Raw genomic sequence first — 72,089 nt, 5'->3', positions numbered from 1 at the left:
GTTTCCCCAGTACCCTTTCTATAGACAGCCAGGCCCTGCTCCCTCCAAGACTGGAGAGAGAGAGAGAGAGACCGTCTAGCTCCAAGCTAGCAGCCCTTTTATAAGCACCTGCTGTGCCCTGTTTGGGGCATAGCCCCAGTTGTGCCTGCCTTCCTAATCAGCTTTTCCTTACAGCCCCAGCCCTCTCCCAGGGCTGGCCTTAACCCTGTCAGGGCAGGAGCGTGTAACCAACCCGCTACAGCCCCCCCCCTCAAAACTCCCACCCCTGGGGTTAGAGGGGACTCATGGCCTGGGCTCCCCAAAGTTGGCCCTCTAGGGTCACCCTCCAGGCTCGCACACCTTCTCTCAGTGGCCTCCCAGCTTCGGGCTACCTGCCGGAACTGGGCCACTGCCTCCTGATGGGCCAGCTCCACGGCCTCCAGCCATGCCTGTAGGTCGGTTCCTCCCTGACCCTCCACCCTCAGGGCCTGGGTTCATTTGGTGCTCTGTTCTCTGACCACCTGGGTCCCGGTCTCTTGCTGGGCCCCCTCAGTCTGGGTTTCCTTACTGGAGACCTGTCCGGCGATGGTCTGGGTCCCGACTTCCTGTTGGATTCCCTCTGTCCCGGTTGCTGCCTCCACCACTTCCCATGGGTGGCCTTTGGACCGGCCATCCGTCAGTCCAGCTGCTTCCATCTGGTCTAATTCACCCCTTCCAGGCCCCCAGGCACCTCCTTCAACCACCCCTCGGCTCTCCTGAGGGGGCAGTGCCTTTTAATGTGGCCCAGGGTACGGCAGCCCCAGCAGACTACCTGCCTCTTCACTGCCTTGGACTCCGGCTCCTGCCATTGGTCCTTTTCTGGGACAGCCCTTCCTGGACTGCCCTGGTCAGGCTCCTTGAGGCTGGGCACTCTCTCCATAAGTGCCCCTGCTGCTCACAGGCCCAACACCTTTCCCTGCCTCCTGACTTTCCTTGTTGGGTGGTCTCTTGCAGGGGCTCGTCCCTTCCCCCATTCTGGGTGAGGCTCCCTGCCCTCATCCCAGTAGGAACAGTCCTGCTTCAAATGTCCACGGCATCTGCAGGCATAGCAAGCCCTGCATGCTGCCACAGGCCTCCTGGCCCTCGCATCCCACCTTACATACCATTCTCCACGTTTCCTCCAAAACTCCTGTCGGAGGAATTTTCCCAGGACCCGCTGCTCCAACTGTCCTTGCAGGGCCCACTGTGCCTCAAAATGTCACTGCTGAGTCTCCCCGAGCTCCTGGATCAGTCTCTCCAGCCTCTCAGGCTTTCTGATGGCCCCTTTCCTCAGGGGACCAGGCCCTGGAGCCCAGCTTGGAATAGCACCAGAATCCTCTGCAAAGAACAACTCCGCGTAACCCAGATCCATAGTCCTTTACTTTGGCACACCTGGCCTAGTCCCTTCAGTCCCCTTGTATCGGGGCGGACCGCACGTGCCCGCATTCTCCACCATGATGTAATGGAGTGCGACTCACCCCTGCGGCGCCTCCTGCTAGCGTCTTGGGAATTAGCTCTTTTTCCAGCCTTGGAGAGAGCGAGAGAGCGAGAGAGAGACAGTCTAGCTCCAAGCTAGCAGCCCTTTTATAAGGACCTGCTGTGCTCTGTTTAGGGCGTGGCCCAAGATGTGCCTGCCTTCCTAATCAACCTGTGCTTTTCCTTACAACCCCAGCCCTCCCCCAGGGCTGACTTTAACCCTGTCAGGGCCGGAGCGAGTAACCACCCAGCTACAGGGACAAAAACCAGAAACCACAAGTTTTTTTAAGGGTTGAGTTTGAAGGTGTTTTTTTCATAGCTGGAGACCAAATCTTGACCTGCCTTAAAATTGTCACTTGGGAAGGAACCTCTTTCCTATTCTAAAAACTATATTTGGGATTTCTCCCTCCTTCTAAAACCTTCCACTCTCTTATTAAGGGATTTAAAAACAAACAAAAACAAAAAACCCAAACACCTGTAAGAATCACAGTTTCTGTAGGACCTATAAGTAGAGCTGGTTGGAAAATAGGTCTTTTACATCTGTGGAAAGTGCAAAAACAAAGTGTAGTTACTCTTATTTGAACCCCATAAAAAGTGTGAGAGTGGAAAAGATCAGCAGTTGCTAAACAGAAAAACAAAACCCCAAGCCCCCTAATTTCAAGAAACCACAGGTCCAGTTGAGTGCCTCCTCAGGCTGCTGTGAGGTGACCCAGCCACTAGATACTGTATGTTTTAAGGCTATGAGTCTGAACAGAGCCCAGGCATGGTCCCTGTCTTGGGGTTCCTAAGCACACTCTTTGGGTGCAGCTCTTCTATCTAGCATCATCTGCTGAGAGCTTAGACTATATGGCCCAGCTGTCTAGCACTGGAAATCATTGCTGACTCTCAGGGCTCCCCCATAGATTAAGTACACCTTCTCCTAGAATCCCACCACAGTTGGCTACTCTGACTTTGGCCGTCTGTCTCTTTCCCCTTTCCAGTCCAAAGCTTCCTGTGCATCTCTGTGGGTAGTCCCTGGTTTACATTTTCCCCTTCCAACACCCGGTTGCTTTGTTTGGTCTTTGATAACTTTTCACTGCTCCAAAACCCCTCCCTGAAAACCAATTTGGCTGAGATGATTTTCCAATTTGGTCACACTCCTTGGCTCAGTTATTGAGTGGTCAGTGCAGTCTTTAAAGTCTTCTACAGCTATATTGTCCTTTTTTGGGGAAGGCTTGATACAGCCCTTCCTAGGCCATGATGGATTCCACATTTACATAGGGGCATTCACTGATACACTAGTTTTCTTATCCACCAGAATTAATCTTATGAAGCTGTTAATAAGTCACACATACATTCCCCAAATCACATAAACATGACATTTAAAAAAAATTAAGAACTATTTAAAAGAGCACATAAGAGGATCCCTTTAAAATTTGTCTCCTAATAAAACACTTTACTCTGTCATATCTTGAGGGACTGCCTTCAAACCACAAAGCACCTTTGATAGGTCTTGTTCATGATTATAGCAAGAAAGAAGGAAAAAAGTCTTGTTTACTAAAACAAAAAGAGAGGAAGTGATGTGGAACGGAGAGATGCCCTACATAACACACAACTGGTACTGTTTGATAGCACACATTTTAAAAAAATGTGTTTTAAAGTTTGCTTCCCCAAGAGATCTCCTTGATATGGAAATGGTAGTAATTACTAAAGATGTGCTAGCCACAAGACACCTGCAATTTGAATCTTTTACTAAGAGACTTGCAATGAAGAGGCACTTCTCTTTTTGAAAGAAAAGGAAAGGGAAGCAGTATCTTCTTTTAAGGTTTTAATAAATGTGAAACCACCACCATTTAGCTTTACAAATATTAATTAATATAAGATATAGTCCAGTTTCCCGTCTGGGGACGATGGCCAGCATCAGATAAAGGCACAAGAACCCTGCAGTAGGCACATGTGGGGTAATTTGCTGTCTCATCCGACTCAATAATAGAATACAATAACTGGATGGTGTTTATGCCCCAGCTCCTCAAGAACTGGCACACTTTGCAAATGGATTTTGGTAGACCGTGAGAATTTGCAGCAGTAGCCTTGGTACCCGTGTGACTTGGCACACAAAATAAAGAAAAAAAACAAAATGTTGTCTTGAAAAAAAATCTCTAATTTCAACATTTTGAATGAATCTCTATTTTCACCACAAAAACAGTTTCCTTTGTCAAAAAGCAAAATTAGTTTATGAAAATTGCAAATTTCCAGCAGGAACAGATTCACACAAGAGATCATAATTTTGACGAGGATCACCATTTCCCAGCCCACTTCATAATATTGCATTTACTAGCAAGGTTGATGAAATTTTACCTTTGTTCAAGTTTCTGAAATCATTTTTGGATACTTGTGAAAAGTTTGTATTCCTTTTCTCATGGGACACCGGTAATTTCTCACAGATCTACTGAAAGGATTCATTTTTATTACAGCAGATTAAAAGTATGGTTATTTTCTACTGCACTATCAGAAGCTGTAGTAGAGTTATGACAGTGATTGATACATGGGTTCGTACTGTACTGTAGCTAATGTTAGGAATAGAACTATGCAATTAAGGGATCTTTTGATTTACTGGAAATTCTGAAAAAATGAAAAGTTGTTTCAGGTTGGACAAAATATTTCAGTTTTAGCATCTCCTATTGTTTTTATATTTTGTAAAAATGAATGTGAGGAACTTTAGAAGCAAGTAGTTGTTTTGAATAAAAAAAATAATCAAGATTTTCTCCCTGAAAATGTCAAATAAAATATTTAAAAATTCTGAAAAAATTGGAAGATCCCCCCCCCCCGAAACAGTTTAGTGAAATCAATATGAATTTGCAGACTGCTTCAGAGACAGAAAATCTGCATTTGTCTTTGAAAAAGTTTTGATGATTTTTTTTTTTGCTGAGCTATACTTATGAAACATTTTATGATGTGTGTGTGGCCCAGAGATACTGAGAGAAACAGAGCATAAGTGATCTGCAAAAAGTTATGCCGTAAGTCAGTGTCAGAGTTGGGAACAAGAACCCAGTTTTGTGGACTCCCATTTCCTTGCTTTAAACACATGCTCTCTTTTCAAGTGAGTGAGTTTCTAAGTCTAATACCAAATATACTCTCTCTGCTTCTATATCTAGTGATAAATATTCTTAGAAGTTTAGGGAGTCAGAGTGTTAATCCAACTAGACAATATCCTAATTCCTATCTCTTCTCTGAAAACAATAAAACATTATTTATGTGAAACAGTCTTTCCATTAGTGTTATTGGGAATTCAGATAAGCAAATCAAGAACAATCAGTGATGATCCCATATAAAGCCTCAGCGTTTCTAGAAGTCCTAGCACATTTGAACAATCAGATTCAGCACTTGACTTACTTGCATTTTTCCAAAATGGAGTTCCTCTTTAAGACTAATTTTAATATACATTATAACACACTAGCTGACACCTAAACAGAGCAGAACTGCTTTTAGAGGCTTAGTTGCTAAACTATTAGCACCTCATGACAAATCAGCATCTAGTGTAGGCAACCAGAAAAATAAATATAAACAAAAATAAGGTTAATTTACCCTTTTGTCTAGCTTTCTTATTTACATTTTGGATATATACCATCTCCATAACCATATGATTAACACTAGCCTTAGAAAGTCACCAGGGATGTATTATATAATAATGTAATCTTGGCTGAAAGCCGGTTAAAAAATGAACATGTTAGGACTCTTAGCTGTGAGAAATGCTTTTCAGGCAAATCCATTGCAGGGCCAGCATGTGTAGGTTTTGTCAGACAACAGAAAAGTGGTGCCATCTCTGAACAAGAAAGAAGGTCTAAAACATCTCCTTTCATAGTCACAGTGTTAGCTTAAACATGTTAACACCTCCTCTCCAATCCCACCTCTGATCTTCAGGCTGCAAGGACTTGATTACTGAACTACAGCTATCTTTGTTGTACATTTCCTTTTGCATCACCAACACCTAATTTAAAGATGATCCTAATTTTCTTATCCTCTTTCATTTATGGCATTGTGGAAGAGATTTGGGAATGTTCAGCCTTCCATCCTGATGACTACTGGCTGTGGAGCAATGACCTTTAAGATTCTAATTAAAGTATGTCAAATGAAATGGGATTGGAATATCCCCCCCAATTTATCAACATGACAGCTGACTTTAAACGGTAGGGTCATAGAATCTGTTATGTCATCATAGCACGTGTTGCTGTTATAAGAGGCACATGCGTGTTTAAAATAGCATTTCATGATATTGTTGCATTCTCTGTGCTCAGAGAGGCTATTACAGCTCTTGTTAACTGTGCTTATATTTGAACGTTTGGGATTGGCATGTGGTGCTTGCTCTGAGGAGGGGCTTCTGTATACAATTTTATTCAAGGAGTGGGAATCTATTCAATTTGTCAGTGTACAAATGCAACGGTCTTTAATACTACGCTGACACTCAGGGACAATTGTCAAGGGCAACTTAAAAAATAAATGAAGAATGACTGCACTTCACATCCCGAGGGGCAGATCCTCAACTAGGGTACATTTGTATAGTTTAAGTAAATCATCATAGATCCATTGACTTCACATCAGCTGAGGACCTGCCCTTGAAAATTTTCAGGTGTCCTCCCCAAAGCCTAGACTGCAGGTTAGTTATTTATATATATTTGAATGGATCAGTGATCAATAGTCTGTTTTGAAAATATGCAGTATGAAATGTTCACTAAGATTGGAGTTGTAAATGCTCTTTATGGGACTAGCGTATTTGAAGGCAGAATTGTCCGAGTTAAGAAATAATTTGAAAACTTCTCACATTCCTGAGTTGAGTGCTCAACATTTTAATCATCACATTTCAGGTGTAGGGAAATGGACAGTGGTTTAGTATAGCCTAACCAGGCAGTCATCCCCCAGCTCTGCTGCTAACTCTCCACACTTAGATGCCTGGGGACACCATAGACCAGAGTTCCATAATACACTTGAGGGTGCACACTTCCTGTGTAGGTTGTCTAAATCCTGTCCCATCCATAGGAAAACTGCAGCTGAGGCCCTCTGTGGCCACAGAGAAGAGGACAACACTTTCCCGGAGGATGTGAATTTCCTGTCATTTGGCCAGCTCTAAAAATTTTCACCAAGACCAGTCGTTGCACGAGGAAGAACTGAAAGCAGCTCCTTGCATCCACATATGGATATGAAAAGCAAGTGGTATGCAATCTGCTACACTCCCAAGAGGAATGAAGATATATTGACAGTACAGTGGTGATCAAATAATTAAAATATGGGTCCAGGAGCTACTCAATTTATTTACCTTTACTTCTAAATGCATTGTTTTTCCACATTGAGGTTTTAAGAGAGGAAACAGTCTAACATCAATTTCAATTAGATTTAAACATTCCTAAGGCCTGCTTCTCTCTTATCCTTTTTAAAACAGGAAGTTTCTGTTCCAACTCATGCCTGCTCAGAGAGGCAATATCTGGAAGGAACTTTTTCCTATTTGCTTCTTCATACTAGTTTATTGAACCCTTATAAGTCCTTTTTTCTTTTATAGTAAAGAAACAGTTCACAGATAAACCTTTAAATAGTATCTCTCTCAAAAAACCACAACAAATAAGCTCCTGCCCCACTCACCAAGAAGTAGCGGCAATAGGATTTTAATCAAGAAGCTATTTACCGTTACCTCTAAATAGTTTGGTTTCTCACACTGAACTTTTGAGAGAGGGACCACTCAACTATGCATTTATTAAAAGAATAAGCCAACAAATATAAGTTTAAGCAAAATGTGTCACTAATTTACTTCCAATTTCCATAAGTAATGAAATGTAACCATGCAATCATCAAATCAAGGTTACAATTGAACTCAACAAAAATCAATGGCTCAGTTTACCAAAGTGAGTATTTGAATCAATGTATAAGGTTAACAAGAATTACTTCAATACTTTACAGGAAAGTTAAGGATCTAAAGGTCTGCTAAAAACAAAAGCTAACACTTGCCTTTATTTTAAGGAAGTAGAACTCTGAGAAGGATCCCTTCATGGCTTCTTACATTGGTGTTTCACTAAGGTTCCTCTGAATATATAAATTGTTATACTATTTATTAATGTGGGAAGAGTAATAAGCAAAGTACAGCATCTATGTCTTCCTGACAGTTTTACACAAATGCAGAAACGCTTATTAAAACAGGCACTTACTATCTTTGGAATAACAGGCTTTTAACCCAAACTAATCTTACACTAATGAAATAGAGACCTGCGCTTTTTAGCATTTACTTTGGGAAACTGTTATGCGCGCGTGCACACACACACACACACAATATTGGAGAACTCAGACATCCCTGAAGTATATACAAAAGCGCTCACGTTTTCTTCTTCTTAGACCTAAGTTTTAAATGTAGAGTAGGGATACCTAGCTACATCACTCACACCCTGAGAAATAGTTAAGCTGACCTAAGCTCCCATGTGGATGCCACTACGTCTATAGAAGAATGCTTCTGTCAACCCAGCTACAGCCTCTTGGGATGGATTTACTACAGCAATGGGGAAAAAACAAAACACCTTTCATCACTGTAGCAAGCATCTACACTACAGTAGTGGCACTGCAGCTACACAGCTGCTGCTCCAGCACTTGTAGTATACTCATACCCGTAGAGTCTCTACCTCATCTAATTGGCTTTAGTTAATAACTAGTTGTTGCAAATAACCTGAGCTCATTTTGCATGTGGGAAGGTGGTTATTTCTCTCTTAGTTGTAGCTTCAGGCTTGTCAGTCTTTCACTTCTTTAGATGGTTGAGGCCAGGAAAGGAAGCAATATACAACTTCAGATGTTATTGTTGATATGAGAGAGAGAGAGTGTCCAACCTTTTTTTCTGCATGGTTAAAGTCTTTTTTAGGGTTCAGAATCCCCTTGCTCCACTTTGGGTACCACCCTTGTCCAATCAGAGATTCCAGCATGTTGGCCATAGCTCATTATGGGCCAGTAATTTAATATCTCAACCAGAGGTTATTGCAGAAGATTCCAGTCTGAGGGGTCATTTTTTGGTGACCGCAATAAATGTCCTTTTTGTAAGCAGGACATGCAAGATGCCCATGTAAGGAGGAGCTGGTAACAGATTTCTACTTAGGCCTGACATAAGTATCTTAATTGTTTAAATACAATGAATAGTTAGTTAGCATTATACATTTGCTTATTTCCTAGGGCGTAGGGCATGCGAGAGGCCTTATACAAATAACCTTTTGCCTTATATACCAAAAAAGCATTACTAAGAAATGCTTGAAGCAGCTAACAAACACTTGGCCAAACAAAGTCATTCAGGCCTAAACTCAATTGTGGTCTAGGTTTCTTGAGTATTTCCACCCTGCCCAAGGTGTATTAAAATAGAATAAATAAGTGTTAAAAACAGGGTTAAAATTGTTTGAGAATTTTCCAGGTCTACTTGCAGCTAGGTGGCTCTATAGGGAAGAATGCCATCTGGGCCTAGCAGCAGGTCAGTCTTCAAAATGCCAGCCTAAAGCAAAATGGAGTGAATTGTGCATCTTTGCCTTAGGGAGAAGCCCTCTCTGTTTTTTGGTTCTTATGTTGATAAGATTATGGATTCTAAGCAATAAAGTGCAACTTTCCATGAAGATTAAAACCATAAAATACTCTAATTTCTCCATTTATATGCCATGAACATAACATCCCCCTACAGCATTTTGCAGAAATCATGTATTAGGATGTAGAGGGCATAACCTGAATATGGAGTTGCCAGTCAATTTAAAGTAATCCGGGGACAGCAGGCAGTGGTGAATGTTCATCCTTATTATCTCTATTTTTTAAATTCTACAAGTACAAAATGATGAGAACGTTGGGTATATTCTGGCATTCTAGGACAAGAGGCACTACTAGACTGGGGAAGAGACATAAATGTAGACTTTGCCACTGGTATGTAAAGGTCCTGCAAATAGCCTGTTCATGCTCCCTTTCTATTCATGATGTAGGAATTCATGGAGTTTCCACTATTTCAGGAAAAAAAAAATTTCTAGGATCCAAATTGGGGAAACTTATTTGAGAACACTTTTTCTTCTGTGATTTTGGAGAGATTTAATTGGAAGTGCTCTATAATGACATGAGACACACAAGGTGAGTGAAGTAATATCTTTTATTGGGCCAACTAAAAGAAGTTGGTCCAATAAAAGATATTACGTCACCTGCCTTGTCTCTAATATTCTGGGATTGAAATAACTACAACAATACTGCACACTGTCACGGCCGGCTCTGGCTTTTTTGCTGCTCCAAGCAAAACAAAAAAACAAAACAAAAAAAACCTGCGGGGGGACCGGAGCAGCAAGGCAAAAAAAACACCTGCAGGGCGACAAAGGAAAAACAAAAAACAAAAAACCCACGGGCGGCAAAGCGCACACACACATGTGCACGCACACACACACAAAATAAAAACACCTGCAGGGCAGCTGGAGCGGCAAAACAAAGCAAAAAAAAAAAAAAACCTGCAGGGCGGCCGGAGCCAGGGTGCAGAGGGACTCCCTGTGCTGCAGATGTGCAGCGGAGTGCGTGCCCGGTCTAGCGGGGGGGAGAAAAAGAAGGGGGACGGCCAGGGCTTCAGCGGGGCGCTTGCCACGGGGCCCCTCCCGCCGCGCCGCCTGCCGGGAAGGCTCTGCGCTGCTCCGGTCGGCTGGGAGGGAAGGACGCGGGCTGCCCTGCTGAGTTTGCTGCAGGGCGCTCCCCTTCTCAGCGCCGCCGCCCCATACAGGGCGGCCGAAGCGGCAAACCAAAAAGAAAAAGGAAAAAAAGGGTGGCTGGAATGCCACCTGTGGAATCTGCCGCCCCAAGCACGAGCTTGGTCGGCTAGTGCCTGGAGCCGGCCTTGTACGCTGTAATGACATGTAAATACTAGCTTTCCCAAAAAGAAAACAATGTATCAGAGTGGTAGCCATGTTAGTCTGTATCAGCAAAAACAACAAAGAGTCCTTGTGGAACCTTAGAGACTATCAAATTTATTTGGGCATAAGCTTTCATGGGCTAAAACCCACTTCATCAGATGTTAAAGTAGGCTGAGATGACTTGCATCTTCAGCAATAGGTGTTTTTACTGGTGCTGAAAGCTAGCAAAGCTTAGTAACACTGAAGATGCTGTTGCACTAATAGCCTCCGAAACACCAAATGCACTTTGCATATGCTCAGCTAGTTTAGTGCCCCAACTCCAATATTTTGGAGCCTACAGCAGGCACTGCAATGTGTTCTGCTGAGACTATGACACCAGATAAGTAACACAATTAGAAAAGGCTTTTAGACTGCAGGCTTGTGGGGAAATAAGTCAAAATTCCTTCTTGCTCTTCACCATACTGGTGGAAATATTAAGGGTCAGAGCACATAGAATCATAAGACTGGAAGGGACCTCGAGGTCATCTAGTCCAGTCCTCTGCACTCGTGGCAGGACTAAGTATTACCTAGGCCATTCCTGACAGGTGTTTGTCTAACCTGCTCTTAAACATCTCAAATAATGGAGATTTTACAACCTCCCTAGGCAATTTATGCCAGTGCTTAACTACCCTGACAGTTAGGAAGTTTTTCCTAATGTCCAACCTAAACTGCCCTTGCTGCAATTTAAGCCCATTGTTTCTTGTCCTATCCTCAGAGGTTAAGAAAAACAATTCTTCTCCCTCCTCCTTGTAACAACCTTTTATGTACTTGAAAAACTGTTATGTCTCCTCTCAGTCTTTTCTCCAGACTAAACAAACCCAATTTTTTCAATCTTCCTTCATAGGTCACGTTTTCTAGACCTTTAATCATTTTTGTTGTTCTTCTCTGGACCCTCTCCAATTTGTCCAAATTTTTTCTGAAATGTGACACCCAGAACTGGACACAATACTCCAGTTCAGGCCTAATCAGAGTGGAGTAGAGCGGAATAATTACTTCTTGCGTCTTGCTTACAACACTCCTGCTAATACATCTCAGAATGATGTTCGCTTTTTTTGCAACAGTGCTACGCTGTTGACTCATATTTAGCTTGTGGTCCACTATGACCCCCAGATCCCTTTCCTCGGTACTCCTTCCTAGGCAGTCATTTAGCATTTTGTGTGTGTGCAACTGATTGTTCCGTCCTAAATGGAGTACTTTGCATTTGTCCTTATTGAATTTTATTCTCTTTACTTCAGATCATTTCTCCAGTTTGTCCAAATCATTTTCAGTTTTAATCCTATCCTCCAAAGAACTTGCAACCACTTCCAGCTTGGTATCATCCGCAAAACTTTATAAGTGTACTCTTATGCCATTATCTAAATCATTGATGAAGATAATGAACAGAACCTAAAACTGGGACTTAGGCACCTATGTCTGGGGTACAGGCACCTACATACCTTTTTGAATCCAGGCCTAAGTGCAAACACACCTTAAAATATTCTGCAAAGTTAAGAGAAAAGTGATGACAACACTGCAATTCTTTTTACACATATTTAGAAACTACACCTCTACCCCGATATAACACTGTCCTCGGGAGTAAAAATCTTACCGTATTATACGTGAAACCGTGTTATATCGAACTTGCTTTGACCCGCTGGAGTGCACAGTCCTGCCCCTGCAGAACACTGCTTTACCCCGTTATATCCAAATTCGTGTAATATTGGGTCGTGTTATATCGGGGTAGAGGTGTATAAGATAGTGTCTAGAGCCCAGGGACAACTATTATTAGATGAGGATGAGAAGGGAGAGGTGAGCTGGTTTTTGAAGGGTAGTGGGAGACTTGGTTTCCTAAAATATAGAAACTTTTAGGAGGCAGGCTGGACATCTGATAATATGGTTCTATATAAAAATCTGTCTAACTCCAGTTCTCTTTCAGTCTTGAGTATTGAATTTACTAGCATGTTGTTTCTCGTCTTCACTGTAGTAAACATGAAAGCTACAGATCAATACCGCAAATGACATGATTACCATTTAATGATTACTGAACAGTGTGAGAGTTTATCTGATTCAACATGCCTAAAATTGAAGGACATAAGAAACAAGTCATCAGATTGGCAGAAGTAATGAAAACAGATACTTCTAAAATAAAATGTAAAGATTGGCAAGAGTTGCTAAGTAGCAAGACAGGAAGAATTTTTATTCTTCTCCCAGAATGCAGAAGATTGAGCTCCTTGGGTCTGTCCATATAAGGCATGTTTTCTAATCCTTTAATCATTCTCATGGCTCTTCTTCAAACCCACTCCAATTTATGACCATCCTTTTTGAGCTCCTTGAGGCTACCAAGTCAATCTATTTAGTTTAAAAAAGAGAAGCTTAAAGGGTGACTCACTTACAATCTAAGTGCCTACATGGGGAACAAACATTTAATAATGGGCTTTTCAATATTGCAAAGAAAGGTACAACATGACTCAGTGGCTGAAAGTTGAAGCTAGACAAATTCAGATTGGAAGTAAAGTAATTTAAAAAACACAAAGTAATTAAACCACTGGAACAATTACAGGTTGTGCTGGATTATTCATCACTATGTTTAAAATCAAGATAGGATTTTTTTTCTAAACTGTATGCTCTAGGACAGTGGTTCCCAAACTTGTTCCGCCGCTTCTGCAGGGAAAGCCCCTGGCGGGCCGGGCCAGTTTGTGTACCTGCCGCGTCTGCAGGTTCGGCCGATCGCGGCTCCCACTGGCTGCGGTTCGCTGCTCCAGGCTAATGGGAACCGTGATCGGCCGAACCTGCGGACTCGGCAGGTACACAAACCGGCCCGCACTGCCAGGGGCTTTCCCTGCAGAAGGGGCGGAACAAGTTTGGGAACCACTGCTCTAGGAATTATTTTGTGGAAGTTCTATGGCCTGTGTTATACAGCTGGTCAGACTAGATTACCACAATGGTACCACCTGGTTTTAGAATCTACAAATTACTGCAGATGTCATAATCTAGCCCTATATTATCTCAAGTTGCTTTAAAAGGTCTCGTTCAAGGACTGGAACAAACATACAATACTCCAGGGGTCGGTAACGTTTGGCACGCGGCTCGCCAGGGTAAGCACCCTGGCGGGCTGGGCCAGTTTTATTTACCTGCTGATGCGGCAGGTTTGGCCGATCGCAGCCCCCACTGGCCGTGATTTTACATCCCAGGCTAATGGGGGCGGCAGGAAGCGGCACGGGCGAGTGATGTGCCTGCCACGGCTTCTTGCCTCCCCCATTGGCCCATGACGGCGAACCGCGGCCGAACCTGCCGCGTCAGCAGGTAAATAAAACTGGCCCGGGCTGCCAGGGTGCTTACCCTGGCGAGCCGTGTGCCAAACATTGCCGACCCCTGCAATACTCTATCATTTAATCTAGTGCTAAAGTATTTCACCTCATACGCACTGAATACATGCTTATCCTTGTTTATATATTGCCCGGTTCTTAAGAACAAAATCCTCTTGTGAACAACCTGTCCTCCTAACCTTTTTCACGTACGTTCTATTTCTCTATATTGTATGAAAAGATTAAAAGGAGACAAAAATAAATAAGCTCAATAGTGTGACGAGCACAACCAACTACTTGGTCATATAGCAAATAAAAGTGGGAGGGATTCCTTTTCCATAAGAGGATCGCTTTCCATGTAGCATCAGATCTCTTCTTTTTGGTTGCACTGCTACTTTGTTCTCTTCACTCTCCCTCTGTAGCCTGTGCATATGACTTTGCTGTTTGGTTACACTTGCTTACCGCCCTCCAAATTTTGATGTCATCAGCAAATCTAATCATAGTTAAAACTAACACCAAAGAAAGGTCCCTAGTAAAGGAAGTACTTTAAGCAACTGCAGATAAAGTTAATTAGATATTTTAATAGACACTTGACAGGATAAACTGAAAAACACTAAGAGTTCATCAGCTGGTGTAAATTGATCTAAATCTATTAATGCAAATGGAACTGTTTTGCACTACATCTGCTGAGGATCTGACCTTAAGAGTCATAGACCATGCTACAAGGAGTAGGAAGTATCACTACTTGGTAACTGACAGAACCAGTCATGAGCATTATCTAGAAGTGCTTCACAAATTTTGGTTTAAGAACTCTGAAAATTACAGAATATGCTTTGAGTCAACATTATTCTGTTTTTTTTTACAGTTCATCATGCATTGCACTACTATTCTTATGATTATGAAGAAGGTACATAGTATTTAGTTAAAATAATTATAAGTTCTCAGGTGCTACTACTGTTTCAAATTTTCTTACACTTATGTAGCACACTGCATGTTGGTCTCTCTGACCACTTGATAGAAAAATGAAAGCAGGTAGAAGAGGCAACAGAAAGAGGCAAAGAATTTTTTTTTACTAACTTTAGATTTAAACCCAACTTGAGACAGCAACTGAAGTGTCAGGGGAATTACTTCAATGAATGCACAAGGGGTATTAAGATAGTACAGAATATACATGGAACAATATCAGTAAATATTTCTGAGCTTCAAGAAAGGTTACAACTCAGACAATCCTACAGGTAAAGTATAGAAGCAAGAACATGCAAGGTTCTATATGCACGGTAGGGGTGGGTTCTTGGCTCTGGTAATCATTCTGACTTCTGCCCAGTCTACATGTGTTGGGGTGAGGGATGGCAGACATGGGCCTGAACTAAAACCCCAGATTGAAACCACAACCGCCCTAACCCAGGCAAAGTTTTAATCTGGATCCAAACTCCACAGCTCAGACCCAACTCTGATAAGAAACCCGAATACATATTTCATCCTCCATAGACTACAATCTAAAATTACCCCTGGGATAGTGTTATGAAAGATTTACAGTCTCATTAGTATGAGTCTCAAGAGAGATCAGAATCAACAAAAATACCAAGGTTATGGCCCTTAGGAGCACAGAATAAATAAGAAAACAACCAGGAAAGAAGGCAAAAAAAAAAAAAAAAAAAAAAAAAAGAGTTCTGACTGAAACCACCCAACAATAGCCCAGGTTTATCTAAACTGAACTAAGAAAAATCAGTGTTGAAATCATTCAGTCTTGCATAGAGCAGGGAAAATCACGGAGCCCAGCATAAGCTCTCACAGGGCTAGCAGAAAACAAGATGCAATCTTTTTCCTTCACTGGAACCTCCTTGTGGAGAATGAGTGGTATTGTAAGGCTAAGCAGCAGAACTGTGCTTTAATATATAAAGCAGCGGTCGGCAACGTTTGGCACGCGGCTAGCCAGGGTAAGCACCCTGGCGGGCCGGGCCAGTTTTATTTACCTGCTGACGCGGCAGGTTTGGCTGATCGCGGTCCCCACTGGCCGTGGTTCGCCGTCCCGGGCCAATGGGGGCGGCGGGAAGCAGCGCGGGCGAGCGATGGGCTGGCCGCGGCTTCTCTCCGCCCCCATTGGCCCGGGACGGCAAACCGTGGCCAGTGGGGGCCACGATCTGCCGAACCTGCCGCGTCAGCAGGTAAATAAAACTGGCCCGGCCCGCCAGGGTGCCAAACGTTGCCGACCCCTGATATAAAGCTTTGCAGACACTAGTTTACTGAATCATGTATTATACCCTCTTCAAGGCACACAGAGGTTAACACATTTTTTTTAAAGTGTATGCTGATTGGAGTTCCTCAATTTTTGGGTGCCCAACTTGAAACACCTCATCTCTGACTTTCTACAGTATTGAGCAGCTGCAGCTCCCATTGGCTTCCAGTGGAGTTGTGGGCTTTTAGCACCTGAGAGAGTCAGGCACTAAGCATATCAACTTGGGGACCTACATACAGAAACCATTACACAGAATTAGTAGACACTTCAAAAGTTACATGTTAGGGACTTCTCCAGTCAGTGGTAAAAGCTAGAAAAGAAGCCAGGAATCTTGACACCTGAGCCAGTGCTCTGATCACTAGACCAAATGCAAATCTTTAGCATCCATATCAGAAAGATAGCCCACATAAGCAGTATTGGAGTATACATGGGGATATGGTCTCAAACATCCTCAGGGCAGGATGTTCTTGTAGAGCAGGGTAAGAGGAAAGACAAATAGTGGAATTTTCAGGAGAGCTCAGCTTTGGCCTATCTTTACTCCTACTGAATTCAGCAGTTCAACTCCTTGGACTTCAATGGAAAGTTAGGTGAAGGCTAAATACTACCCCACTCTAAGCATCTAGTCACTATTAGCTGAAGTTTTATGGAATCAATTTTAAAATATCCACTGGTATAGTATTATATCATGATTGTTTCAAATACATCCACATAAACTATGTTATTTGCTGTCCGTTTGTTTTTAGTAACAATGAAGTAGATTACATATGGTGATATCAAACAACTACTGAGGATTACTGTAAGAATGGTAATCAATGGCCACCATCTCATGCAAACTATGTTAGAATAAAAAGGTACAATTATGCAATTATAGACTAAACGTTCTACAATGTGTATTGGGTCATGCAGTTACACGTTAAATAATTAGCACCTTTCCAGACACAATAAATTGCATGTTCAATAAAGAAAAAGAGGAAGTAGAAGTTACTCAAGAATAAATAAAGAGTGTGTATTTTCATGATTAAAAAACTAGAATGACTTGATTTAACTGGGGGAAGAAGGGAGTCACAAAAGTTCTGCTATATACAGACATAGCTGGAGCACTCCAAAATGGAAATTAAAATACATCTTATTTCACTCCTTATACAGTTAAGCTGCAATGGCATTTGATGCAATGAATGACAAATGCTGTAAACATGCCATTTTATCTGAGATTTATCATCTGAAATAACTTGAAGTAATTTAATTGGATTGCCATGATAGCCAATAACATTTGAACAGGAAAGCCACTCTTTAAACTAACTCAAAGTAAAGATTTTGAGACCTTAGAGATGCCATTTTTTCCCCTGTTGTGCCTTCCAGGAAGGAGTGAAAGAACCTTTAACAGGTTGTTTACTAAAGGTGTAATTTGATATTTAATAATGTGAAAGAATAAACTTCTGAGAGTTTAGTCCTTGGTAACAGGACCACATAAAAACCAGCCTGGTAGAGGTCTCAATAACACCTTTATGTCCCAAGACCCACTAGGAACCTATTGTTATTATTCTTCTGCCATGTTTGACCATCTCTCAAAAGATAACAAATTCACTTGTTTTAAGCCATTAGGCGGCTGGTCTTTTGGTTGTCAGGTGTATTTTCAGCATATGTAAAGGAGAACACAGTATTGCCTTTAGATTAATTTTAAATATGGATGTCTGTGGCTTCCATATTAAATAGAAGCCTTCTAAGGAGGCTTGGCAAGCTAATTACAGTAAGTTCACTTAAAGTTAGTTCTAGCTTTAGAGATATTTCTACTTCCAGCAATATTATCTCTAGGTAAAGTGGGGAATTCTGCTAGAACAAGCATTAACTCTAGAACCAAAATGAACTTTTCAAGTGCATCTACTATAATCTATGACTAATTTAAAAAAACAAAACAAAAACAAACAAAAAAAAAGAACACAGAACTAAAGACCCTATGGTTTCATGACATTTCTTTAATTCCTGGAGTGGTCTGCTCCCATCTATGACATCCTTCGTTTTCTTTGGTTATATGCTTAGTGCATTGCCTTTTCTTTATCTTGTGGTAATTCTGGTGCACAGTTAAAATAAATTTATATTGGGAGGGGAATAGGGAGAAGGATAGAGATTTAAGAGAGTCAAGAAAATATGATAGAGAAGATGTTTTTTCAGTTCAACTACAATCATGGGAAGCGTTTTCATATATCCCTAGCCCCAAAATGAGCTCATTTCTCCTCTCATAAGAAAAAAGGAGAGGTAAACAAAAAACCTGTATCCAATTTTGCCTACCACACTCAACATAATTAGCCTTTTTGAAGGGGGTGGGGGAAATTATCTAATTTAGAAACACAATGACATTTTTATGCAGAACCATCTGCTTGATTATATACCAGAGTAATAGACTGAAGGAACACAAATATTTTTCAAATTCTCTCCCTTGTTTTTAGTCACCTCAAAAGGATGAAAGAGCAGTTATATTTCAGCTGGCATTAAGTGGCCATATCATTTTTTTCTTCTCTATTATGAAAAGAAAAATTCCTAGAGGAAATATTTTAGATCTGGTCAGAAATTTTCAAACAAAAACTGAAGTATTTAAAAAAAAAAGATTGTTTTTAAAGAAATGGGGGTTTTCTAATGACAAATTTTCCTTTCCCCTCCCTAAAATTTAATGTTTTTTTTTTCTTCAATGAACCCTTAACATTTAGAAGTAGTAGTGAGAAAAGTTAATGGGAAAAAAAAAATCAAGGTGAGCTGTCAGGGCTGGGGTGGCCTACCTAGTGGATGAAGTAGGACTTTGGTGATTTCAGTGGCAGTTTGGAATAATGGGGAGCGTTGATCCAGGAGTCAGATACTGGGGTGAGCATGAAGCCAGACTGAGGGGTGAAGAGCCAAGCCAAGGGTCAGCACCAGGGTCAGGATTAGAAGCAGGGCATGCAAATGCTGGAATGGACAGGGGTCAAGACTTGAACAGGGACTGGAAGCAGGAGCAGAGGAAGCCAGCTGCTGGTATAGTTCACGTAGAGCAGCTGCTGCACTGCAAGGTACAAGGAGCAGGCTGCATGCTCTCCTGCTCAATCAGGAAGCACAGCCTTTTGGACAAGGTTCATTGTGCCCAGCTGAGCTTGCTGGGTTGCCTAGCGACCCAGGCTGGGAGCCAGCTGTGCTCCTGACAATCAGTTTCGGGGGAGTGAAATACTTTTGGTTTTGTTTCCTGTTTCAGAAGCAAAATGGAAGAAAAACGTTGGGGATAAAAGAGGAAGGGAAAAAAAGAAAAAAAAATTCTGAGAATCTGAAGATTTTCTTTACAAATTTTGACTTAAATCATTTTGTGCCAAAGCATTCAGAATGAAAATTTTCATTTATTTTTTGCTAAATCTCTTTACCAGTTTGATTAGTTCTAATATTTTTATTTGTATATTTGATATTATTTATTGTTTGTATTACAGTAATGCCTTCAGACCAGTCAGAATTCAGGTTCCACTTTGATTGGCACTGTATACTTTTATAATAGAGATGGTCCCTGCCTCAAAAAACAAAACAAAACAAAACAAAACAAAAAAAAACCACCCACACCTCTACAGTTAAATACATGACATAACTTGTTCTTCCGTCTGTCAAACAGTGAGCTAGCTAGGATTAGTAATAATAAATAGTGTTTTTTTCCCTCCCTTTAGGCTACTCTTAGAAAAACAAAACAAACAAAACAAACAAACAAACAAACAAACCCTTCTTTCTACTTGAATGAAGGGAAAAAAGTTTTAAAAGTGAAAGTAACATTTTCTTTCACAATATTTTCCTCTGTCCCCACTTCTTGTTTTGAGTAAGATATTTAAGTGAAGGTTTTTCTTCCCTTTCCTCCCCTATTTTCGCTCACTTCCCTTACCCCATTCCCCCACCCCAGTGGGGAGTAAGGCAGGAGCGGGAAATAAAACACAAAACAATGATTTTTTTCTGATTGAATTTTTATCTTTTTAAAAATCAAAACTCTATTGATAAAACAAATGTTCACTTCAAGAGCTTCAGCCAGTTCTATGGACTGTATCAAGGTTCTCCAAGGTTTCCAGATCATTCTTTTTTAATTCAATTAAACACGTACCTGTTTCCAAACACTTACAAGATTAGCAATCCACATGTATATTATTTAATTTGCACTGACAAATTTGCATCATATAGATCAACTAATGATCTCATCTCTCCAGAGGTAGCTTGCAAGTTCTCCAATTCTATTTTAAGTGCCTGGTTTAAGAAATATTGGAGTGCTGGCTCAGTGTGACTGTCCAAAAATAAATAAAACAAAATCTGAACAAAAGGAAAAGATTTGTGACAACGTTGGGAAAAGTATGCTATTCCCAGGTTTGTTTGGTTTCATATTAATTTTCCTTGGAATACAAAATAATGTACTTCTGTGTTGCCGTAGATGTTTTTATGGATTGGTTGCAAAAGTAACTAGCTAGAAAACATTCTGCTCCCACAATCCTATCTGATAACAGCAGGGAAATGTGTTTTTTATATTGCTCCCAATTTGCTAGTGTTTCAGCTCTTCCAACCTATGATGATAGTATTGTGCTGTGATGTACTGGCTGCTGCCTATTTGCTACTACTACTGCTCAAAGATTTAGACAACTTCGATGGTTAGGTCACCGTCTGTTTCAATGAACTTGTGGGTGGGAGAAATGCATGCCAGGAGCATAACTGAAGAACTAGTGATGAACTGCCTATAACTCCCATGAAAGTGTTCCTGTTAGCCTGTGATAAACCCATGCCTTAGGGTTGTAAGTGCTTGAAGAGGGGAAGGGCAAGACACGGGGGAATCTGTTTGTTTTCCCATTTATATAAAAATGCTTTATTATAACTATTACCAAGGAAGAAGGCAATATCACTGGGCAAACCAACTTATACTGCGTGCAATCTGTTGTGTTTATATTTTATTCCTGAAAAATACACTGTGTACACTGTTCTGTGTGCAATTTGAAATGAGGGGAACAAATGAATACTTCACTAGGTGCTGTCATGGGTATGCTCCGAAAAGGGCATTGTATGTATATAGTGCATCATACAAGGTACTAATCTTCCTTTGGGAGTGATGGAGCATATATTTGGATTGTATGAGATTTCATCCCCCCAGGACAACAACATGTAAATTGCTATGATAAATAACTGACCTACAAAATACTTCCAGACTCTTGGAATAGCTATAACACCATCACTGAAATTCTACACATTAGGTTTGCAAGAACTGCTTTGAGATACCAGATCATAAGTAATCAGAATCCTCTGTTAATGTAATGAATTCTTGTGATTCTGACAAGAAACAGACCCAATACCATTCTTCCTCCAAATGCTTAGCTGGATAGTTTGTTGAAATATTAACAAGGGTTAGTCAATGAAGTCTGGAAAGGGCACTTGGAGGGGGAAAAAAGGCCACCTGCTTATTTACATATAGAAATGGTCCCCAAAGCCTCAGTGACCAAACACCATCTGTTTTATTCCTTTGAAAAAAAAAAAAACCTTCTCAACTGGATCTCTTGAAACCAAACCATTGAGGTTGCATAAATGTAAGTAAAACAAGCTGTAAGTAAACAAGACATCTGATGTATACTGTACAAGGGACAAAGTGTGGGGAAGAGACATTCATGGAAACAGAAACTGAATGTTATCCAGGACTTGTTGAGTCCATTATTGTACACAGAAAAAGTTTGATATCTGACACTGATGCAGGGCAATTGCATGTTCTGAAGACATTCTGATTCACTAACCAGCCACTGTCACTGGCTTATGGAGGAAGAAACTTACAGGTGCCAAACCCAGCTGAGCCTGTTGGTTACGCGGTTGGTAAATGAGATGGCTGCAACCCAGAGATCCAGACAAAGAGGGCATCAAAAGCACAGCTCTATCTGTAATCATTAGTAATCACTTTCATGCTCTAAATGTTCATTAACATTCTACCAAATAAATTTGCTGACACACATATTTCATGAAACAGAAATCTGTGTGAATATTGCAAAATATTCACAAAGACTGAATTTCAGAATTATGATTATGAGTATCATCACTGGAAACCAGATACTAGAGAGATATACTTGTGCAGTCAGGGGACAGCAACATACTATGGGACTTGTGTTGCCATTTAAAATAAGCTCAGAGTGAGTTACAAATACTGGCTATATGAAACATTACATAGAGCAGCCCATAGGCTGAAATGTGTTCACAAACATTTGTCAAATCATTTTGAATAAACAAATCCATACAAGACAGCGGTCAAAGTAATTCCCAGAAAGGAAAAAAAAAACCCACAAAATAAAATAAAAAACCAGCATAGCCCTACATTCATCTAATACATTATTCATCATGGATTAAACACTCAGCTCTAGTGAGAACTTATTATATTTTTGGTGTTAGTATAATAGACAGCATGATAGATTTGAAAGACCATCCCAGTACTTGGGGGGAATGATGACTTTAGCAGTTCAACTCACTGAGTAAATAAGATAGACAATTAAATTGGTTTCAAGAAGTGCTGGCCAGTTAAGTTTGTTCACCATGGGCGCAATATGGCCAACAGCTTGGTGGTTAGGACATGTGGCTGGAATGTGGGAGCCTGGGTTCAAGTCTCTGTGCCAAATGAAGGATTTGAACATGGGTGTCCTGTCTACTAGGTAAATGCATCAGGGTACAGGCTATGTCTGCTCCCTTTTCACCCCCCTTTCCCCCCCCCCCCAATTCTCGATCTCTGACAAAGCATTTAATCAAAACCAAAAAAACTAACTTTCCCTGTGAAAATTAGTTTCGACAAATTGGAATTGAATTTTCAGTTGAAAGCAAGTTGATCAAAAAAATGCTAACCGGTACTACTGTTCTTCTAAAAAGGCTCTGCTCTGCTTGTTGTCAGTGTCTGATTCTTTCAAATACAGCAAGATGTCTTACAAAAGTGGTGAGCCTTCCTCCTAAAACAAGGAAGAGGGTGGTCAGAGGAGCACATTGGTGATGAGGGGAAGAAAGGAGATGGGATCAGTGTAAAAGGAGCTTAGTGCTGTGGGAGTACAGATCCAGAGAACTAGTTCTGGATGGGCTGGGGGAAGGGAGCTCAGCTGTAAGAAGGAAACTGCAGGAGCATTGAAAAGAATTGACTACCCTCTCAGTTGTCCTAGACAAAAACATGTTCTACCTTGGTATTAGGGATGGTTTCAGATACTTTGCTCTGTGCACAAAGATTTAACATAACATGCTACCATTTTAAAAAGAGGTGAGGGAAGCAATTCCTATGAATTATGGACAGTTTGGTGACTAAACAAGATTGGTTCAGGATATTGCCCTGGAATTCACAACAGTCATGAAAAATACAGACCAGTCCTCAACTCTATTTGAGACCCAATGAAATCACTATATAGCCAGTCAGAAAAAAAGTTGTCAACAATAAGTTTCATCAAAAAAATAGAACATTTTTGTGGTTTTCCCCCTCTCCGCATTTTCTAGGCATGCAGTCACATAGGGCCATATATTTTTTTTAATCACTGAAAGAGTGGATGAAGATTCCATGTAATGCCTTAGCTGAAAACCACTAAAAAAATTCAGCCTTCCGAAGATTGTGATTCTAACAGAATCTGTGTTTCCAAGAAACATGTTACTCCGAGCTCACCTTTTACAGCCTGATCCATCAGCCATTGACGTCATAGGAATGACTCCCATTGACTTCAATGGACATTGGTCTTTAAAGACAGAAAAGAGCCTGGCATTAAAATTACCAAGGTGGTATAAAAGGAAAGTTTTTTTTTTTCTTGATAACCCTGTGTTTCCTTTAGCCTTGGGTTGGGGAAAAACAGTTTTATTAAGTGATTCACTTACTAGTAAGTCCCTCCTTTTAAATTTCTGTTTCACACTGAGTGTATAGGTTTGGATTGTTGATTTACCACCACTATAAGCATTTGCCAAGTACAACCACTAGATTATTTGAATTTTATTGTGTTCTTTTAGTGCTACACTGATAAGCAATTGAACCCAGTGAAACTGTCAGAGGAATGAAAGTCTTAAAGGCATACATTTTCTGAGTGAACTGTAAAATACACAAAAATTAAACAGACTTCTCATCATAGAATATTAAAAATATATTCTGTGCACTGGAAAGTAAGAACACACACAAAACAGCTTTGAAATATAATATCAATACAGTTTTTGGAGGGGAAAAATAATTGTTAATACCAGGTTGGGGGAAAAATAAAAATGAGGCAATGAAACTCTTAAACAAATAACTAATAAAAGCTGTTACAAGAATAAATTTCAGATGCGCTCTGGGGCCACATTTTACAGTTTTTCATTGTATTGTAGTGCTGTGTTAACACAATACTTTTGATAGGTCATCCCTTAGACAGACAAATCATAAAATATATGCAATTTACCAAGCAGAATACAACAGAATGGCTGGCAATAAAATGCTAAAACCCAATTAGAAACAACATCTTTCAGAGCAGAGATGGGGAAGGAGCAGAGGAGGAAAAGCAGAATAAGAAAACAAAAAACGCTTCCAACAGAAATCCTTGAAATCTTCTGCTCAGTAATAGTTTCCAGAAAGTACAAGCAGTGACATTCACTGTAGAGATTTACTGTGACATTACTTTTTTATGAAACTGAAGCTTGAAAAAAATAAAATTTGAATTCCATGTACAGCAAGTCTCTGTTAAGGATAGAATTTAATGTATTATAAGTAGCCATAGCTTTAAGCTCCTCTGACCCTTTTTGATTTGAAGTTTCTTTTGCTATCATCTATTATATCATCTGGGTTGGAAAATGTTCTCGCGTAGGAGGTAGGCAGAATGCTGATGATGTAATTCATGATTATGTAGAAGGTGGTTATAATTGCTGACTTTTAAAAATAGCACCAGCTAATTCCTTCATGACCTCTTACAGCCAGTGGAAACTGCTGAAGAAGATGTAGAGCTTTAAGTCTTCACTGTGCTCATAGTTAGGATAATTAGGAAGCGTGGGGACCTGAATCCTCAGGAGGGTTATTTTAATTTTATAATGCTCTATTTATACTGCAAGTTTTAATGCAACTAATCATTTCTTTTTTAAATAGTATGATGGATCAGCTACTAAAGGGTTGCCATCCGAAGAGTGGAAAAGTAAAGAAAAGCACAGTGAAGCAGAAGGCACAAACCCTTTGGGGATAGTGAGACTTAGGATGTGTCTACATTGGCCATTAGTCAGCACTAGAGGGGCGTAAATTTTAGTGTGCCCTATCTGACCCAGGTGGATCCTTCTGGTGTGCACTAAAAGTTCCCATGTGTTTAGAGGCAGTCCTGTTTCAAACAGTGCTATGTTTACATGCACTGGGGAACTTTTAGTGCATCCTAGCAAGGTCTGCCTGCATCACACACTAGGGCACATTGAAATTTATGCCCCTGTAGTGCAAACTTACACACCATGTAGAAAAGCTGTAAATCTTTTGCTATTATGGCCAGGGCAAAGGGTGTTAGTAAGTTATGTTTGGAATTCTAGACTTTTGGCATCAAAAGACTAATAAAATGCTATGCAACTTTAATGCTATCTATAATCCACATAAGAAAAAAAAAAACTACTGTACAAAGAAAAAGAAAAGGTTGACATGGGTGAAAGCGTAATTGCAGGAAGAAGTAAAAGTGAGCCCTTGACTTTTGTGAGGCTAGGATATGACCCTATATCTTTATAGAAGTGCTTTCTGGTGTGGCTGTTCTTCAGTTATTGCAGTTCATGCCACAGTATTTGTGTTTCTTAGTGCAGTTGTCAGTTATGGATGAACAGAAAAGTCCAGCAGGAATTTGAGGGTTACTCAGACATTATAGGTACGTTTAGATTGGAGTAAAAAACACTGGTCAAATTCATCTTCATGTAACTTCATTGGAGTAAATATAGATATTGTAGGTCAGAGTTTGGCCCATTTTCTGTTTTTTTTTTAAACTTCTGCTCCCTGCTCTCTAGGAATGTATTTTCTTAAGAGCATATTTTCACTTGCTGCCTGTCAAGATACCATATGAGGCTATTTCAGATTTATGAGACTTTCTGTCATGCAACATTGGTAATAGGAGATTACTAATGCATCCCAAGAAGAAAACTGAAATTATGGATAAAGTAAATACAATGCTGCTATTCGAAAAGTGTGATACTATGGTTCTGCAAAGTAGCACACAAGGTCTCATGAATCCTTGCAAACCCAAGTACGATGATTTAATGCTTTTGATTTGATACCATTACAGCCAAGACTACAGCATTTAGATTATTCTGAAAAACGAGAACAAAATCATCAACTGGTGTAGTTCCATAGAAGGCAATGGAGTTTTCCAATATATGCCACTTAATGATCTGGCCTTTTATATTTATCCACTAGCCATGGAGAGTAGAATGTGGTCCCTGTAGCATATTTACAATTCAGGCAACAAAAAGAACAGTGCTTGAGGTATTGCAGCAGCATCTAAACAGCAGGCTATTTTTGCTTACTACTGATCATGCTCTTGGCAGTTTCTGATGATATAGATGACCCAGTGGGCAGAGGGAAGCACTATTTGTTTCTGTTATATTGGATAATTCGTGCACAATATTCATTTTTACATTTGATCTGATATATCAGAGAGAGTGACCACTTAAAGTGACATTAGATGAGAATCAGTGTCACTGATGGCTGACAAAAGAAAACCAAAAAGATTCTGTGATAGAATTCACATTTGTTATGGTGATGGATGGATGTTTGGGTGCATGACTGGATTTTCTAGCAAGGTTCTTAAAAAAGCCCTAAGGGTCAGCCATATCTGGGGGCCCAGTTTTCAAATGTGGACACCAAATAGCACCAACTAATGCTACATTGATGTCCTTGCAGATGAATTAGGCTTAGCTGCATCTTGCCAATCCAGCAATGTAAAGCAGCTGTGAACTTGGCTTAATTGGCTAGATGAAGCAGGTTTATGACCATTTTGTATCCCCCATACAGCGCAAAGCAGTTAAAGTATACCAGTGAACCTGGCCACAAGTTTTAGTGGGAGATTTTCAATGTCACTAATGGCAGTTAGGAACACAAAACAGTCATTTATGGTATATGCTAAGTACTGAATGCAAAGTGGAGATTTTTAAAGGCATAAATGGCAGATCCCTAATTCCCATTAAAAGTTAATGAAAGTTAGGTACCAAACTGCTATTTCTACCTTTGTAAGTCTCCCCTTCATTCAATACTTAGGTGCACACAGGCATTGATGGTACATGTTAAGTGCCTGTCTGAGGAGTCAGATGAGGGATATGGACATTCGGTTTAGTCACCCATGTTTGAAAATTGTCCTCTTTCCAGAAAAAAAAATTTTTTACATTCCCCATGGATATGAAGTTACCTAAAGTCATAAAAAACTTTCATTTAATTTCCACCTACTTTGCTTGCATATGGTACAGCGCAGTAGAAGAAAAAAGGCTGACTTAGAAAACCCTTTTACCCCTATTGATCATCTCTCCAGGACAGAGCTATGACAGTGATGGGGCAGGGTAGAAAGATTTCACAACTATGGCCCAGGTTGCATATGGATCTAGATAAAGAGAGGACTTCATGGCTGTCAAACCAGCATCGTTCACTGGAAGGTGAGGGGAAGGGCAAAATGCATTGTTCACATTTCTGATTCATCACACTATTACTTTCATTGATCCTGTCATGAATTGTGATATAGATAAGCTCTCCAGTGATATATCTCATTCATTATACCACCTTCCCCTGCCAATTCCACCATTATATCATACTCTTCCTGATAAGAAGAAGTTTAAAAAGACAGGATTGGGAGATTGCTAGTGCTCTCAGAACTTCACTGAGCTCTCCTTCCCCTCTAAAACTACCTCTAAAGAACACTGAAAAACATGATACCCCATCCTGTTCTCAACCCCACACTGCCTTATATTGATGACCTCCCCAACTTCTGACTAATCTCAAACCTGTTCCTCATTTTTAACATTATTCAAAACATGCAAATAGATACCAGCAATACCTAATTGCTGCAAAAATCCTGCCTCCCTCTTAGTCTAGCTTCAGGCTTTTCTTTACTGCACCAAAAGTGTTCAAGCTATGTTGATGGACAGCCTCCTCCTGCTGGTGGATAGAGGTGAGGCAACAATTACGATAGGATTTCACTAGTTGGCCATATTTCCCACTGTCAAACGTGAAGTGCTTCTGACCTACCATTGTGCTCTGACTGGCTTTAGTCATTCTTTTCCAAATAGCTTCCAGCAGCCCCAACAAAATAAAATAAAATAAAATAAAATGCTAGGCACATGGTCTCTTTTCCCCGCACTTTCCCCCTTCAGTTAAAAGCTCTGACATATGGCCCCCATCAGAACTCAATCCTATCACCATTCCTATTGCAGATGTGAATTTAACATTTATTGGGATAAACCAAGATGGCCTGAACAATAATATAACTCTATGTATCCTTTAAGTCCATGCTTACACCACTGAAAAGAGTTGCTGGGGGAGAATATGATACAAGAGATTTTTTGGTTGCTCTATTCTGTGTGGAAATACAGCACCAGAACCGCTGTACAGCATTAAAAGAGCTGAAAGTGCTGTCTAGTACTAAAAGTGCTGACCTGTCTCCATTAGCTGAAGTAGGGAGAGATTGAGATTGGGCTTGTTTGAATTAGTAAAAATTGGAGTGGTGACATTGAAACATAATGTTAAGGTGCCTATAATTTGTTTGATAACTATGAGGATTTAAATAGTTAATAAAGATAGTTTTAAGAAGTTGTGGCTAGGGAAAAAGAGAAATCAAAGCAGAGAAAACCAAAATGGAGGCTTAGAATGATCTGACAAATGGCAAGCAGGCAGATGGGGTGAAATAAAGGTCACTCCAAAACACTGAAGGGAGGGGTCAGTTATGTAGAACACAGGTCTTCAAAGAGGTCCAGCATAGAATAGGTTTTCAATAGGGTCCGGCTTTCATTGACAGGTAAAGGCCTTGAAGCTGATTGGTTGATAATGATAGGGACTGAAAAGACAACCAATCAGAGTAGGCTAAAATCTGCATATAAGGCTGAGAGCTGATAGACTTTAGTTAGTTCCTCAGAGTGTGTGTGTGTGTACAAACATTATATATATAAAAAAATAAAGTACCTGTGCATGTGAGGACAACAGAAGACCAAGAAGAAGCCAACTAAAAGAATGGAATGAAATCACTGAAGAAGGAAACCAAACAAGAGTCAGCAGAGTAGACAGAGCAGAAGGACATATCAGAGGGATAGAGAGAAGACAGAGAAGTAAACACAGTAATTTCAATAATAAGAATCAAAAACTAGAATGAGTGATTGTGTATGTATGAGACACTATCATACAGCTTCATTATATCTCTGTTTGTTATGTTAATGTTTAAGAACTTGCTGTCAGCATCCTATATGTCACTGGCCATCAAATGTAATCACTTAAAACTATTTTCCAATTGTAGGATTTGGGTACTTTAATGTGCATCTGTGCTAATAGAGTTTTATGCCTTTGCTAAGAAAATGTTTGGTTTATTTCTTTAATATATGTTTGAGATTGCTTGGGTTTCATAATATTATGTGTTTTAGATTTATTGTCAGGAAATATTGTGTTAAATAAAGGTTATTTTTGTTTTCTGCCTGAGTGTCAATCCTTTGAGTGGAAGGCTGTATCTATGTCCTTCCAAGGGTTAATGGCATTAGTCTGTTCTGGGGAGTTCTTCACAGGTTGGAGGGAAAACCCCTGGTAAAACCCTGACAATTCCTCTAGAGTGGGCCACCTCTGCTTACCTACTAAAGCAGACAATGCTGACAATTGGTTTACTGGTATAGACAGGCCATTATAGGGGTGCTTTCGGACTGATTTTGGGGTAACAAATCAAACATTGAAAAAAGGCAATGGTCTTAAATTGAATCCAGGAAAGACAGAAGTAGTGCTAATAGGGAGTAGTAGTCCCTTTGCAAAGTTGGTCAAGATCACCATATCTCCCACAGTCAAAGATATACACTCTCTATTAGTAACAATAATAGGCAGTCTGGCCAGGCTACTGCACTCTACACTGAGCCTTGAGAAGAATGCAGTAGGCACTACAATTACCTTGTTGCACCTTTTACTAGCAAAAAGGCTTCATCTACTCTCATAAGAAGGGATGGCCATTGAACAATGTGACTCATTTACCTGCCTCTGGGTTGCTAAAGGATTTGCCTCTTCTTTAGCCTTGACAAGAAATTCCCAAACTATGTGCAGCTGGTGCACAATTCAGTGGCTGTCTCATAAGTAGAGCTGTGGGAAAGTGACCAAAATATTTCATTTTTTAAAAAAAGAACAGGAGTACTTGCGGCACCTTAGAGACTAACACATTTATTAGAGCATAAGCTTTCGTGGACTACAGCCCACCCTTTTTGCGGATACAGACTAACACGGCTGCTACTCTGAAACCTGTCATTTTTTTAAAGTTGTTTCTGTTTAGCAAGGTTTTTAATAGAGCCATCTTTTGTTTCAAAGTTTTTCACTAAATTTAATCAGTGTTCATTTACTGAAAACAGTTTGTTAAGATTTTCATTTCTGATAAAAAGCCATTTTTTAAAAAGTTATGACCATGTCTACAGCCTTAAGCAGAAGAGGGCATATTGCACTAGTGCTCTACAACATATATTGGTTTCTATTGCCCTTTTAATGAGATTGGCAGCCATGTCAACCCAGAGAAAGCCTCTCCAAGTTATCTGTTATGCAATGTGTCCAGGCACTCAAATATAGGTTCAAGGAAGAGTCTTACATCTTTAGGTCACACTGGGAAAGACAGCTTTTCATGACAGCATTTACTAAAGAACCAGAACAAGAAAAAATGCAACACTACTCTCAAAGTAGCAGCCCAAGATTAAAACTAGAGCAGAACAGAGAACTGACATCATGCTCCCAGTGTGGGTCCTGATCATATCAAAAGAAGAATGAAGATCCAGCTGTTTCCAGGCTGATCTGACTGTATTTTTAATCCATGTGCAGTACCTAGATAATATAGTGATAAGTGACTCATAAATGCCATATAGACGAATGATGACAGAACCAGAGTCAAAATGATATCTCATATGAAAAGAATATACTTCCTTTTCCTATGTCCATTTCCAACTAAAGTATCATTATAGGAAGTGAGTACCCATCAGAGACAGTTAAAAAAAAGTGAGACCAGGAAGATCCTTTGAACTAACGGGATACCCTTATTCACCCCTGGTAGATCTTTGTAGTGTGGTGTTTCTCTTGTAACCTGCTGGAGCCTTCAAAGAGTCCTAAGATCCCCTCCCCACTTATGGGTTCAAAGTAAAAAAAAGTCTTTCATTGCAATAAGTCCCTTCAAGACTCCCTGGGATTCTCACAACTGTCATAAGCTAGCACCTGAGAGAAAGAAAAAGAGTGACAGATAAAAACGTCAGATAAAACAACACCATCACTGTCAGTTACGAACATACGATAGGACAAGTGTGGGGCAAGATATAACTCTCCTTTAAATATTAATGCAAAAAAAGGAGAGTCAACTTTTTGCTAACATGAGTGGATTTGCTGTTGTAAAGTGTCTCCTACTGCCTTATGTTTTGGTTTTCCCTTGACACTACACCAGGATATTGCTTCAGAGCTGTAGACAAAGTGAGACAGATGTGTTGAATGTGCAATTACCAAGGGAATTGTTTCCCAAGAAACAATGGCCATGCATAGCTTTCAGGACTTTCTCCCTCATTTACTATGTGGAGATGTTAATAATTTGCATAACAAGGGGTGGGAAAAAAATCTAACACAGATTACTGCACCTACCCAATCATGTTTGAGGGAGGGAGGAGGACATGAGAGATAAAATAGCCACATTATTTGTGAATCAGCAGCTCTGCTCCTTACTACAAGCGATCAGCAAAATTTCCAGGGAGTAGAACACCTTTCTGTGCAGCACTCAGAAGAAAATGAATTATTATAAATGGTAAAGAGGGCCATCTGCTTTTTCCATTATTTTCCATGCTTCATCTGCAAATTTTTGTTTTTGTTTTTTAATGAGAAAATGTCAAAACTTATAAATAAAATATTTTTGTTAAACAGAACATCTTTTCATGTCTTATTTACATTCCAAAAGCTCTCTCTACTGCCCTTGTTTTGTATACATGAAAAGTTTGAGCATATTGCTTGTACACCAATATAATCAAATATGTGGTCATTGTCTGTTGGGTAATGAATGGGGAGGAATGGATTGCCATGTTTTTAATCATTTCAGGGGTGCAGATGATATCATTAACCACAAGAGCCAACCTCAAGTGGTTTTGTAATAAAATCTGAACCGAGGTACTGATTTTCAATGTGGTCATCTATCTACAGCTTTGCTCATTGTGATTTATAGGGCAAAAACAAATTATGGTTATTTTAGAAAAGTTTTGAAGATCAAAACATGATTTAAAAGAAATACACATTTCTTCTGAGCATCAAACCTATAATAAAAGTTGATAGCAGTGGAGTAGTGTAGCGGGGTGGTCACCCGCTCCGGCTCTGAAGGGGTTAAAACGGCCCTGAGAACAGGCTGCCCCAGAGAGCCAGAAGACTAGGCTTTGGGGAAGTAGCCACAGCTGGGACTATGCCCCAATCAGGCCATAGCTGGCCCTATAAAAGGCTGTGGGCCAGGAGCTTAGGCAGTCTCTCTTTAGTGAGAGATGGGCCTGGCTGTTTGGGAGCTCAGCAGAGTACCAGGAGTGGAGCAGGGCTGGGGAAAGGCCAGAGGAGCTGGGGAACTCCAGGCTGGATTACCCTGAACCTTCAGGCCTTTCTGAAGGCCTAAAGCAGGTTCTGGGGTGCAGGGGGCAGCTCAGGGGTAGGCAAAGGCAGCAGGTCCAAACTCCCCTTGCTGATGATGAGTGGTTGATAAACTGCAGTCTGCCCCAGTGAGCGGGGGTTAGATGGTGATTGGCAGTAGCCACTGAGGCAAGGTTGGGATAGAGAGTTTGGGGTTTCCCCTGGGTGGGGAGACCCACAGAGTGGGGGTAGTTCCAGGGGGCAGCACACAAGGTAAAGGGGCACTGGGGTCCAGGAGGGACATGGGGGGGGGGTGCTGAGGCATGTGGGATACCGGTCAGCAGAGGGCGCTCTGGAGCTGGAGAGCTAATTCTCAAGACAATCAGCAGGAGGCACCATGCCAATGTGTCCTTGTGTCGCTACAAGTAGCATAGTTACTTTGTGCTGACATTGTGACTATAACATTGACTTCCTTTCATTGTGATGCAGGAGTGTTATCTTATACAACTGATTATCAGTTGTTTTTTAAATACGATTTTTATTGGTTTGATACTTCTCTGTACTATGTAGTACCAAGAAGGCCATGTGTTTTGAGAACCTGGATTCTAATTCAGACTCCCAATATGACCTCCACTATACTCACTTATCTCCTTATGCCTCCCTTACTCAGATGAATAGAAAGCCAGTCTTCAAAGAAGACATATTATATCTGACCTGTGATTGGATGACTGCTAAAAAAAAGACTTCTCAGATTTTTTTCAGGGTAGACCACATCTTAGAAAGAATGTTTTGTGAACCACTTTTCCTGACATTCATTATCAGAGGTGACTTTCCCTCGCATTCATGATGGCATAACATCCCTGAGGCAACTACAGCAATTGCTTAAGCTACTAATATTAGAGAAGTACTCCATGTAGTGCTCTTTAATGTAATTCAGCAAGTGGAAAACAAACAAGAACCATGGGACTAGTCCACTCTCTCCAAGTACTCCATGGACCATAGCTTGAGAACTGCTGTGCTATATAATTAATTATTCACTGAGTGCTCCGAAGTATGGTAGGCAAACAAACAGATTTGATCTCTGCCTCAAAGGGCTCTACATTTAAAAGTTTAAACATAGCACAAAGAGAGGGTGCAGAGAAGCAATGAGAAGGCATTAAAGGGAAGAGAAGACAACAGTCACAAAAATGGGTGACACACCTAAGCTACTGCAATGTCTAAAGGGGGTGTATATATACCTAAATGGTCGCTTAAGATAAAGAGTTATATACATAGTTTATAGGCTAAGGACAACAAAAATGGGGAGAGAGAAACTCATGGCATGATGAAGGCCAAGAAAGAGCAGTAGACAATGAAGAGAAGAGGTGGGAAGGTGAGGCTCAGAGGAGTTAACGGGATGGGAATGATGTATGTAAAGGAGGAAGGAGAAGTATTGGGTAAGGGCCGACATGAAGATGTGGCATCATGGGACTATTACTTAAAGGTGGTGGTAGTGAGTTGATGAGTCAGAGGTTCTGTGAACTCTGGTGCTCTGCTAAGCCAACTGCATGTCACCAGGGGATTTCTCTATGCAAGAGCAATCTTCATCTATCCCTTTAGAGCAGTTTTCTGGCTTCCATGTACTGCTTGAAGACTGGGGAGAGGGGCAAGAAATTGTCTCCCCCCCACCTTTTTTAAAGTTTAAAATTTAATTTTACTTAACCATCACATTATGTTAAAGTGGCTCCAATTTTCTACCTTGCAGAGTCATGTCCATCTTTAGCACCAACAGTATCCTTTTCTCTTAAAAAGAGAAAAATCCCGTCATTACTAACACCAGTTCAGTTTTGCCAGTAGTAGCAACAGTAGAAGTGCTAGTGTAATAGGACTTGTGGTAGCTTTATCTACCATGTCACTTAATGCTGTTCAGGGCAGGTCCACATGACATGATAGCAAAACTGCCATCACCTTGTCTACACTGCATTAGTTAGCAAATGTGAGGAGTTTGTGTAGAAACAACCTCTATCAGCTGATATCAAGTTGCTGAGAAGATTTCCTCTTACCCCTTCTAACAAGGTAAGGATTTCCTGGCATCAAATGGGGACATCTTAAATAAATAAAAAAATTATATATATTATATATATATATATAAATAAAATAAAAAATAAAATAAAAAATACACCCCACACACACCACCAGGGAGTTCTAATATAATTCAAATATCAGTGTTACCATAAGTAGGGAGTAACACACTTTTTGATGATACATCCTAAAGATCTCTGAAACTTGCAAGACAGACTTTTCTTTAAAAAGGCTGAACATCTTCCATGTAAAAAAACCCCAAAACTGCTTCTGCAACATTAGCTATTAACAGTCCTAAGGAAGGTTACAATGTATTACACTGGGTCCCATTGTCATACTGGTTTCTGCTTGAAGACAATTAGAGCAGGTCAAAAGTTTTCTGACAGTTTTTCCGTGTCAGAAAATACCGTTTCATTTAAATTGAAGCTTTCTGCAGGAACATGCTAATTTTGATCAACTTTTGCTTTGAAATTTTTGATTCACAGCAACTTTTCATTTAAGAAATTATATTTTTTTCTAAAAGGCAAAACCAGAGCAAAACGTTTCAGTTTTATCAAAATTGAATGTTTTGATTAAAATGAAAAGGAAAAAAATCATTTGAAGGAAAATGTTCCCACTTGGAACAAACAAATTTCAAAATTGTAGAATTTTGCACAAAATGAAAATCTGGGTTCCATAGTTTTGCAGACAATGAAAATAAAAACTGCCTCACTACAGAGTTGCTGGGCCTCTTGCTGATGGATAATGCAAGATGGGTCAATCTGAAGTGTTGTAGTGCTTTCATTACTCAAAGATATTTCTGTGTCAGATCACTAATAAACACACCAACTAATCTTTGTCTCTTCAGTCGACACTTAAGAGAAACAAGGGATTTTCTTGTAATTAAGGCCTTCTATGCAGGAGCTCAGGGTTCAGTTCCCAGCTCTGTGAACATTCCCACGTTTACTGTGTGACCTTGGGCAAGTCACTTCATCCTCCTAGGCCTCAGCTCCCCATCTGTAAAATGGGGATACTACTTCCTTTCTCCCACCCTTTGTCATTTTAGTTCCTGATCCTGCAACACATAGCATGGGGGTAGACTACAGTGTCTGCATGGAGCCCATAGAAATCAGTAGGGCTGTACATGGGCACAGCTGGCTTCCCACAGACTAAATAGTACAAGATCAGGGTCTCTCTCACTGTGTGAGTTTGTGCAGAGCCTACTATGATGGATACCCAATCTTGGCTGGAGCCTCTAGATGTTTCTGTACCACAAATAAAAATGATAAATAACAGTTCCTACTTCTATCAATTGCCAGGTGCATTGTAGTTCCTGTACTCTGAAGGTATACTTCCCAATAGATTATGACTCAATAACTCTTACTCTCAGAGTTTAGAATTTTCTGTAACTTGTGTATTTTCCCTTCTATGTCTAATGGCTTTTGGGCAGGTGAGGGGAGTATCTCCTTCTGCCTCTGGAATGAACTGACCATATAATGTAGGAGATAGCCCTCAATCTTGACTGAATGGTGTGTGAGAAAATGCTATACATAACTCAATAGGTCAGAAGTTTGAGTTTACAGGTGAGCCTGTCTAGTCACAAGCTAGCTGAACAGGTCCAAGAAAGGCAATCTGCCAGGATATATATCTTCAGAGAAAAATTACTGTTATGCAGTTTTCTTGTAGAAAAGTGGCCTGCACAATTCTGGTTTCTATTGACATCAATGGGATTTGTGGGTGCACACCCTCTCTGGAAATCAGGCCAAAAGTCTGCACCGCTGCGAGAGAGGTAAGAGTCTTAGTTTATTAGTTTGCATGAAATAACCCATTTGCTAAACAATTTTAATCTGCTAAAAGCAAAATGTATTATGAGTAGCATACTGGAATTTGATGCTGCTTCTGGTAACACCCCTGATTAAATGTAGGCAGCAGTTCACGCCTACACTGGAGTCTGGAGAATAACAGTGGATTAAGTATAGGTCAGAATATGATGTTGTTAGCTGAGAAGTGTGGCAAATGGATGCCAGTTGTTGGAATTCACAACACGGGGTCTGTAAAGTGCCCAGCAAGAGAGCCTCTACAATAGTGACATTCATTAACACAAATTACTTTGTGATAGATCACAAGATTCTGTAGCAGCATGCCATCTAATAATGGTATAGTATACCACGTTAGAGGTTCTGCAATACCTCACAGGGTTCTGCCAACTGCACAGTGGAGAGCTAACACTTTGTATGTGACAGCAGTGCATGAGGCCTATTAGGGAGCAAGGCTCTTCAGTGCACCTTAAACAGTCAGGAGAAAAAAGTGACACCATTAGACACTATACAAATATTGGACACCTTCCTTTGTTTCTCAGTTTATTACCCAAAACAATAGAAGTTTCTCAGTAACTGTGATGTTATAAGACCAAAAAATATATATAAATTGGCCCAGCAAGAGAAGTTTGGGGTTCGAATGAATGCTTTCTTTGTAATAATTCTCAAGAAAAGATCATTTTATGGATGGGGATTTAAATGTAGTTGTGGAAACAGAGTTAAAACAGGCTGGAAAGTCACTCTGATTAGTGCTTCTAACTAACACGCTTCACTGTGAGATTCCAAATTAGGGACTTAATCTCTATTGGTAAACTTGTGCAATTCAAATTTGTATAATTCTAACCTGTCTAGATATGACCCATATCACAATAGAGTCTTGAGCCCTCTTCCTGCAATTGGCTCCATATGGACGGAAGCCCACTGAACACAGTGGAGCTGTATGAGAGTGCTGGAGTCTGCCCACCTGGCGTCAATAAGGTTTTGAGCCTTAAGAATTTTCCAGGCACATAAATGGAACAATAATCGGTGAGTCAGTGGTTATTTGGGATAAGAAAGTTACACAATTAAAAGAGTGTCAATTGTACCACTATCCCATGTCTGATCAAAATGAAAACAAGTCTGGTTTAACTTACCAGTAAGTAAAAAATAGAAAGGGGCTTTATTACTATTAGCAATTGATTAGCCCCTCAAAAAACAACAAAGCTATACATACAAGTAATACCAGGTCTTGTTAAAATACTACACTGTATTGTCTGAAACAATGCTAGTGTGGAGTCTATTGTGTGAGTAATATTCCTGCACATTACAATTTAAGAATGAGAAAGTAACAATAGTATTCCCCAGGCACTAGATTCAGCCCAGCCAGCTCATGCGGGTCCAAATTGCACCTCCACTCACCAGAGAGGCCCACAGGTGTTTTAGGTTCTGCCAGAAGCTCAAGAAGTGCCTTGTAGGCATAGGCTGGAATAGGGACACTCTAAACCAGTGTATCCCTCTGCCTCACCTTACTGTATCTCCTCCCAAAATGAGCTGCACAGTTTGGGGCCTCTGCTTCAGAATGGAAAGGTGACAGCCACTTTTAACACTGGATCCATTGCACGATCTAGCCCACCCACTTAAGCACTTCCAGAACTTTAGAGCCAGTGAATGACACTGGCTCTGCCTATGCCCCAAATTCATAGCTCTGCTACCACAGATCCCAATCCAGCAAAGCAGTAGATATGAAGTCAACTGACATGCTGAAGTGTTCCGTGGAATAGGGGCCACAGAGACAGTCCAGTCTGGATATGAGCAATGTTGTCCACAAAGTAAATTGAACATTGTCCCCGGGACAAACACTTGCCTTTGCAAACAAGAGGCAAGAACCCAAATTCATAAAGATGTCCACCAGTTTGAGCAGTTACTCCAACTTTGCAGAAGCTATGATGGAGGCAAAGAAATATATCTTCGTCTCCTGCACAGCTAAGTCATAATATTTAAAAAAAGTTATTTGTGCTTCTTTTAAAAATTCATTTGTCTTCTTTCTGCTTCATTTGTTGCAGGTCAACTATATCCCCTGGTGAGCTATAAAGACAATATAGGAATCCAGAGGCATATGGAAACCGTTACATCAGTAGTTAAGGCCAAAAGATGGATACCAGGCCATTCAAAAAGTATTTGACAACCGCAGATAATTTTTCCTTGGCAACATCTGAAATCAAACTGAGTTGGTTAGCTTCTAAGAGAGTACCCTCAGAACAAAATGGAGGCAGTCTTCCCATGAAAAAGATGCAACTTATCTCTTTCCTTCCTTTCCAATCCCAGAGAGAGCATGGGCGTGCTTAGCCAGAAGCCACTTGAAACTGTCCACGATGGTCATGACGACAAGGACACCTTCAGTGAGCAACATACATATGTTATCTTTTAAAAAGATATTTACTAATTTTGATCTGTAAGCAGCAATACTGTCTGTAGAGAACTGGTGCCTGTCGGATAGCCCCCTTTTCCAGCTAGGCCCAGCCTTGCTCTTGCTGAGCCAGTGCCCTCACTGGGGGAGTTCTGTCTGGAATCTTCTCACAGATCTGGGAAAAGTAGTTTCCAGCAGGGTCTGTTGTGATGATGTCTATTCTTTTATTTCAAGTCTCCTCAACAAAACATTAGTCCCTCACCCTGTATGTGTCTCCAGCTGTTAGTTCAGAGCCTTTATGATGATATGACTTCCCACAGTCTCCCTTCTGTCCATTTTGTTTCTAGGAGCAGTTCCTCCCAGCAGTAGCTCTAGCCTCTAGCAGGTATTGCAGCTTTCTCTCTTTATTTCTCTCTTTTTACGAGGCTCAGCTTGTTAAGCTGAAGATCTTTTCCCAGGTGCAGTGGGTGGGGTTAATCAGCCAGCTACTGGCCTTTGCCCCAGGGAGAATGGTACCCTTTATACCTTCCCACTATCTAATTGGCAGAACAAGTTAATATACAATACTACTACCAGAAACGCATTCTTTTTATTGCATTTAGAACAAAACATAATTATAAAAAGACACAATGCTCAGGCAAGTCCACAATTCTGCAGTGTGAGTTCATATGTATGTATGCAATATTTCATAGTACAAAGAAGCAGATAAGGATAGGAAAAAAGAAGAGACAGACATTGGGGTATAGTAATGGAAATACCAATAAACCACTCCCTGTAGCAATCACATGAAACACTGTTATAACTGATAGACCTCTATCAGTTGTAGAAACATTTAGGCTGTCATTTCTAAGGGATACTATCAATGAGTTTACAGCTAGCGAATATATGGCATTCTTTGGTGATCTGCAGAGATGAGAGAAATGATCGGTTTTGCAAAAGCAATGTGATATTCCCCTATATAAGCATGCTCCACTAATTCAAATATTTCTATATGGGTCTCTTTGAATAGTAAAGTGTTTTGTTTTTAAATCTATATTAATTACAATACCAATAAAGAGAAATACCAGCAAGAAGGATAGGAACTGCTCTTTGAGGGATTTGTTTTTAGGAGAAGGAAAGGGAAGGATGAGGTTGTGAATGGATTTCTTGAGCTCAGTTTGGGATTGAACTCATGCCCATTGTGATCCTGGCAAAGCTCCCATGGATTTCAGTGAGGCAGGATCAGCTAGTTAGATGCCAACTGGGGTAAAAGTAAGGGAACCGGAAGTTGATCCCTTGAAACTGAAGTGATACTAGGAGCAAAATTCTCTGAGTAAAACCCAACAGCTTTCTCCAAGTTGTTATATACAACCTATTAGTCTCTCATCCGCTATTTAATTGGGAAGCATTATGGATAATCCAGAGCCAGGAAATTGTGTTGATATACTTAAATCTTTATTTTACTATGGAGCACAAAAACTACAATGATGCACTCAAGCAAACGCCATTCTGAGGCTGTCGATAGCAAGTTAACTATTAATTATGGTGAGTGGCTTAAGGGAAAATAAAGTTTTTATTCTAAAGCAACCAAATATTTTCAATAAACTCAAAACTTCCTTTCTGTGAAATGTCGGGTAGAAATTTCATTATTCTTAGGGAATCTGCTAAGATAGAACAGCAAAATGAAGAAAGCATAGTATGACTATAAATTAGCCTGCAATTTCTCATGTGAAAAGGTTGACTCACCACTGGTGCCTCCTTGTTGCTGGGCATAGCATAGTCACTCACTCCTCACTGGGTATCTCCAGCCAACAGCTGCTCTGCCTCTGCAGTGACCTGCCCCTTCCTGTGACTTGACCCTCCAGCCAGGTCACTTTAAAGTTTCTCCCCTTCCCGGGTAGGCCATGAACAAAAAGCAAGGGGAATTAATGCAAATAAACTGAGCTCATAATAAATAGAGGGAAAGGATTCCTGCTCAGGATGCATCAGAATCTGGCCCTCTCTTCCCTCAGGGAATGGCCTTCAGGCAGCAGTTGTCTGGGAAGCTCCTGCTTTCAGTCAGTGCTTTCCACAGGAGCTGAAAGTCTGTTCTCTTCTGTGGTCTGCCCACAAGTGAGCTGCTTTGCTCCTCCTCCTCCCTGTGTATGCCTTGCAGGTGTGGTGGGGTGAGGCTGCCTGAGTCTGGAGCAGCTCCTTAACCCCTTGTTATCCAGTGTGGCATTTGTCTACCCCCTCACAGTCATCTATTAGCAGGATTAGAGCAGAGTCCTCATCTGATTTTACATAATTATATTGGTAAGATGAATAATTATTATAATGGCTTTTATTATCCTGGATCCCACTCCTGCTTTCCGAGGAGTCAGCAGCAGAAGAGCTACTGACAACAATGGAGCAGGATCGAACCCTTACATACAATAGTGAATACATATCTTTTGTTAATAATATGCTATGGAAACTGTGTTACCACAACTAACTTTTTTTGTGTACAATCAGATCCCAAAGCTGCAAAGATTTACATACCTGCTTAGCCTTACGCACTGTGGGTAGTCCCACTGAAGCCATCAGGGACTTACGATTTTCAATAAAGGATTGTGCATCACATTTATGGCAGCAGCTTATCTCAATGACAAATGCATCACCTTTGATATGTTACCATCATCTGAAGTAAAGCCTTAGGTCAAACAGGGATAGGGCCCAGTTCTTAAAACAGCTCAGAATTCAGTTGCCTCTTCTCCCCCATGCCCATCTTTTGAAGGATTTGCATGCAAATTTAGCCAGATAAGTCTCATTGCTCAAGTGGCTAAAATCTCTGTTGAACTTCTCAAATTTGGATCTCATAAGGCAACCCTGTGGAATTTGTATTTAGTGAAGGAAGTGATGGTAATAATTTAATGCTAAATGTTTCTCACAGCCTGACAGAAGCAGCTCTACAAACATGCAAATAAAATATTTATAAAAATGTAGCACAGTAAAAAGTACTCATTAGGGCATATAAAAAGCAAGCAATGTTATAGGCACTCTATTGGGGGTCATTTTTGTCCCCCATATCAGAACTGTGAAACATTGACTATTATTTAAAGGAAATCTTACTCTGCATGCATACAGACCCATGCAGATAGGTATTTGGGGTACCTCTGTACACACACAATAATCTTTTATGGGAAAAACACTTGAGCAAAATAAAGGACAAAACTCACAGCCCTCTCTTATTGCTGCTGGTCAAACTTCAGGATGCTTATCCAGGCTATTCTGATTATGGATGAGCTGAAACTAAAGCTCCCAACTCACCTGGATAGTAACAACAAAATATATGAAAATAAAATAAAATAAAAACCCATAAATGTGTAAGTCCACCAACCTTGTACCTGAAAGAGTCAATTAGCTGTACCTGCAGCCTAGGTTTGGACCAAGATATGTTTAATCAGGATTCAGCAACTGTGCCTTGGCTTTGATGAGAACACCATCTACTCAGAGTCATGAGGAAAGGAGACAAAGAAAAAAATATGCTGTTTCTTAACTAACTGAAAGAAAAAGCTGTTTCATATCATGCAGATCTCTGTTTATGAGATCATTTTTCCAGTGCATTAGGACAGTGGCTCTCAAACTTTCCAGACTACTGCATCCCTTTCAGGAGTCTGATTTGTCTTGAAGACCCCAAGTTTCACCTCACTTAAAAACTACTTGCTTACAAAATCAGACATAAAAATATAAAAGTTTCACAGCACACTGTTACTGAAAAATTGCTTACTTTCTCATTTTTACCATATAATTACAAAATAAATTAATTGGAATATAAATATTTTACTTACATTTCAGTGTCTAGAGCAGTATAAGTGAGTCATTGTCAGTATGACATTTTAATTTGTACTGACTTCGCTCGTGATTTTTGTGTTCCCTGTTGTAAAACTAGGCAAATATCTAGATGAGTTGATGTATCCCCAGGAGTACATGTACCCCTGGTTGAGAACCACTGCTCTTGGGGACTAATCTTGCAGAATTTACCTGTGCAGAAATCCCACTGAAATAAAAAGGAGCTTGGAAAGAGTAAGATCTGAAAAATGACACACTCTAGGCCTAATTCTTTACTGCCTTTCATCTTGTGTAGTCATTTATACCTGTGCAAAGAAAGTACCAAATACCAGCAAATCAGAATGCTCCACTCAGTTACAATTACAATGGTGGTAGCATTTCACACTCACTTTGTATTGAGGTAAATGATCACTGACAGTGCGAGGCAAGGGAGAGTCTTTTGACCCTTATGGTTATACTGGGAGCATGGAAAGCAGAATGAAACTTCTGGGTATCTTTCCATGAAATGTTTGGAAAAATTGTACTGTTTTTTTTCCCACTGAATAAAAAAAAAAATATGCTAACATTAAATCACTGCCCTGTGCTTTAGTCTACTAAATCACACACTGAGACCCAGTGCCATCTTTAGCTGAATCATTTACCACTGATCAATGTAACTATGGTACCACTTTAAAAATATATAACTTTTCATACTGACAAATCAAAAAAGAGGATTTGGGACTAATGAATGGATGAAATAATAATCCCCAAGAACACTTCAGCATAAGGAGCATCTCTTAAGAGATGTGTTCAAGGTTGTTTTTATACTGATAATAGTAAAGGGTTTTTTTTTTTATACTGATAAAGAAAAACCTTTCCCCAACAACTGCACTTGACATTAATATAGAGGGAAACTTGTGGAAAGAAAGTTTACACAGAGTCCCATTGTGTGTAAGAGTGATGATTAGCTGATTGAGGGCAGGACAACACTATTTTTCTTCCAAGATAAAAAAAAAGTTAAAAATAAATGCACAGTTAATACAAGAGCAACAAAGGAAGCAGTCAAGTAGACCAGTCAATGTTATAGAAGTGAGATAACAGTAATCATAACAAAGAAAGTTAAAAAATAGAGAAAGAAATAGGAAATGCAGTTTTCTTTTTAAAAATGGATTAAATTCCAAGTACTTATGAAGGAGATGGTCTTTAAACATGAGCTAAAGTCTTGTGTAAACCTTTCCACTCACCTTTCACAACATGCAGCATATCATTCCTGGCCTACAGCAAGTGTAAGGCTTACCTTGAACAGAGGGTATGGGTTTTGATATAGACTGCTCAGCACTTAATAGTAACCAGGCTGAGCCCTTCAAACTCATTTCACTGGTGACCAAAGTAAGTTCTAAAAGAGAATTAAGTGAACCTTGTTAGCATGTCTCCAAATGTGAATGTGCTGTACTTGTATGTGAAAGACCAAAAACAAGGTGGACAGAGAGGAGCACCTCTATGTTTCCTATACACACTACTTGGGGAATTTTGTATTTCAGAGTTTCATACATGCAATCATTTAAATTAAGGCTTTCCATTTACACTGTGTTAGCAGCTGGCACTATAAGGGAAAGTATTGCAGCATACTTACCCTAAATAAAAGAGCAGTACAAACAGTATAGCAATAGTATAGGAACTTTTATAAAGTTACATCAATGGGAATTTTTGTGTGAAAAAAAATATTCTCCTGAATTACGTTTGCAGGAACTGGCCTTTTATTTTAGCTCAAAAAATTGGGTCCAGAGCAATGCAAAGGAGCTTGACTCTCGGTGGATCTTCCCAGCTGAGAATTCCCCCAGGTTGGATGTGTTTACAGCTGATTCTTCTGCCATCACCTTCCCAACCTCAGCATAGGGGGCTAGCACTCTGGCTTTTCTCAGATTGCAGCAGAGAATGTAGGACATTGTTTTTTAGGTATGCTAGATTTAAGTATATAACACCCAGTTTCCATGTTTTTGTAGATAGGGAAGCAAATCAGAACCTCACATGTGAACATCCTCCATACTGAGATTCAAAATCTGAACCCAGTTCTGGAACCAGATTTTGCCAGTGGTTCCTATTTTTATAACTGCCCAACCAAACACCTCTAGATTCAAACAGTGCTGCACTTTTCAGGGTGTCAATAGGTCTGGGTTATCTAATCCTCTGTAGGTACTATCCTTTGCCTATACTTATGGATAGGTTGATAAGTCAGGCAACAAAGTCTGGCTCAACTTTGTTATATACTCATTATTTAAAAGTGGCAAGTTGCTATACTACCCTTCCATCCTGCATTCCACCTTACTCCGCTCTCCCCTGTTTTTTGCTTCCCAGAAATAAATGTAACATTTGACAGATTTAAGGTAAAATACCTAAATTACACTGCTGATCTTTCCTCTCTGAGTCATATGTGTTCATGATAAAGAATAGAATTAACATATTGTTCAATTACATTTAATTCATGATACATTAAACATACTAATAACATCTCTACTGAACAGGAAGGGGCTAGAGAAGAAAGCTGGTGATATATGGTAGCTGTTGAATAATATGTTCAAATGTAACCAGATGATTTAGGGTTACTTAAGGAGGTATTTATATATCCATGGGAGTGATTATATATAATGTATGTATCATGTATGTCTGAGAGTATTTTTACCCCCAATAATTTATTCTGATTTGAAAGACAATAGCTCTTCATTGGATATTTCCCCTTTTTCATCATTTACCTCATTACACATTTTCTTTACGTTACCATTGCTCAGTGTCATAATAGGTTGTAACCAGTAGATGGCAATTACACGATTTTATGTCAAGTATCAGGGGTTAGTCGTGTTAGTCTGTATCTACAAAAACAACAAGGAGTCTGGTGGCACCTTAAAGACTAACAGATTTATTTGGGCATAAGCTTTCGTGGGTAAAAACCTCACTTCTGCATCTGAAGAAGTGAGGTTTTTACCCATGATTTTATGATGTTTTGTTAAGGCCTAACAACTATACAGCTCTCCACTCAAAAGTTTCTTACATTATCATGCATTTATCTATCAAACTTTAATTTAAATATAGGGCAACAATTCATTAAGACATAAGAAATTTATTCTCAAATACTGGGAGCACTGCACAATAAGTAAGACTAGGTGAGTAGCTCCAATTTTAAACTTGTACACAGTTCACAAAGACAATTTTGTTTTCATTCTGATAATTTGAAGTTTTATAAATTAATCACCTTTTGATTAGTTTACCAAAATTCAAAGCAAGATAGAAAAAAAGACCTTGGTACCATTGAACAATAAAGAAGTAGCATTTACATTGCCTAGTATAACAATTAGAGTATATTAATGTTAAGGGGACTGACTGCATGAGGGCTACTCACCTGAGTAAAGGACGGAAGGCTTAATTGCCATGCTTTAAGGCTTAATATGATCACTAGCTATAATCAGGAAGAATACTCTCTCACACAAACACACCCGGGATAGTACTGTACAATCTTGTATGAGCATTATAGAGAATGCTTATTATTTTTGTTTTCCTAACATTTGTTACAGGCTGCAGCTTGCAGTAGTTCACCACGGCCCCAATTCAGCAGTCCACCTGTACTTGTCAAAGCACTTAAGTACATGCTTGACTTCAATGGGACTTAAGCACATGCTTAAAAATTGTGATGAATAAGGATGAATTTAATCACCATACTTTGCTGATTTGAGGTCCAGATTAGACATTAGGGACAAAATTGCGCAAGTTAAATTAGCAGAATTAGTCCCTAGCTCTGTCTGCTCTGCTATAAAAACAATTTGTACAGCCTTTCGCGAGACAGAAACAGAATCACATCTCACTATCTGCTAATGAATAAGTGGTATGTGTTTGGTGAAGATTAATCAAACTTTGCTACAGATTTCTTTTATTGTCTATAACCTCAATCTAAATAATGTGCAATTTGATAAGTAATCAAGATCCACCTTGAGTAATGTGACCTCTGGATCAGCATGTTTTTGTGCAGATAACTTATTCCTCATTTAATACAAAAAAAACCTGAAACTGAATAAAAAATAACCCCTGATTAAACAATGTGCAGTACTTTCTTAGTTATCATGCATATACCTTACTGTACCAAAATAAATCACGTTTATATTTTAAGATATAGACTGTTAAAAGGTTCCACAACCTACTTTTTTACAGCATACTTGTCATGGTTGTTATAGACTCCTTTACATCTTGGCAAAAGGCAATTTTTAGATAGCATAGCATCGTTTTCCTGCAGCATTATCACCATTTCTCCCTTTCATAGAATTCTGCTAATCCTTCCTGTCTATTTATCCAAGCTGCTTTTTCTGACAGATCTAATGAATGTCATATCTTGTAGCATGTCAACTGGGTAAAATGTTAAAAAAAAAAAAAAAACCCAAGAGCAAGATTGACTAGGGTCAGTAAAATAAACAGCTTATCTATGCTCTGCATCGCTTTCCCCCTCATATATTTTCCTTCTCTAAGATATCAGTAATGTTCCATTTTCTGAGTCACCATTTAGAATGGTTGAGGATTTAAATGTCATACTTCATTATTGTTTGATGTGATAAAGGTTTCATGCCATGGACCATCTTAGTAATGATATCTGTTTATCCAATTCCTTTTAGGAAATGCATTAATTTTGTTTCTAAAACCGGTTCTTTATCACCAGGTCTTTTGTTCTCCACTAGATACACTATTAAGTAGATCTTACTTAAAGTTCATCTAGAAATGTATTTTGTGTGTTTTGTAAAATATCTTTTACGTGTTTCACATTTAAATTCCACTAGGTAAAGGCTCAATGGCTTTTCCCAATAGGAGAGATGGAGGTTAGATGACACAGTGAATTAACTTTAAAACATTCAGAGCCATATGCTCCCACAGTCTGCATGTCAAAGAGTGTAGTAAATCACTACAAAAACCTGCCTCCCCAAAGCTACCTCCAAATTCAATGCACAAGTTACAAATCCCTACTTGATATTCTACCAGGCCAGAAAACAACCTACATTTTCAGAAGTATGGGATGGATTCCCAACTTCAGATGCCTTAAAGAGTCTTGATTTTCTGATGATCAGAGCTCAGAACTTTCTGAGAATCAAGCCTCTGTATGGTATCTTAATTTGGCCACCCAAAAACTGAGGGACCCAATATCACTGGCCCCTTAAATGTAGGCCAACAGCACAACAGCTGCCAACTCCAAAAAGGGGATGCAGATAGAAGAAACACAGGAAGAATCAGAGCTAAACCAAAATCCTATGTGCTTGATTCTTTTTTTTATACTTGTTAATTTACACTAGTGTAAATCAGGAACATTTCCAATGAAGCCAATTGAGTTACAATGGTGTAAGCCTTTTGTAAGCAAGAGGAAATCCACATGCTTTCCTACCTCATAAATGAAAGTATTGTACATACCTGCAGAAATCTATCAGGAATTTAATATTACTCTAATCAGTATTACCTTGATAGTGGCAAAAATGTGCACCTTACATTAGCAGAGTATAAATATTTAAGTGGACACCGATGAAAAACAGGTCACCTGCAAATGGTGAAGATATATCAGCTTTGTTATGGATTGCAAGGGACTTGGAAAAGTTATACACATATTTCCACATACCATGGCCCCTTACTAGAGAACTCATACCATACAATGCCTCGCATAATCTATACTTGTTTCTGTATTAAAGAGGAAAATTCCTCCATCATGTTTCAGGATCTAGTCATTTCCCCACACCCTCACTGTCTCCTGCATCTCATTTCTCCTTTTATTCCACCTTGCTAGTCAGTCTTCTTGTCCCAATCCACTCTTGTACTAACCCAGAGAGGTGCTGCTAGTCTGGCAGGAGACAGCCACAATAAAAACTCCCCACCATGATCCATCTTATGCTAGCTTTCTCTTTGAACAAAATACATGGCTGAAGTTGGTTTTAAACATGCTTCCATGATAAGAATATCACTGTACTCTACATAAACACTAATACTGAAAATGTGGCTTTCTTCTTCCACAGCTTTACACCTGCGATATTGTCCCATCAACTTTGGAGTAATTTACATATGTGGGGCTCAGACTTACATGATTTTCTGGTTAAGTATTCCTATTGATGTCAACAGGAGTTACTGATATTCAAGGAATGAAGGATGAGACCCATATTAAAACTCTCCTATTGACTCTATAGAGCAGGGGTCGGCAACGTTTGGCACGCGGCTCGCCAGAGAAGCGGCGCGGGCGAGCAATGTGCTGGCCGTGGCTTCCCGCCGCCCCCATTGGCCCGGGACGGCGAACCGTGGCCAGTGGGGGCTGCGATCGGCTGAACCTGCCGCGTCAGCAGGTAAATAAACTGGCCCAGCCCGCCAGGGTACTTACCCTGGCGAGCCATGTGCCAAACGTTGCCGACCCCTGCTATAGAGGAAACACAAAATTCCCAAATTTCTAAATGCCATTTCTGATAGCTTTTTCCAGGTTACTTTAGAGCATTGGTTCTCAACCAGCGGCCTTCAGGCCACTTGCTGCCCAATCCACACATAGCTGCGGCCTATGTGACATCTCAGTGCCATATAGGTAGCGTGTATATTGCGTGGATGTGGCCCACATAACACAGAGAAAGCTGCATATGCTGCCCACAATGGTAAATAGGTTGATAACCACTGCACTGGAGTGTTATTTACAGAGGGATTCTTCCCTCTAAAGTTATTTGTTTTCTTTGTATTGAAAATTGAAATATTTATTCAATCCTGAGGTCAGGATTTTATATTACCGTTTGCTTTCATGTTTGTAATCAACAGAGGAATAACACTGTAGCTCTTACTGTCTATGCTTTACAGCATTCATTATGACCAATTTAACTCCCCTTTTTCTTACCAACTTACCTTCCTAACAAAAAAGAAAAAAAATAATATTCCCCAATTCTTTATGGAATTCTAAGGTAATACCATTCTTACCTGGGGACCTTCATTTTCAAAATGCTTTTCAATGTTTTACCTAGCTTTTCTGGTATAATTGGCTCCTCTAGCTTAGCCTCTCCTGACTTCATTCAGTTTAAGTTCTCCAAACAGGATTCTCTGCCTTTTCAGTGTTCCTAGACCTTGAGATGTATATTCTCTCTTAGAATTCCCCAGTTTCTGACTTGATACCTTTCGGGGTTTTTTTAAGTATTATGTGTAATCCATTTTGAACTCTTAAGAGTATGATTACAGCTGAAACAGCATTTTGCTTTAACGATATGCAAATACTATAATTTGCTACCTTTTTTGTTTCCTGCATATATTTATAGTTCTCACAACTTAAAAAAATGGAATAATTTCTTTGATTTTTGCATTAATAAGTAAGGACATTTACATATGTATTCTAGTAAATTCCTCCTGTAAAACTGTTGACAGTTTGCGTTAATTACCCTTCATATTATGCTTCTTTTGTTTATAGGAGATTAGAGAGAGCCTCCAACAGAGGTCCTTCCCAGCTCTCAGCATTGTTCATGATAGTTTCTAAGCAGCATTATTAGCCTTATGAAGTCTTCTGTTTCTGCCCTTCTATTTCTATGAAATTTTTATAATTAGGTGTGTGTAATTAAGATTTTCATTAGATTCTCTTAATTCCCCTTGTCCCAGTAAAAATGACAGACAAATACCTTGAGACTTTTTAATGCCTTAATTGTTCCCCAAGAGTTAGATTACAGAGTTAGGACCTTATTCATACAAATTTTATGCACCATTTCCCCAGTAATCTTTTTTTTTTCCAACATTTTGTTCAGAAATTTGATTTTGCTGAGGAAAGTACAAATACTTCTGATTTACATTAATCCCTTGAGATGAGTTACCATTTCTTCACTCCGCACCTCATTATGCATTATATGAACTCCAAAGAAGAGAAAAGAATCAGCTAATAATAGCACCTGCTATAGCAGGGGTCAGCAACGTTTGGCACGCGGCTCGCCAGGGTAAGCACCCTGGCGGGCCGCGGGCCAGTTTTATTTACCTGCTGACGCAGCAGGTTTGGCCGATCGCGACCCCCACTGGCCGTGGTTCGCCGTCCTGGGCCAATGGGGGCTGCGGGAAGCCACAGCCAGCACATTGCTCGCCCGCGCCGCTTCTCGCCACCCCCATTGGCCCGGGACGGGGAACCGCGGCCAGTGGGGGCCGCGATCGGCCAAACCTGCTGCTTCATCAGGTAAATAAAACTGGCTCGGCCCGCCAGGGTGCTTACCCTGGTGAGCCGCGTGCCAAACGTTGCCGACCCCTGTGCTATAGTAACCAGTCATTTTAGATTTGATTCTAACCTACAGGGCCAAATTGGTTGTGACTCTTGAATGTGGAAGGTAATCTGTGTGAAAACAATCAGGAAATGATATGTAAAAACAGTCTCTCTGGGGTGCCTTTCTAACTAAGCTGGGCCCCACACCAAGCTCATTTCCCACCACAGGTTTGGCCCAGTACAGGCCATAGCCTCTTAGTGCTTGTAGTGGGCCCTTCCCTTGTGGGCCTGTTTAATTTGCTTAAGGGTGGGAGAAAAGGAAAGTTCAGGTTCAACACAAAAGAAGTCCCCCCTGGGGTCAATCCAAAGGCAAATATGTCCAAGGCACCAAGGCCAAATATGTGTAGGGGTGCCTGGATAGCAGTTTTGTTGGAGTCCTTATGGTTGGGTAGCCAAGTTATTCTGTCCCTATTGGGCTTGCCCCTGGGGTTTCTTGGGCTCCTCACAGAGCTGAGAGGTTTCTGGCACAAGGGTCCTTCCTACTGTTTCAGGAGTCACTCCCTTCTCTGGGCTTTCCCACCTTGCAGGCTGCAGCTTCCTCCTTTTAAAGCCATCCTCCTTACCATGCATGACTAGCAGGGCTGGAGGCGCAGGGCTACCTTAGCACACAGAGCCTCCCAAGACCCTTCCCTGTCAGTGAGGGGTTTATACACCCCATCACAGATAGATTTCATTATTCAAAGGAAAGGCAGGAGTGAGAGCAGCACAATAAGGATAACAGACTTCAAATAAAGCAGAGTTTAACACACTTATAGAACTCTTAGATGGGTCCCCTGGGAAGAAAATCTAAGGGAAAAAGGAGTTCAGGAGAGCCTGCAGTGTTCAGGAGATCTGGCAGTTTCTCAATAAAGACAATATTAAACATATAATAGAAAACTAACCTGACATGAAGGAAAGATAGCAAGAACAATATGTCTCTATCAGGAGCTCTTTAATGACCTGAAAATCAAAAAGGAAACCTCCAAAAAGTGTAAACATGGACAAATTTCTAAGGGTGAGTACAAAAGAATAGCACAAGCATACAAGGACAAAATAAGCAAGGCTAAAGGGACAAAATGAGCTACACCTATTAAGGGACACAAAAGGCAGTAAGAAGGGGTTCTATAAATACATTAGGAGCAAGAGAAGAGCAAGGAAAAATGTAAGTCCACTACTTAGCAGACAGAAAGGACTAATAACACCAACAAGGCTCAAAAGTGTAATTCCTATTTTGCTTCAGTCATCACTAAGCAGGCTAATTGGGACCAGATCTTAACACAATTAATATTGATAACAAGGGGGAAGGAATGCAAGCCAGAACAGGGATAATCAAGGTTAAAGAATATTTAGATAAATTTGTTGTATTCAGGTCGGCAGGGCCCAATGAACTTCACCATAGGGTACTTAAGGAAGTAGCTGAAACAATCTCATAACCATTAGTGAATAACTTTGAGAACACATGGAAAAGACTAGAGAAGGACAAACATAGTACCTATCTTTAAAAAGAGGAACAAAGAGGACCCAAGGAATTATAGACCAGTCAGCCTAATTTTAATACCTGGAAAGAGACTGAAACAAATTTTTAAATAATCACCTAGATGGAAGCACCTAGAGGATAATAGAGCAATAAGTGATAGCCAATATGGACTTATCAGGAACAAATCACCCAAACCTAATGGATTGGCAGGAAATAGCAGATGTGACATATCGTGATTTTAGTAAGGATTTTGACACAGGTCCATATGACATTCTCATAAACAACCTAAGGAAATGTGTTCTAGATGAAATTAATATAAGGTGGATGCATAACTGGTTGAAACACTATATGCAAAGAGTAGTTATCAATGTTTTCCTGTCAAACTGGGAGGATATATCTAGTGGGGTCCCACAGGAGTGTATCATGGGTCTGGTACTATTCAATATTTTAATTTTGATTACTTGGATAATGGAGTGGAGAGCGTGCTTATAAAATATGCAAAAGTACCTAGTTAGGAGGGGTTTCAAGCACTTTGGAGGACAGGATTAGAATTCCAAATGACCTTGATAAATTGGAGAACTGGTCTGAAAGCAACAAGATGAAATTCAAAAAAGATAAAGTGCAAAGTATTGCACTTAAAAAGGAAAAATCTAATGAACAAATACATAATGGGGAATAACTGGCTGGGCAGTAGTACTATAAAAAAAGGATCAGGGGTTATAGTGGATCAGAAATTGAATATGACCCAAGAGTGTGATAAAGTTGTGAAAAAGGCTAATATCATTTTGTGAAGTATTAGCAGTAGTGTCATATAAGACATGGGACTCGGGAGGTAATTGTTACATTCTATTTGGCACAGGCGAGGTGCTATTATTGAAAAAAAGTGTAGATAAATTGGAAAGAGTCCAGAGGAGAGCAATAATGATAAAAGGTTTAAAGAACTTGATCTATGAGAAAAGGTTTAAAAAATGGGCATATTTAATCTTGAGAAAAGAAGACTGAGGAGGGACCTGATTACAGTCTTCAAATATGTTAAGGGCTGTTTCAAAAATGACAATTGTTGTCTATGTCCACTGACGCTAAGAGAAGTAGTATTATATGTGTTTAATCTGCAGCAAGAATGAATTGGTTTAGATATCAGTAAAAAACTCCCTAACTATAAGGATAATAAAGTACTGGAATATGTTACCAAGGGAGGTTAGACATACACCTGTCAAAGATGGCCTAGATTACTAGGTCCACACTCAGCATGAGGAGATGAATTAGATCAGTGATTCTAAACCAGAGGTATGCATACCCCTGGGCATATCCAGAGGGTATGTTAACTCATCTAGATATTTGCCTAGCTTTACAACAGGCTACAACCCCTCCACCTGCTCCCCCCACCAAAAAACCCAAACCTCTCCCCCAAACACTAGTGAAGTCAGTACAAACTAAAATTTCATACAGACAATGACTTGTTTATACTGCTCTATATACTATAAATCAGGGGTTCTCAACCCCTAGGTTGGTCGCAAGTGCAGGGCCGGCATTAGGGGAGGAAATCAGGGCAATTCCCGGGGGCTCTGCACCACAGGGAGCCCCGTGAAGCTAAGTTACATGCTTCAGCCCCGTCGCCCATGTAGGTCTCAGCTTTTGTATCTGAAGGGATTTTCATCCTTGCCCTTAGATGTTTCATGATTTCATACATTACACTGGTCTACAATTTTTGAGAAGTCATCTGCTTCAGAGATAAAATGTGCTATTTATTATGTATTTTGATGTGCTGAATTCAAATATGACAATTAAACAACTGATTGGCTACTGTTTCTAAGATATTTAAGTTTTTACATTTTATGTCTATGTATATTGTGTAGATAGTAGAGTTTTAATCATAAATTGTAAACCTAGGTCTTTTCATGTGTTTATGGTTGCTTCACATGATAATATTTCACCTGTCCTATTTATGTAACACTTTAAAAATCAGCAAAAGGGTTATATAAATCAAATTTATTATGAAACAAAAGGCAAAAAACTATTATGTACACAGTTTAGTCCTATTCAGTGTCTACTTGGCGCTTCTTGGCTTGTCTCTTGTATTCATTAAATGGAGCATCTCTTGTCACTGTCCAGCAATAGTCTGCAAGCATTGATGGGCTCCATTTGTCCTGATAGCATTTCTCCATTGTTGCAATGTCCTGGTGAAATCGCTCGCCATGCTCGTCGCTCACTGCTCCACAGTTCGGTGGAAAAAAATCTAGATGAGAGTGCAAAAAATGTATCTTTAGTGACATGTTGCAACCAAGGCTTTTGTATGCCCTGAGGAGGTTTTCCACCAACCACCTGTAGTTGTCTGCCTTGTTTCTGAGAAAATTTATTGCCACTAACTGGAAGGCTTTCCATGCCGTCTTTTCCTTGCCACGCAGTGCATGGTCAAATGCATCATCTTGAAGAAGTTCACGAATCTGAAGACCAACAGAAACACCTTCCTTTATCTTAGCTTCACTTAACCTTGGAAATTTTCCACGGAGGTACTTGAAAGCTGCTTGTGTTTTGTCAATGGCCTTGACAAAGTTCTTCATCAGACCCAGCTTGATGTGTAAGGGTGGTAACAAAATCTTCCTTGATTCAACAAGTGGTGGATGCTGAACACTTTTCCTCCCAAGCTCCAATGACTGTCGGAGTGGCCAATCTTTCTTGATGTAGTGGGAATCTCTTGCATGACTATCCCATTCGCAGAGAAAACAGCAGTACTTTGTGTATCCAGTCTGCAGACCAAGCAAGAGAGCAACAACCTTCAAATCGCCACAAAGCTGCCACTGACGTTGGTCATAGTTTATGCACCTCAAAAGTTGTTTCATGTTGTGATAGGTTTCCTTCATATGGACTACATGACCAACTGGAATTTATGGCATAACATTGCCATTATTCAGTAAAACAGCTTTAAGACTCGTCTTCGATGAATCAATGAACAGTGTCCACTCATCTGGATCGTGAACGATGTTGAGGGCTGCCATCACACCATTGATGTTGCAGGCTACAAGATCACCTTCCATGAAAAAGAATGGGACAAGATCCTTTTGACGGTCACGGAACATGGAAACCCTAACATCACCTGCCAGGAGATTCCACTGCTGTAGTCTGGAGCCCAATAGCTCTGCCTTACTCTTGGGTAGTTCCAAATCCCTGACAAGGTCATTCAGTTCACCTTGTGTTATGAGGTGTGGTTCAGAGGAGGAGGATGGGAGAAAATGGGGGTCCTGTAACATTGATGGTTCAGGACCAGAAGTTTCATCCTCTTCCTCTTCCTCGTCTGACTCAAGTGAGAAGGATTGTGGTGCATCAGGAACCGGCAGTCATTCTCCATGGGGTCCTGGGCGTATAGCTGATGGAATGTTTGGATAATGCACAGTCCACTTTTTCTTCTTTGACACACCTTTCCCAACTGGAGGCACCATGCAGAAGTAACAAATGCTGGTATGATCTGTTGGCTCTCTCCAAATCATTGGCACTGCAAAAGGCATAGATTTCCTTTTCCTGTTCAACCACTGGCGAAGATTTGTTGCACAAGTGTTGCAGCATATGTGTGGGGCCCACCTCTTGTCCTGATCTCCAATTTTGCAGCCAAAATAAAGGTGATAGGTTTTCTTAACCATAGTGGTTATACTGCGCTTTTGTGATGCAAAAGTCACTTCACCACAAACATAGCAGAAGTTATCTGCACTGTTCACACAAGTACGAGGCATCTCTGCTCACTTTGGCTAAACAGAAATGTGTCCCTTTGCAAAATCAAACACTGACAAATAAGAGAGCACGACACTGTATGATTTCTAGAGCTGATATAGGGCAATTTGTTCAGCAGAGTGATGTAAGCTTCGTTATGATTGCATCATCCATGACGTCTAGGAATAACATGATGCAATTCATATCATGGATGACACAATACCAGCTTCAGATTGCATCATTCATTGTTTTGCCTAAAAAGCAAGTACTGTCCAAACCCAGTCATAGATTTATTCATAGATCCAATCAAAGATGTAATTTAGTCATTTCTGGTTTAAATTGAGATCCCTTCCCTTTATAACTCACTTATCCTCTGCCATTCCCAAGTCAAGGGTCATATATACTGACCCAATAGCATATCTTGAAAACTAGAGCCAATCAACAATTTTAAGCATCATTTTCGTTCTCAGTGACCCAGAATTAGTAAAGTTTGACTACATTTATTTCAGAAGCATTTTGGCTGTAGAGCAGTGTTATTGCAGTAAATTTAACTCTGTCTTTCCATAGGTTAAATAAAGCTCTTTCATGTGGCAGATAACTTCAGAAGCTGCTTCTCTAACATTTGTGTCTGGGCTTTCACTATGCCCATGCAGCCCTCTGCATTTCATGTGTGTTTATCCAGACTTTTCAGAAGAGAGGGAATCCCTGCCACCTACTCTTCTAAGAATCTCTTTAGCATTTCTTGGCTGTACTCTCACTGATTGAAGTAGCAGAGGGAGAAAAAGTGGAAGCTGCCTCTTGTGGTGGTGTTCAAGAGGCTGGTATTTAGGATTTGAAGAAATCTACCATTTTCTCCTTCAGTCAGATGCACACTCAGAAGTAAACCGCTTGATACATATATGCATATATTATTAGAATTTTTGCCACAGCATTCAGAACTTTTCTAGCACGTGTCTTGCATAGCATCACTCCTTATGCGCACTTCTCTAATCTACTAGTAAGTGTGGAAAAGAGAACAAGTTAATATTACCTGGGGACAGTTGCAAGTATTTATAATTGTGATTATAACAGTTACATGGGAATTTTCTGCAATAATTAACCTACTTCTCAAAATCAGGCAATTAAATCCTTCTCTCCCTCCTCTACATACACACAGCCACATATATGCTACTTGTTTCAAACCAATACTTCACAAAGGTCAACTAAATAATTTATTCAGGGAAACATTACATCTCCTGTCTTCATTTTCAAAGGGAGGTGGGGAAGTGTTGAACAGGGTGGAGGGGAAGATCTGAGTCCCTCAGCCACATGAACCCATTGCAAAATCAGGATGCAAAATGTCACCATGTTAAAGAAAACTCTTCTATATGGGGATATCTTGGCATCCACACAGGGTATGTTACATTACAATGTAAGCCCAGGGTTCAAACTCATCCTCGAGCCTAACCCCTCTTCCATCTACCCCCAAATCACGCTAACCCAGAGCAGGGTCCGAGGACCACATGAATATTGAGGGTCTGAGACTGAGTCAATCTGGGACCAGGGTTCAAGCCCTATGGCTTTGCAGTTTAGATGCGGCCCCACTAGACTAGTGCTCTATCAGTCCACCAAAAGTATTTCACAATCTCACAGGTTGACTTTCTTTCTCCTCCAGACAGTCAAAAGTTTGCTGAATGGTCATGTTTTCTCACATGGCACCATGAATAAAGGGCCATACTTTGGGAGGGAGCTAGAAAGTCTGGAATATGGGTATTTAGACTTGGGCCTGCATGAGGCAGTGTAGATGCTGGAGCCCCAGGGTTCAACAATTCCTAACCTGGGTTTACAAGTGAGTGTAGATGCTCAAGTCCTAGATTAACAAACCCAGGGTCTGCTAACTTGAATTCTACTAACCCAATGACTTCAGTCAGGTTCTGTACAGGTACAGAGATCCTTGTGCAGAGAGAGCAACTTGCAGGATTAGGGCCTGTGTCTTTTCTTTTTCCCATAAGTCACCTGTATCTTTCCCTGGTGACTTTCTAACAGATCGCTTGAAAAATATAACTGTTATCTTTTTCAATTGTACACATACCATCAATCTCATCGTGCCACTGATTTTTACATAGGACAACCCATTGTCTTAGCTTCCAGTGAATTTAGGCATCAAAACCCATGGTCTTTGAATACATAACCTCCATATTCATCTCTCCCTTTTAGTGGTCAAGGCAGAATCTCTTTACCCCTCCCACATTTCATGATTCTGTGACTCAAGGAGAAAGATAGAACTATAAGGTTTATATTCTAAATTCATAATTAATCCAGAGCCTAATAAAGGTGGTAGGGTTTTTAAGCATTTGCTAATATAGTTTCTATTCATTTGCTGCCTCAGATGTTGACATTAAAGTATTAAGCCTAGATTTTCCAAAGTGACTAAGATGTCTCCAACTGGATTCCTGAAATCACTAAAGTAGCCTGATCTTCAGAGAATGGGAGCTCAGTACTTTCTAAAAAAACAGGGTCCCTTTAGGTGTTTCTAATTGGGTGCCTAAAAATGGAGGCACTTTTGAAAATTTAGGCCTTGATTTCTAAAGGCCTCCTCTTCCTAAACTAGAAATTCTTTTTGATTATGCTTTCTACAGAAATTCAGGTTCATGTATTTGTTCTATATTACATGATATCTACTAGTAGATGTCTATTATATTTTATATTAATGTAAATTTATATTACATTAAAAATGTCCAGTATCCTTAAGAAACATTAGTCAGCTTGAACGTATTAATTAAACAATGGGGTTCATATGGGAAATGATGGGTATGGACGTTTTAAAGTAGCTACTTTTTCACCATGGCTGCAGTACTCAAATGAGTGTAAGGGAGTTTGACACCCAACTCCCACTGATTCTGAATGGGATTCAGACACCCAATTCCTTATACATTTCAGTCTATATGGTATTTTCCCCTCCAAATTCCCCTGGTTTGCTATCTGTGGTTAGAACTAAGCAAGACTTTGATGGTTGGAGAATGCATCTTTTCTGTTCTGTTGAATTGAATCACGTGGCCAGATAAACATGGTAACAATTTTACCCTTTTGCTTGAATGTCATGTAGTTTTGGATCACTGCCAAAATGCTGGTATTTGTGAGCAACTGCTTCTTTGCCTCAAAGACCTTCTCATGATGACCTCGGGGCCCATGACGGGGGCAATACACCTTCTATTTGCAACAAGTGCACAACCTGTGGATGTTATTAGATCTTGGTGGCCCAGGCTGTGTCCAACGGTGCTCTCTTCCTCCTACATCTGGCAAGCTGAGGACAACTTTGTTTCTTTGATGTGGATTATGCCACACTAAAACATGACAGCATCACCTTGAGAATCAATTAACAGTACCATGCTTCACTTCGGGCTACATATTGAGACCATATAGAAACTAAACCTTATCTCGTGCTAACAGCACACTGCACCAGTGCTCCAAAATCAGCATTGCCTGGTACATTTCTGGATGGAATTTGAGGTAACGGATTTTAACCTGAAAGTCCTAAATGATGTGGTACATGATTACCTGAGAGATCACCTCTTTCCCTGTGTCTTGCTGCCTCAGTAGTGATCAGCAGAGGGATTTGGGCTGGAGCCTCGCTATAGTGAGTTGCTTGAGGATCTAGATTTGTTACCTTCCCGGCATGCTGTAAGGTCCAACTATTTCCCTAGGCATCTGGGAAAGAAGTGGGTTCTGAGGAAGAGGAGCTTAATTATTAGAACTGTGTGTGGTGAAAAAGCATCTTACTGGTATTTTTTCATGTCTGGTGTATATTTAGGCTTGGCAGATTTTTAGGTGTAAATTTCAATTATTAATACCGATTTTATTTTAAAGATTTTTTGCCATTTCTAACTATTTTAATTTGCACAGTTGTAAAAAAATAAGGGGTGTATGGTTGGGGTTAGGGCTGGAGAAATTGATGACAGCAGGGCTGCATGGAGGGTCCCAGCATGGCCTTATGGCCAGGAAAACACTCTCTCTGCAGGCACAAGATGTGGGGAAGGTTGTGGTCCAGGTGGGGCAGAGCAGAGAGCCCTGGCCAAGGCCACAAGGAATAGATTTAGCCTCTGGCCACTTGGGAGACCACCATGCTGCTGGATATCTCCTTCCTGGGGCCGGCTCCCCATACTTCCAGCCAGGAGTGAATAAGTGGGGCTTTGACAGTGGGGCTGCAGAGGGCTCCCTGCACAACTGTGGGGCAGTGACAATGGATCCCTGAAGGCTCAAAGTGTGAGGGGGAAGGAGTGCCTGCTGACTGTTATCAATGGATATAGAAATATAGAGAAATATAGCCCAGACTAACCTTTTATAAGGTGGGTGCATAACTGGCTAGAAAAGCATACTCAGAGAATAGTTATCAAAGGTTCGCAATTGACGAGGAACGGCATATCGAGTGGGGTCCCTCAGGGATCAGTTCTGAGTCTGGTTCTATTCAATAGCTTCATCAATTATTTGGATAATGGCATAGAGAGTACATATAAAGTTTGTGGATGATACCAGCCAGGAAGGGGCTGCAAGTGCTTTGGAGGTTGGGATTAGAATTCAAAATGATCTTGACAAACTGGAGAAATAGTCTGAAATAAATATGATAAAATTAAATATAAGCAAATGCAAAGTACTGCATTTAGGAAGGAATAATCAATTGCACAAATACAAAATGGCAAATGACTGCCTTGGAAGGAGCACTGCAGAAAAGGATCTGGGGGGGTTGACAATGGATCACAAATTGAATGAGAGTCAACAATGTAATACTGTTGCAAAAAAAAAAAAAAAAAAGCAAACCTCATCCTAGGATATATTAGCAGGGGTGTTGTACACAAGAATTAATTCTTCCACTCTATTCAGCACTGATAATGCCTCTGTCCAATTCTGGGCACAAAAATTTGGGAAAGATGGGGAAAAATTAGAGAAAGTCCAGAGGAGCCCAACAAAAAATGATTAAATGTCTAGAAAACATGCCCTACAAGGGAAGATTGAAAATATTGGGCATTTTTTAGTCTTGAGAAGACCGAGGGGGGACATGATAGCAGTCTTCAAGTACATAAATGGTTGTTATAAAGAGGATAGTGATTAATTGTTATTATTAATCACCAAGGACGGGGACAAGAACTAATTGCAGCAAGTGAGAGCTAGGTTAGACAAAGGAAAACTTCCTAGCTGTGAGGGTAGTTAAGCACTGGAGCAAATTGCCTAGATAGGTTGTGGAATCTCTATCACTGGAGGTTTTTAAGAACAAGCTAGACAAACACCTGTCAGGGATAGTCCAAACAATATTTAGTCCTGACTCAGTCCAGGGTATTGAACTAGATGACCTATCCAGGTCCATTCCAGTCCTACATTTCTATGATTCTCAGATTTTTTTCATCAATTTCCATGTCAGGTGAAATCGACGTTTACCAACAACTAACAATTTACTTAGAATTCTACCAAGCCTTTGTATATTCATTTGTTGGAGAGGGAGCAGCAGTTCATTTGGACATTGTTGTGAAGATTCATTATATAAGGCAGGGGTTGGCAACGTTCAGCACGCGGCTCGCCAGGGTAAGCACCCTGGTGGGCCAGGCCAGTTTATTTACCTGCTGACGTGGCAGGTTCGGCCGATCATAGAATCATAGAATAGCAGGGTTGGAAGGGACCTCAAGAGGTCATCTAGTCCAACCCCCTGCTCAAAGCAGGACCAATTCCCAACTAAATCATCCCAGCTAGGGCTTTGTCAAGCCAGGCCTTAAAAACCTCCAAGGAAGGAGACTCCACCACCTCCCTAGGTAACGCATTCCAGCGGTTCGCCGTCCCGGGCCAATGGGGCCGTCAAGAAGCCATGGCCAGCACATCGCTCGCCCGTGCCGCTTCCCGACGCCCCCATTGGCTCGGGACGGCGAACCGCGGCCGGGGTACCACAATTGGTCGAACCTGCCGCGTCAGCAGGTAAATAAACTGGCCCGGCCCACCAGGGTGCTTACCCCGGCGAGCCGCGTGCCAAACGTTGCCGACCCCTGCAATGTCAATCCTATCTTCCAGGGTGGTACATGTTCCTGACCCATGAATTCCTTAACAATACTATGGTCATTTCTGCATCCTTTGCACATTAGCAGAATACATGTCCTATATGCATTTATTATTTTAAATCAAAACAAAGAACTATGCAGGCAAAATATAAAAATCTCACTCAAATAAAAATATCTCAGTCATAGACAAGGATTTGAATTGAGTAATTGGCCCCCCAACATGTCTTGTCATTTCTCCTCCATTCTAAGAACAAACCTACCTGATCTAGCATTAGTGCTTGAATTCTTCTCTTGATCATGAATTTTCTGGCAAGAATGAGTCAGAAAAGCAAATAAAGTTGAAAGTCATCCACTGATGCACTTAGCATGCTATTACTAGCAACATGGTAGCTGCAGATCTCCAATGTATGTTGAAATGGCAGTGCCTCTTCACAGGCAAAGTGCTCTCTACCCTAGGATGCTGTGATCTGGATGTTTTGGGCCATCAATTAAATATTCTCCTTCAACATAGGTCCTTCTCTATCTTTCTCTTGCCTCATATCTACTTGTTTATCTGCCTGGTACTGTCTGATAAACTACTCATTCTCCACTGCTCATGTTTTTCACTGTTCCTCTCTAACACAAAATTTATTCTCCAAAATGGTTTGCATTAACACTGTCTTAGGTTCCCCTTCCCAGCTCCCCAAATCTCAACAGTAATTATATGTTTTTTAGTTTTCTTGGGCAACAACAGTTTTTAGGGTCTATATCACTGGAACATAAGGATCCAGATCCTTTCTTCTGAGTCACGTTTCTTCTCCTCTGTGTTATATCTCCCGCTACCCAATAAGCCTCATGCACCTTCAATAAATTGAATCAAGTTATTAGGAAGAGGAATACGCGTGAGGGAAAATAGTGTCTCTTGACTATTCCCTGGATGTTTTCACAACTCCCATAGCCTATCAGTGCATTTCTCAGCAGCATTTTCATCATGTACTGATGGGTTCCAATTACATTTTAGCTCCATGCTGGAACTTTCTCTCATTTGAAATGTCAACAGTATTCAGTATGATTTAGGTGCCTATGTGGATTAAGCCTTTGTGAAAAAGAACTGTCATATAATGAATTATCAGGTGTAATGCAAGCACTTCTGTTGGCAAGTCACTGGGCCAGACTCCTGAAAGAGATAATGGATAGATATATTTCATTTTGATATTTTAATGAATATATGTCATTCCTACTTGTTAACATTTAAAACTAACTATTAATAAATAGCTGTCGTGAAAATTAGCAAGTTGTTATGCTCATAGGAAAATGGATCATCAGGAATAACAGATTGTGCTATTATCTACTCATTGTATTTGGTGTTTAAAAATTATATTTATTTTGATTTATAAAAATGGCATCTTCCATATTCCTTAGGTACCCTTGACATAACTTAAAAATGCATTGGAAGTGCAGCAATTTAAGATAGCCCAGTACAAATCCCCCCCTTGAACAATCCCTTCCTTCCTTTGCCCAGTTTTAAATGTGTGGGAGAAAAGACGAGTCTTGCAACGCATTTAGTGCCACATTCCTGTGATACAGACTTTTGGTAATTATTACCACCAGTTATTGTAATTTTGTAAACATTTTATTATTAAATATAGTCGGACAGATGCTTGGCCCTGCTCTAGAAGTGCAAAGCAGCCATAAAGCCAGTGGATCCAGTCTCCTAAGGAATCCCCATAGGCAGCATAAACCTTGAGTGCCATATACCCGGGGGGATGCGGGAGGGGAGGAAGGTGCCATCTGCAGGGATTGGTACTAGGCTCAGAGCTATTCAACGTTTTAATCGATTATCTGGAAGTAGGATAGTATGACTGGTGAAAAAATTTGCAGATGGTGCAAAGATTGGCAGAGTGATAAATAATGATGAGGACAATGGCAGTCAAACAGATCTGGATCACTGGGTAAACTGGGCATATTCAAACTGAATGTATTTTAACTTGGCCACATGAAAAGTTATATATCTAGGAACAAGGAATGCAGACCCTTCCTACACACTGAGGAACTGCATCCTGGAAAACAGTGACTCTGAAAAGGATCGGGGGTCATAGTGGACAAGCAAGTGAACATCCCCAATATGATGTTACAGCAAAAAGGGCTAAAACAATCTTTGGATGTATAAAGAGGGCAGTATCGAATAGGAGTAGGGAGGTGATTTTACCTTTGTATACTGCACTGGTGAGACTGACATTGGAATACTGTTTCCAGGTCTAGGATCCACATTTTAAAAATAATGTTGAAAAACTGGAGATGGTGCAGAAAAGGGACACATGCACACACACTAAAGGAATTCGAGAACTGGAGAAAATACCTTATAGTGAGAGACTTAAACAGCATAATTTGTGTAGCTTATCAAAAAAGTTTGAGCATTTACTTGATTACAGTGTATAAGTACCATCATGGGGAGAAAATACTAGGTATTAAAGGGCTCTTTAATCTAACAGAGAAAGACATAACAAGAACCAATGGCTGGAAGCTGAAGCCAGACAAATTCAAATTAGAAATTAGGCACACATTTTTAACAGTAGTGTAATTAACCATGGGGGTGTGGGGGGTGAGGGTGGAATAGCAAGGGAAGTGGTAGATTCTCCATCTCTTGAGGACTTTAAAATCAAGTCTGGATGCTGTTCAGGAAGATATGCTTTAGTTAAACACAAATTATTAGGCTCAATACAGGGGAAACTGGGTAAAAATACAATGGCCTGTGATTTACTTGAGGTCAAACTAGAAAACCGAATGGTCTCTTCTGGCTTACTCTATGAATAGATGCACCTACACCATTTTGCTGCTAACCCAGAGGGTATGGTCAAGGGTTGTATGGCCAAGGCATCCTTAAAGTCCTGAGCTCCCCTGCTGCCAAAATATGACCCTGTGGCTGTTGGAAGCTGAGTGTAAATTATTCTTCAGGCTCCTCTAAATTATGTCAAGGACAGTCTGGCTTCCAAATTAGGGAGCTTAAATCTTGGTCTTCTCCCTGATCTTTTGTCAACACAACTTGGGTGAATGAGGGATCTGGCCCAAAATCTGAAGCATGTTTTTGCTTTAAAATGTCAATAAAGAAGGTTGGGACAAAATAAGACAAAAACATGTTCATTCGCACCTTCAATAAATCTAGCCTATTTTCTTATAGACCAGACACCATAAGGCTATTTTTCTGTTCAATAAAAAGCTACAAGAAAAGGCAGATCTTTTAACATTTTGATAAGTACCAGGTATGTATTATCTCCCATTTTGTGAAACAGGAGCAGAATTTTAATTTGGGTTGGGTTTGAGCTACAAAGTATGGCTCTGGGTCTAGAATTGGATCTGAACATCCTGTGAACTTCTGGCAATTTTTGGACCAGGGTTTTAGTTAAGGTCCAAGTGTATTTTTTATGTAACTACACAGTTAGTCAATCTCAAAACTAGCCATGTGATGCACTGTGACATGTCTAAGAGATACTGGATTTTTTTTCATGTTGACTATGCAGGTATGTCTACACTGCAGTGTAAGCCTGGGCTCAACCTCAACCCCCCACCCCTTCCGTCTACACACAAATCTCTCAAAATCAGGCTCAGAGCTAGGGTCCTAGGACCTTTGAGTATTGAGGGTCCAAGTCAAGCCAGGAGTTTGAGCCCTGTTGCTTTGCAGCATAAATATAGACCCTCCACCCTCCCCACCCCCCCACCCCTCCGATTTGGGTCCTGAGAGTCCACCAAAAGTATCCCACAATCCCATGGGCCAACTTCCTTTGTCCTCTCTATCCCAAGAACCTCCAATTGACCACGCCAGTGAAAAGAAGAACCAACCCTCACTTGGTGTAGTGCAGAAGCTCAGTGAGTCAGTGTTTAACCCTTCCATTGTCTTCTGACCACCAATCTACAAACTCACTAGAGAACATTTTGTGTTTGCAACGAAGACCGACCAAAACACCCCAGGCGCATTGTTTATGGTCAGGGGAGACAATCAGAATCTGGTTAATCTTTGGTGCGAGGCTAGCAAATCAGTGGACTTTAGTCAGAGTACTGGAATGACCATGCATACCAGCAATTAGCAGAGAAGCTGGCAGCTTTGCAAATATACCAGAGCAGTGACCAGTATGGGGAGTGGATTAAGTGTCTCAAGACTGAGTACAGGAAAACCAGGGATTAGAAAAGCACCTTGTTGACATCATGTCAATTTTATGAGGAGTTTGACTGGGTGCTGGGCACTGTGCCCAGCAGAGAGGCAGTGATGCATGATGACCTGCTCAGCTGAGATGACATCCTGCTGGTCAAGAATCCAGCATAGGGACTGATGGAAGCCACCAGCAGGTGCAGAGTGTGGCCAGAGAAGTGACCCTGTTGCTGAAACTGGTCCCACAGGAGGCTCTGCAGCAGGACCAGCAGCAGCATATCTGGGACCGTACTCAGAGGAGCTGTTTGATGCCCCCACTGAGGAACAGCCAGTCGTGGAGCCTGCAATGAACACAAATGGGACAGAAGCCACCCCAGAGCGTAGTAAGTTTTTGGTTCCATTATAATACTTAATATAGGAATGGGAGGAATTTCCACTCTATGAACCAATGCAGAAGTTATTAGAAGCCCAGCTAGCAGCATGTATCTACTAATGGTAGATTGTATCCCCATGGCATGGCTCACTGCCCCTCCACACCCCGATCATGTGGAGTTCAAAATAGCAACTGGGAATTGGAAACAGTAAAAATGCCTTGAAAGTGAATTTTACCTGAAAGGTGAAGATTTTTGCTAGGGCATTCCTGTTTCTTAAAAATAATAACCTTACCCTGTCATAACTGTAAGTACACCACTCTGTAACCACTCAATAGTGTAACCAGCTGCCTGGAAATAATCAACGATGTGTGAGGAGTGGGGTAACCAGATCGCAAGAGTGAAATATCAGGACACATTGGTCGAGCCACGGGAGGAGGGGAGACAGACAGACACAGGTGCACAGCCCCGACCGGAGCCAGAGGCACACTGGTCCGCCTGGCCCTGTGCTACCAGCATGCCCCTTCCTGTTGAGGATGGGCCCATGCTGCGCCACACAGCTCCCCTGCCCAGTACCCCCTGGATCCACTATGCCCAAAGCTCCACTACAACCCTTCCAGCACAAATGCACAGTGCTGTGCACACACACCCCACCCAGCACCGCCCTGCCCACAGCCCCACCACAGTTGCCCAGTACCCCACACAGAACCCCACTCGCTAGTTTCCCAATACACACAGATTTCTCCTCCCTCCCTTCCTCCCTTCCAGTGCCCTTCCCCACAGCCCCACCACCACATCTACACAATGCCCCACACAGACCCACACTGCCCAGTGCCCTGACACACACAGATCTTCCCTACTGACCAGCACCCCCCAACAGGCCCCCACTGTCTAGCACCCCCAAACACACAAACCTCCCCCACTGCCCAGCCACCCTCACTGCCCAGCGCCCTCCACATCCTCACAGCCCAGCACCCAACACACCTCCCAGACACTCATTCCATCACACCCTGCCCCCTTCCCTGGCCACACTCACCAGCCCTGCTGGCTGGGAGGTCTCTGGCTCCTAGGGTGAGAGCGGCGAGGGGAGTCTCCAGACTCTCCACTTGCTGCACATGCCACAAGCATGAGCTCTGTGGCTCCCATTGGCCGGGAAAAGTGCCAATGGGAGCTGCCGGAGGCACGGAGTGGGGCTTGCAGGTGCTGGCAGCACGCAGAGCCCCCCCCCTAAGAGCCAGAGGGACCTGCCAGGGGGCGAGGTGGGGAGCCCCGGCGGTGCTCACCTGGGGCGGCTCCTGTCCCAGGAAGCATCCGGCAGGCTGGTCCCTCTGGCTCCTAGGCAGGGGCGGCTCCAGGCACCAGCGCAGCAAGCACGTGCCTGGAGCAGCAAGACGCGGGAGGCGGCGGGGGCAATTCGGCGGCAGGTACGCCGAAGGCGCAGGATTGGCAGATCACCCGCAGAAACACCGCCAAATCCGCGTGACCACCCGACTGCCGTGCTTGGGGGGGCAAAAAAACATAGAGCCGCCCCTGCTCCTAGGGTTGCAGGTCGGGTCGAGTGGGAGGGGGGGCGGAGGGCTCTCTGCCCGTTCCCGGCACCTGCAAGCCCCGCCCCTGCAGCACGTGGTGCTCTTGTCGGCGGGCAGGTGCCGGGAGCTGCCCCAGGAAGTGGTGAGCGGCGGCGCCGCAGCTGCAGTCCAGACGGTCCCCGATATCGGGACAAAGGGCGTCCCGACCAATGTAAGGTCAGGACGTGGGATAAGTTCCCTAAAATTGGGACTATCCCAATAATATCGGGATGTCTGGTCACCCTAGTGTGGAGTGGGGGAATTGGAGATATGCTCCATTCACAAATCTAGTCTATTTCAGTTAAAGGTAGTCCAAATCATTTGTCCCAAATTCAACTTGGGTTTTAAAATGCATCCAGAAATGTTTGGGGGTGGGAGAATGGTATAAGAAGGATGGTTGTGGAGTTGTGGTGTTTGCATGCAGCTCTAACAGGCTCAGCTATACGTAAGCTAACACATTATCCTGTTGGCTCCCTCATGAATTCTGACCCAATCCCAGGAACTGATAGATGCAAACTTTTCCTGAAGCAGGAACTGCAGATAGGTAGTCACATTTCAGAAATGGGCATATTTTCCAGGCCCAGGTTGGTAGCTGACCAGGCCACTCAACTCATAGATGTACTGTTCAGTCACTGATTGTTTGAATAGTTTGGCTGCACATGCTGCAGGTTTCCAATCAGCAGCTTGGAATAACAATCACCCTTTGCCAATTGGGCACCATGAGCACCGTTATGTCCTCTAAAATTGCCACAGATACCACCTCCTCCCCAAAAAACCCAAATGGTTCTGCAATTTTTAGAAAACAGCAGCTTTGGATTTTTAGCTTATCATTGTCTCTGCATTTCTTTCCCTGTGATTAATCAGGTTGTGTCCAGGGAGCTTCTGCGATCTGAAGCATCCCTCTCACAATATATTCAAGTTCAGTTTGGAAAAGTAACTTTTTATGTCCTTGAAATTGTATGAGGATTTCTTCTATGCTCCTGCACTGAGCTATTTGAGACGAAAACCCTCTGTGCCTTGTCCTATTCCAGACCCCTCGACTCCACTGACTGCAATATGTACTTCCACAGCTTGTCCACTGCAATACAAGCCTGACCCAGAGCACCTTTACAGGCTGTTCCAAAAGGGAGCGTTTCCACAACGAACTTATGGTTGAAGTTCTGGCCAAGGCCAACAAGCAGATCCAGTACCAAAGACAGAGTGACTTACCGCTAAAGGAAAGGCATGGCGAGAGGCTGAGGCTGGCTGCACAGCTTGAGGACAGGGTTTCAGCATGACAGCAGGCACTTGCTTCACAGTTCCTCGAACAGGAACAGCAGCTAAGGGAGGAGGACAGAGCTCAGCAGAAAAAAAACTGTTTGGGCATCTGATATAAATAATAGCCACAAAAGTACTGTCTCCTGCTTCATCATGTACACCATTGCATGAGTTCTCTGTGTGGTACTCTGTAATGCAGTCCAGAAAGAGCTTGTAAAACTCCATGCAATTGGGACCCATTTGCAGCAGGGAAGGGCTGTAGGTCTGGGGGTGACAGGGCAACTTTGCCCTATGCAGCCTTATATATTGACCCCCACCAATGTAGGTGCCTCTACCCCTTCTTCCCCGGGGTGTCAAGTGTGTGGGAAATGGGGAAAAAAGGGAAAGGAGAACAGGGGATCAGGGGACATGCAGTCGTAGGGAGTATCTGTCTGGTACCTGGTTTCACGGTTTTCACTTTCATGCTTTTTTTAAGGTTCTGTTAGTGATATTTTGATGTAGTAATGGCAGCTGGCCTGCCCGGCAATGGCTGTGTAATGGTTGCACTCACCTCTCGTGAGCACTCCTTGGCCAACTGTGTGTGCCTGCACTCTGTGTTTGTGGTGGGTCTTCAGTGACTCGGCCCTGCAGCCAAGTTTCACACAGTCTGTGAAATGAAAGCAAAGCAAACCCCTTCCAGGGTACAAGTCCAACAGCGGCCTCTCTCAGTGCCTTCTGTAATGTCTCTCTCAAGTTGTCCCTGCTCCGGTATAGAGCAGTGCCCCAGGGCTCCCTCTCTTGAGGCAAAGTTTTCACCCTCTCAGGGCTTTTCTGGCTGCAGCTCTCCAGCTGGGCCACTGCATTTCAGTTCCTCTTCTGGGGTGCCTCAAAGTCCAGGATACTTCCCCCTGTAGCAAATGGGGGGTGGGGACGACCCAGGTCCACCCATTACTCCAGGTCCCAGCCCAGGGGAGATAGCAGCCATCCACTCTCTCCCTTTATCTAAACTGCACCACTACTCTAATTCCCTGGGCCACTTCCCCACAGTCCCACACTGCCTTCACCCTTACCTCAGGGCCTTGTCCTGATGAAGTCCTAGCAACCAGCCAAGAACTACTTCTTGCTCTCCCCAGCTTCTGACAGCACTGTCCCATCCAAGGTCCCGTAGCTCCCTCACCCAGCCTTCCCCCTCCCCCAGTTTCAGTAAGGAACAGAACTTATTCTGGTTCCAGCTCTTCTTATACTGGCCTGCTGGGGCCTGGTTGGCTATGTTCCTGCAGCCCCTTCCTGATTGGTTGTGTCCCACACTGCCACTTTAGGAAGCTTGGAGGGCTCTCTTCACTGTCCTTTTCTGGTGCAGGGTTTGGCAGTGCCATGAGGTCTCCAGCCCTAATCCACTGCATCACAGGGTGAATGTTGTGTTCTTCTAATACATTTTTATAAATAAAGCTTTTTTAAATTTTATCAAGAACGTTTGTGGGTATCACGGCATCACATCATACTATGTGTATTTCAAATAATAAAGGTAAACACATGCTTACGGAAAATTCAGAATAAGTATACAAACACTATTCCTCAATGCAGTCATCTACATCAATCCATACTGTGAATCAACCCTTCCCTCAACTGATAAATGGTCATGTCATTCATAAGTTACATTGCATGGCAATCAAACCAGCCCCCCAAGCAATGAATCCCCCACATCCCAAATCAATGAACCCTGACACACACACCCATAAGCATATTCATAAAGGTACTATTCTCCCTCTTCCATTGAACCATGCAAGCCCAAAATGTGGGAGCACAAAGCATCCCTGACTTCTGTTGCCTGGATGCATCCAGCTCCAGCTGTGGTAGGTGCTTTTTGTGGCTGAGGGGACCAATGCAGCAGACGGTTGCTCTCATAGGTCCATACAGGGAAAATGGCTCACCTCTGGCTTCACAAAGGTCATGAGGAGCACAGCTAGTCACAGGCATGTGAACACATTGATGACACTGGCATCCAAATAGATCTGTAGACATCTCCAATGGGATTTAAATCTACCTAGAACACATTCAACAACCATTCCACACCACTGAGAGTGTAATTAAACTGTCTTTTGCCAGGGCCTCTTAAATTAGGGTGTGGTTTCACTAAAAGGGGGCATGCGGGGTCCTTGCCAGAATGGTGGGGACAGTAACTATGTTTATGACTGGCATTTTAGTGTCCCAGCTGTCCATGAATGTAGACTCCTGATTGGTGAAAAACCCTGACACCATTAACTTTCCCAGTACAACCTATACTGACATTCAGAAATGTCCACAAGAGCCAGCATAACCGTTTATGTACTTATGTGCTCCTTGAGAAGGGCAAACTATGGGCACATGAGTTCCATCAGTGGCCCTAATGCAGTTTGAAAACCCCATTCTCTCAAAGCCAGCAATTTCAGAAATATCTTTCATGCCAACTAAATTGGGATAAACCACACACATGATTGCCTCAAAAAAGTCCACCACCTCTTTACCCACAGTTGACTTCCCAACTCCAAACTAGTTGGCAATGGACCTGTCTTGGGTAGCCAGCTTCCAGATGTCTATAGCAACCCCCTTGGTGCCCTCATGTGTATATCTTTGGAGGGTGGGGGCAAGCTGCTGACAAAGTTCTGGGCCCACTTCTGGCCGTCCCAAGTGTCCATGATGATGTGATCCCACAAGTCTGTGCTTGCAGCCCTGCACCAGATGCA

The sequence above is a fragment of the Chrysemys picta genome, chromosome 1 (genome assembly GCF_011386835.1).
Source record: "Chrysemys picta bellii isolate R12L10 chromosome 1, ASM1138683v2, whole genome shotgun sequence".
In the NCBI taxonomy this organism is placed as follows: domain Eukaryota; kingdom Metazoa; phylum Chordata; order Testudines; family Emydidae; genus Chrysemys; species Chrysemys picta.
Note: the sequence above shows the minus strand (reverse complement) of the source record.